General features: G+C 41.2%; 2 protein-coding genes across 3 annotated transcripts; both read right to left on the minus strand.

The window, feature by feature from the left end:
• Positions 1 to 9,500: 9,500 nt before the first annotated feature.
• Positions 9,501 to 16,337, minus strand: LOC307007826 (uncharacterized protein). Of its 2 annotated transcripts, XM_079630199.1 has the most exons (7): positions 16,191 to 16,337; positions 15,924 to 16,004; positions 15,722 to 15,754; positions 11,994 to 12,047; positions 11,744 to 11,794; positions 11,602 to 11,634; positions 9,501 to 10,060 (listed from the first exon to the last, which is right to left on the minus strand). In XM_079630199.1, the coding sequence occupies exons 1-7, from the start codon at positions 16,249 to 16,251 to the stop codon at positions 9,804 to 9,806; spliced, it is 570 nt and encodes a 189-aa protein (XP_079486325.1). In that variant the 5' UTR covers positions 16,252 to 16,337; the 3' UTR covers positions 9,501 to 9,803. The 2 variants fall into 2 exon arrangements, with proteins under 2 accessions (XP_079486325.1, XP_079486326.1); XM_079630200.1 differs by lacking the exon at positions 11,994 to 12,047.
• Positions 16,338 to 16,499: 162 nt separating this feature from the next.
• LOC307008037 (uncharacterized protein) lies at positions 16,500 to 29,241 on the minus strand (the record flags this gene model as incomplete). The annotated part of the gene is made up of 10 exons (XM_079630591.1): positions 29,236 to 29,241; positions 25,231 to 25,351; positions 24,997 to 25,159; positions 24,655 to 24,847; positions 24,372 to 24,440; positions 21,094 to 21,144; positions 18,734 to 18,839; positions 18,317 to 18,387; positions 16,665 to 18,210; positions 16,500 to 16,564 (listed from the first exon to the last, which is right to left on the minus strand). The coding sequence occupies exons 2-10, from the start codon at positions 25,346 to 25,348 to the stop codon at positions 16,500 to 16,502; spliced, it is 2,382 nt and encodes a 793-aa protein (XP_079486717.1). The 5' UTR covers positions 25,349 to 25,351; positions 29,236 to 29,241.
• Between the last annotated feature and the right edge of the window lie 42,848 nt (positions 29,242 to 72,089).

The raw sequence follows: 72,089 nt of genomic DNA on the forward strand, positions 1-72,089 counted from the left end.
TTCGACTCCCACTTACAACACCTTGAGCAGGTCTTCAGGGCCATGGAGAAATATGGGCTGAAGCTCCAGCCGGACAAATGCCATCTGTTACGGCGGGAAGTCAAATTCTTGGGACATTGTGTGGGTGCGGCGGGAGTTTCGGTCGACCCGGAGAAGGTGTCGGCGGTGCGAGAGTGGGCTGCCCCGCAGACGGTGAAGCAGGTCCGGTCATTCCTGGGCTTCGTGGGGTACTACCGTCGCTTTATCAAGGACTTTTCCAAGATCGCAAAGCCCCTATATCAGTTGCTGGCTGGGACAGGACGCCCCCGAGGTCGTGGATCACCGTCTATCCTGTGGAGCCCCGAGTGTGAGGCTGCGTTCCAGCGACTGAAACAAGAGTTGCTACAGGTGCCGATTCTGGCGTATGCCGACTTTTCCAAGCCCTTTGTCCTGTACACGGACGCTAGCAACCTGGGCTTAGGGGCCGTGTTGGCCCAGCAACAAGACGGCGTAGAGCGGGTCGTAGCCTACGCAAGCCGGAGCCTTCATCCAGCCGAGAGGAATGACGCCAACTACAGCTCCTTCAAGTTGGAACTGCTGGCGCTGAAATGGGCACTCAGCGAGAAGTTTAAAGATTATCTGTGGGGTGCCCAGGTGACGGTAGTAACCGACAACAACCCATTAGTACACCTACAGACGGCGAAGTTGGGGGCAGTGGAACAGCGTTGGGTGGCCCAGTTGGCCAACTACAACTACCAGCTCCAGTACCGGCCAGGTCGGGAGAACACCAACGCTGATGCCCTGTCCCGACTCTTGGAAGCTCAAGATCCGAGGGATCCACCGGAACCCATGCCAGACCCCGAGGGAGAGGAGTATATGGTGGGCATTGTGGAGGCGCCGGGGACTCAACGTGAGGCGATGCCTGTGAGTTGGGGATGGGACCCCTGCCGCTGGAAGGAGCGACAGCAGGCCGACAGGGAGATTAGTGGCTTGATGCGATGGCTGGAACGGGGGCGAAAACCGACGTTGGCCGAACAACGGGCCCAAGGGGGAGCAGGAAGGAAGCTGTTGGGACAATGGGCCAGACTACAGGTGAAGGAGGGAGTCCTATGTAGGTCTGTCCGGGATCCGGGGCTGGACGAGGAACTCCGACAGATCGTTGTCCCCGAAGGCCAGGTACAAGAGCTCTTGACAGCGTACCATGATCAGCTGGGCCACCAAGGGCACGAGAAAACGGTATCTCTCTTGAGGCGACACTTCTATTGGCCCAACCTAGAAGCAACGGCACGTATCTTCGTGCAGGCCTGTCCTCGTTGCACCCTGTTCAAAGCCAGGAAGGAAGCACGAGCACCGATGGTCCCCATCCAGGCAAAGGCCCCTCTCCACATAGTCGCAATGGACTTCTTGACATTGGGTCGGCCGGCGGACCGCTACCAGAACATCCTTGTCATTACCGACCTGTTCACTAAGTACTCCTGGGCCAGTACTTAGTCACTAAGTACTCCTACCTTGGACCAGACGGCGAACACCACCGCCACTGCTCTGTGGAGAGCTGTCTTCCAGCCGTTCGGTTGCCCCGAGTTTCTACACTCGGACCAAGGGCCAAACTTCGAGTCTCGGGTGATTAGAGAGCTGTGTGAATTGTATGGCTGTACCAAGACCCATACCACTACTTACCACCCCCAGGGAAATGGCGGATGAGAGCGGTTCAATCAGACCCTATTGAACTTGCAACTGGGTGAGTGCATTACCAAATCTGATTCAGGCATACAATAACAGCACGCACAGTACCACGGGCTACGCCCCCACTTATTTGATGTTTGGTAGGCATGTGCGGATGCCCACCGACCTATTGCTGGGGACGGCAGCAACCGAGGAGGAGGGGAACGTAACCGAGTGGGTAGGGCGCCACCACCAACGCCTCCATTTTGCATACGAGCAAGTCTCGAGACGGATCCGAGCGGCTGGGAAGAAAAACAAGAGGCTGTATGACCGGACGGCTCGAGGAGCCCCCCTCCTCCCAGGAGAAAGGGTCCTGGTAAGGGACAACCGGCGACAGGGAAAGGGGAAGCTCAGTGACCGATGGGAGACTACACCATATGTGGTCGAGGGCCAGCAGCGGCCTGGACAGCCAATTTATATGAATTGGCCCGAAGGAAAAGCCGGGCCCGCTAGAGTGGTCCATCGGAACATGATCCGCCGCTGTCCGAACTATCCCAGCCCCGTAGAGGAGGCGCCAACGGAGCCTGAAGCTGTAGCCCCGTGGATAGCAGGATGGGCCGTGATCCCAGGAGAACGGGTAAATGTCCCCGCAGAAATGGCCCCCAGAGACCCGATGGATATGCGATGGTTGTATATTTAAGCTGTGAATATTTCAATTCAAAACATTTAAAACACATTTTCATTAATACAAATTCAATAATCCATATTCACCTTTTATATTTCACTTCCAAAATATTAAAACTGTTTAAAAATACAACCTATAATATTCAACAGACAATTTTCGGTCCATGTTATTTCACTTCCACAAATTCAGTGGTTCAAATTCGACAGTAAATTCAACATTGATATCAAGGATCTGCAGGAAAAGCAGTAGATTACCGAGCATAATCCATCTGCTGTTAATTTTTTTTTTTTTATATATATATATATATATTTTTTTTTTTCAAGAATTTTCTTTACAATAGTGGAAACACGCATCTCTTAGAAATCAGAACATATCTAAAATTGTGTATGTTATACAAGTAAATTTGTATCTTGCACAATCATAGGACAATAATAGAAAGAACGAAACAAAGAAAGAAAAAAATAATATATATATATTTATAAATCATGGTACATGAAAGATTTCATCATATTTCTTCAAAAAATAAGTACATTTTCTGTTATCAATTATTCTTAGAGATTTGATTAAATATTTTACTTCACATAAGAAATCTATAAAAGTAGGCATTTTCTTAAGACATCTTTGTTTGTGAAAGTAAAGCTTTGCCACACGGATAAGGAAGTTAACAGTAGTTTCTTTCTAAATATTTGTTTGGGTTTTCAAAAAGACAAATGATATCCTTAATGCATTACCATTCATATTAACTTTAGAAAAACAATAAGAGCTCAAATCATTCCACAAAATTGATGAAACTACACTCTAAAAAATGCTGGGTTGTTTCAACCCAATTTTGGGTGAAATATGGACAAACCCAGCAGTTGGGTTAAATTTTTACATTAGATTTTTAACCCAACGTTTGGGTTTGTCCATATTTGACTCAAAATTGGGTTGAAACAACCCAGCATTTTTTAGAGTGTAAGTACATGTAACATATGTAACAAGGACACTGTAAAATAAAGTGTTACCCTTCTGTTAATCCAGTTTAGGTAACGCTTTAGATTAGGGAACTTGGAGTTAAAAATGTAATTAAAAAATTTAACCCAACGGCTGGGTTTGTCCATATTTGACCCAAAATTGGGTTGAAACAACCCAGCATTTTTATGAAACATTACAAGAGAAAAACAAATGACATATGTCTTCATTTTCAACCTTACAGAAGGTGCATATATCATCTACATCACAGTATCTGGACAAAAGTGCATTACAAGGGTATATATTATGCAAAATTTTAAAATGCACTTCTCTCATTTTATTGGGTATGCAATATTTAAATGGCAGTAACCATGTTTTCCTCCATTGAATGAATCTATTATAGAACGCCAAAAATGCTTTCCCTTTGGAGTAGAGCGTTTTTTGATTGAGAGAGTTGATGAATATATTTATTATTACACTCTTTACTTAAAAGCGAAACACCTCCCAACCATAACAAGGGTAGTTGTTCAGAACATGACTCATGGGTAAGGAAAGCCTTCCATCCATCTTCTTCCGCTTATCCGGGGCCGGGTCGCGGGGGCAGCAGTCTAAGCAGAGATGCCCAGACTTCCCTTTCCCTAGCCACTTCCTCTAGCTCTTCCGGGGGGACACCGAGGCGTTCCCAGGCCAGCCGAGAGACATAGTCTCTCCAGCGTGTCCTAGGTCTTCCCCGGGGTCTCCTCCCGGTGGGACGTGCCCGGAACACCTTCCCGGGAAGGCGTCCAGGAGGCATCCGAAACAGATGCCCAAGCCACCTCAGCTGACCCCTCTCGATGTGGAGGAGCAGCGGCTCTACTCTGAGCTCCTCCCGAGTGACCGAGCTCCTCACCCTATCTCTAAGGGATCGCCCAGCCACCCTGCGGAGAAAGCTCATTTCGGCCGCCTGTATCCGGGATCTTATCCTTTCGGTCATGACCCAAAGCTCATGACCATAGGTGAGAGTAGGAACGTAGATTGACCGGTAAATCGAGAGCTTCGCCTTGCGGCTCAGCTCTTTCTTCACCACGACAGACCGGTACATCGACCGCATTACTGCGGAAGCTGCACCGATCCGTCTGTCAATCTCCCGTTCCATCCTTCCCTCACTCGTGAACAAGACCCCAAGATACTTGAACTCCTCCACTTGAGGCAGGAACTCTCCACCAACCTGAAGTGAGCAAGCCACCCTTTTCCGACTGAGGACCATGGCCTCGAATTTGGAGGTGCTGATTCTCATCCCAGCCGCTTCACACTCGGCTGCAAACCGTCCCAGTGCATGCTGAAGGTCCTGGTCTGTAGGGGCCAACACGACAACATCATCCGCAAAGAGCAGAGACGAAATCGTGTGGTCCCCGAACCTGACACCCTCCGGCCCCTGGCTGCGCCTAGAAATTCTGTCCATAAATATTATGAACAGAACCGGCGACAAAGGGCAGCCCTGCCGAAGTCCAACATGCACCGGGAAGAAGTCTGACTTACTGCCGGCAATGCGAACCAAGCTCCTGCTCCGGTCGTATAGGGACCGGACAGCCCTTAGCAAAGGACCCCGGACCCCATACTCCCGGAGCACCCTCCACAGGCCGCCTCGAGGGACACAGTCGAATGCCTTCTCCAAATCCACAAAACACATGTGGATTGGTTGGGCAAACTCCCATGAACCCTCCAGCACCCTGTAGAGGGTATAGAGCTGGTCCAGTGTTCCACGGCCGGGACGAAAACCGCACTGTTCCTCCTGAATCCGAGGTTCTACTATCGGCCGTAGTCTCCTCTCCAGTACCCTAGCATAGACTTTCCCGGGGAGGCTGAGAAGTGTGATCCCCCTGTAGTTGGAACACACTCTCCGGTCCCCCTTCTTAAAAAGAGGGACCACCACCCCAGTCTGCCATCCCAGAGGTACTGTCCCCGACCGCCACGCGATGCTGCAGAGGCGTGTCAGCCAAGACAGCCCCGCAACATCCAGAGACTTGAGGTACTCAGGGCGGATCTCATCCACCCCCGGTGCCTTGCCACCGAGGAGTTTCTTGACTACCTCGGTGACTTCAGCTTGGGAGATGGACGAGTCAACCTCCGAGCCCTCAGCCTCTGCTTCCTCAATGGAAGACGTGACGGCGGGATTGAGGAGATCCTCGAAGTATTCCTTCCACCGTCCGACGACATCCCCAGTTGAGGTCAACAGCTGCCCACCTCCACTGTAAACAGCGTTGGTGGGGCACTGCTTCCCTCTCCTGAGTCGCCGGACGGTTTGCCAGAATCTCTTCGAGGCCAGCCGATAGTCATTTTCCATGGCCTCTCCGAACTCCTCCCATGCCCGAGTTTTTGCCTCCACAACCACCCGGGCTGCAGTTCGCTTGGCCTGCCGGTACCCGTCAGCTGCCTCAGGAGTCCCACAAGCCAACCAGGCCCGATAGGACTCCTTCTTCAGCTTGACGGCATCCCTTACTTCCGGTGTCCACCACCGGGTTCGGGGATTGCCGCCTCGACAGGCACCGTAGACCTTACGGCCACAGCTCCGAGTGGCCGCTTCGACAATGGAGGTGGAGAACATGGTCCACTCGGACTCAATATCTCCAGCCTCCCTCGGGATCCGGTCGCAGCTCCGCCGGAGGTGGGAGTTGAAGATCTCTCTGACAGGAGACTCGGCCAAACGTTCCCAGCAGACCCTTACAGTACGCTTGGGTCTGCCGAGTCTGTCCAGCTTCCTCTTCCGCCATCGGATCCAACTCACCACCAGGTGGTGATCAGTTGACAGCTCCGCCCCTCTCTTTACCCGAGTGTCCAAGACATACGGCCGCAGGTCAGATGAAACGACCACAAAGTCGATCATCGACCTACGGCCTAGGGTGTCCTGGTGCCACGTGTACTGATGGACACCCTTATGCTTGAACATGGTGTTCGTTATGGACAAACTGTAACTAGCACAGAAGTCCAATAACTGAACACCGCTCGGGTTCAGATCAGGGGGGCCGTTCATCCCAATCACGCCCCTCCAGGTAACACTGTCGTTGCCCACGTGGGTGTTGAAGTCCCCCAGTAGAACGACGGAGTCTCCAGTCGGAGCACTTTCCAGCACCCCTCCCAGAGACTCCAAGAAGGCCGGGTACTCTACACTGCCGTTTGGCCCGTAGGCACAGGGAAACGACCCTTTCGTTCACCGGGGTAAACTCCAACACATGGCGGCTGAGTTGGGGGGCTATGAGCAAACCCACACCAGCCCGCCGCCTCTCACCATGGGCAACTCCAGAGTGGTGAAGAGTCCATCCTCTCTCAAGGAGTGTGGTTCCAGAGCCTAAGCTGTGCGTAGAGGTGATTCCAACTATCTCTAGTTGGAACCTCTCAACCTCACGCACAATCTCAGGCTCCTTCCCCGCCAGCGAGGTGACGTTCCACGTCCCTAGAGCTAGTTTCCGTGTCCAGGGATCGGGTTGTCGAGGCCCCCGCCTTCGACTGCCGCCCGATCCTCTAAGCACCGGCCCCTTACGGCCCCTCCTGCAGGTGGTGAGCCCACGGGAAGGCGGCCCCACGTCGCTCCTTCGGGCTGAGCCCGGCCGGACCCCGTGGGGGGAGGCCCGACCACCAGGCGCTCGCATACGAGCCCCAACCCCGGGCCTGGCTCCAGGGTGGGGCCCCGGCTGCGCCATACCGGGCGACGTCACGGTCCTTGCTTTAATTTTCTTCATAAAGTTTTTTTTTTTAAACTACTCTTAGTCTGACCCGTCGCCTAGGACCTGTTTGCCTTGGGAGACCCTACCAGGGGCATATAGCCCCGGACAACATAGCTCCTAGGGTCATTCGGGTACTCAAACAAAAAGCCAGGAAAGCCTTCATCAGACATATTAAACCACTTGGAATAGCCTTTATAACAGAGTTAAATTTTTTAAACGGGATAGGATATTGGTATATATTTTCATAAAACTCTCATAAGATAACAGTTGAATAGATCAGCAATAAAAAAATTTTTTTATCAAACCACTTATCAAAAAAGAATGATCTATTTCTAATTTTAATATCGGAATTATTCCATAAAAAAATGTGGGGGGGAAAGTTGTGGTTGTAAATCAATTTCCAGGCTAACAAAGCCTGTTGATGAAATCTAGCCAATGTAATGGGTAATTTACCAGTGGAGTAATTACATTTCATCAAAAAAGAAAGGCCACCTACCCTTTTAAATATATTATTAGGGATAAAAAAACCCACACAGAATCTGACCCAAGCAAGCATCTCTTCAACCAATTAATTTTGAATGTGAATGCAAACAACTTTTTTTTCTTTAGTGTGAAGAACATTTTAAAACTACAGTAGCTATAAAGAAACGTGCAGTAGATGTTGAAGATTCCTCGTGGAAACATTGATGTCAACAAAGAAGCTTTACGAGTGTTTCATGATGAACTGTTTCTGAGGTAAGAGCGAGAAATTATAGAAATTAATGTTCGTGACATCATTTGCGTAATGTTGTCTCCCTCTGCTGGAAACACACACACACACACACACACATACTGGTTTTTGTGAATTACCAGGACACTGCAGCCCAAACAGGTGTGTTGGTGTATTAGGGGGACACCCCTTTCCACTTGCTGTACAGAGATGTGGTGAAGATCAAAAAATCTATTTTGACCCATACAACACAGATTTCACTTTAGAGTTTGTTTACACAAAACACAATCTATAATGTAACAACCTGAAAATATACACAATTATGAGGACAATTTATAATTTGATACACAAGCCCCACCTATGACACAAAACGTTATTATAAGGACTAAAGTGATTTCTGAGGACACTAGATATACAACACACAAAAGTGTCATTTGAGTGTATTAAAGGGACATACCTGATATATGAGGACTAATGGCTTAACACATACACAATAGTAAAGACTGTGTATTAAAGGGACATACCTGATATATGAGGACTAATGGCTTAACACATACACAATAGTAAAGACTGTGTATTAAAGGGACATATCTGATATATGAGGACTAATGGTTTAACACATACACAATAGTAAAGACTGTGTATTAAAGGGACATACCTGATATATAAGGACTAATGGTTTAACACATACACAATAGTAAAGACTGTGTATTAAAGGGACATACCTGATATATAAGGACTAATGGTTTAACACATACACAATAGTAAAGACTGTGTATTAAAGGGACATACCTGATATATGAGGACTAATGGCTTAACACATACACAATAGTAAAGACTGTGTATTAAAGGGACATACCTGATATATGAGGACTAATGGCTTAACACATACACAATAGTAAAGACTGTGTATTAAAGGGACATACCTGATATATAAGGACTAATGGTTTAACACATACACAATAGTAAAGACTGTGTATTAAAGGGACATACCTGATATATGAGGACTAATGGCTTAACACATACACAATAGTAAAGACTGTGTATTAAAGGGACATACCTGATATATAAGGACTAATGGTTTAACACATACACAATAGTAAAGACTGTGTATTAAAGGGACATACCTGATATATAAGGACTAATGGTTTAACACATACACAATAGTAAAGACTGTGTATTAAAGGGACATACCTGATATATGAGGACTAATGGCTTAACACATACACAATAGTAAAGACTGTGTATTAAAGGGACATATCTGATATATGAGGACTAATGGTTTAACACATACACAATAGTACTGTGTATTAAAGGGACATACCTGATATATAAGGACTAATGGTTTAACACATACACAATAGTACTGTGTATTAAAGGGACATACCTGATATATAAGGACTAATGGTTTAACACATACACAATAGTACTGTGTATTAAAGGGACATACCTGATATATAAGGACTAATGGTTTAACACATACACAATAGTACTGTGTATTAAAGGGACATACCTGATATTTGAGGACCAATGATCAGACTCAGAACATGGTGCACGCATTGTGCAAGTATGTAAAATATTTTTGTATAGTGCTGTAAATATGCTACCTTACCTTTTATAGTGTGTATTCAAGGATGTACTATTTGGGAGTGACATAAGGGATTGTCTGTCTGTCTGTCTGTCTGTCTGTCTATCTATCTATACACATAATGTAAATCTAGCCGGTTGTTTGCAGAAAAACCCAGAGTGGGTGATCATATTTAAGCGAAGAAACAACATTCAAACAAGTGGTGCAGACATAACAGTATGCACATTCTGTGAACAAAGAGCAAAGTTTATTTTGTTCTTGTTTACAGCAAAATTACTGTAGTTGCCCTTAATATTTTACATCACAAGATCATTTTGTGTATCAAGAAACATCCTGTGTGTACTGTGTGTAATGAAAAAACAAACGCTCTTACTGTAAGTGTAAAGAGAACAACTTAAATATTTTAACTGTTCCTAAGCATAACAGCTAAACTAAACATTGCTGAAAGCATACTGAATCCATGAACAAACTTTAACAGCAGAAGAATATTCTGCTTACATATAAACAAAAAGTAAAAAACAAAAACACCTAATGAGACTGTTTCTTTTTTAGGGTTAAGCCGCGATTCCTGACAAAATCCCTAATGTTTTGGAGCGTGCGAGTAGCCAAAGCTGGATGCTCAGCATTCTTGCACTGCTGGCATTCAATTTTAGTGGCGAGTTTACCCCTTGCTATGGGGTCGCGGAAATGCCTCTGTACTGCTGCAATTTCAGTTGGAGACCAGGCTTGTTTCTGCTTCCTTTTAGCATCATCCAGATTTTTTTCAGCAGAATTTTCATGATTCCCTACAAAAGAGGAAAACAGGTTCCTGAACCCTGGGTTGAACACTATGATGGCCAGAGCTCTTCTCCCTCTTCTCCCAACCAGCCACACTCTTACCAACCCTTGTCTTTAGTCAAGTCTTGTTGTATAGGTCACTAATCCGTAAGAGTAAAATTGGTTTTAACTGTTGGCCCAATGTTACATTCCTCATACATCAAATATCAAATTGCAAATAAAAGAATAAAATTAAAGACCTGACTACATGGTTGCTTATTTCCTAATATAGATTTAGGCCTGTCACTAGGGATGCAACGATAAACTGATTTCACTATTAACCGTGCTTTAATTCGTCACGGTTAATTAATCGTTAAGGCTTCTCAACACAGCGTTTCTTCTGCACGGAATAAAACTGCTGCAACTAAAAGTTTTTCCAACTGTGCGCTAGCTTAAAGTTCAGAGGTCAAGACTGAGCACTGAGAATGTGAACATGCTTACATTTCTGCACTATAATATGAACAGAAAGGACTGAAGATAAGTGTGCAATTTGAGGGCCATGTTGTATGTGGGTCCTGCAGCTTTTGACTCCTTGTTTTGTTCCAAAAGGATATGTATAGCTTGCTAATATTCAATACCAGAGATGTGTTTCTTTTTATTTATTTTCACTGTACTGCATTATTCATTTTCAAAAGGAGGCTATATTGTTAAGTCAAAAGCCAGTTAGAGCTTTTTTATTTTCAATGTTTCTACTCTGGTCCAAAAAAAATGAAAATACCAAAAATATTTGTAATATAGTTGATCACAACTTAAAGTGCATTTAACTACATTTGTCCTCTTTAATAGGGAAATACTTAGCTAATATTTAGCTAAGATTTTATATAGACAAATACTATTATTTTTTATTCTTATTTTTATTTATTTATTTATTCATTATTCTGTTATATATTTTCAGTGTAAAATTATTACAGGAAATGGACTATTATTTGTTTTAACTAATAGTGTTTTGAAATGAATTAATGAATAATAATTACTGTGATAACTGTGAAACCGTGATTATTCCTCAGACTATAATCGTACAGCCAAAATCTATAATCGCTGCATCCCACCCTGTCACGATAATCAATATATCGACTTATCGCACAATAAATGTACATGATCTCAATTTTTGCCAATGCAATACATCACCATTTATATTTACATAAAAAACACAATAACATAAAACATAACATAAAACATAAAAAAAGGAAAAATCTGTAGATGGAAAAATCTCCATAAAAGTTCTTCGTCCATTTGTCTTTTTTCTCTATGTAAGAAAATGATTTTTTTGATGCTCTAAATCATTTATGAATTAAATGTTTGTTTATTAATAGAAAGTGTGTGGCCTTCCTGCATTATTATGCTGTTATATTATTATTTTACATTCACTGGCATAAAATGGTCTTAAAATGACAATAATATCACTTATCACAATTATTTTAAGGGGCAATATATCGACCAACAAAAAGTTATCATGACAGGCCAATATAGATAAGTAGTTCTCATTATACTAGTAGTATTCTCATCATACCTTGAGATGAGCCTCCAAAGGAAGTCTCAATATCTGTGAATAGACAAATAAAACACTATAACAAACAGTAGTATTGCTTGGTCTGCATGAATTGAATCAAACCTTAATGGATATGCTGGCTGAGTGAGGTAGATGCTCATACCATCTGAGGTGCCTGTAGGGTTCACAACAGGCCGCCTAGCTTTCTTCATTCCTGTGGTATGAATAGAATGGCTCAGAATAAAGGTTCTGATGGAACATACTCAAACATTTCATAAATTATTCTACACATTTAAGTGGAAACTGTAAATCTCTAGCAAAAAATCCTCCTTTACTATAAAACCAGCTAAAATGATTGATCTAGAGAATTCCCTAGTACAGTGTTCTTTCTTTATATGATTGTGTGCTTTTACCAGGTTGTTCATGCTCCTCCCTCCTGCTGTGATATTTGTCCTTCATGCAATGATCTTAAAAAAAAAAAAAAAAACACATATTCAAAACATGGTAACACTTTATGGCAAGTGTGAATCTCATGAATTATCAGGAACTAACACAAGCTCAAAGTCTTTCATTCATGACTTCATGGATGAAAACACCTTAAGGCTATGTTCACACTTAGCGTCTTTTTTCGAACTACCAGCGTCTGTTCTACATTATAACCCTATGGAGTAAACCGTTTTTTCAAAAAAGTCCTGAGCGCTTTTTTAGACGCCACCGCTGGCGTCTTTTTCTGCAGCTCAGAGCGTCTTTTTAAGTTGAAAAAAAGTTCAACTTTTATGAAAAGAACGCCCTACGTCAAGCGCCTTTTTGACAGCTGACCAATGACAAGCGAGTAGTGAGACCTGTCGTTTCCATAACAACAAGAAAAAATGGAGACGGTGCCGGTAGATAAACGTATCGTCCTTGTTTCGGAGCACAAGGAGCTCCATACAGTTTCCTTTCCCGTATAATGTCGTGCACCCACAAACGTCTTTGTGAACCGACATTCTCCTCCCCGGTAACTTCAAAAAGCCAACGCAAGAGCCAACTTTCTCTTTCTCAACATTTTTTGCATCACACAGCACTAGGCTACTGTTGCAGCTGTTGTTATAGCAACAAAAGACGCGCTCGGCTGCTATTTGTAACCGAACGCTGCCAGCGTTTTCTTTTTTGCTAAAAAAACGGCATTGTCAACTTTTTCTTGTCAAAAAAGACACTAAGTGTGAACATAGCCTAAGACATTAAGACAAGTACATCATCATCATGATTTATGTTTATTATGCATGATCATGATGTTTTCATTGTTCACAAAAAACAAGGTATTTACTATACATTGTAGATAAACCTATAGTCATGGCACATGATTCAAAATACAAAAAAAACATTTTGTGCATGTAAGACTACTTGAATTATTAAAAGGAATATAGAAAAATAATAAATATTACCTCATGCATGCATACAGGCTAGAAGAGTATATCAATTAATGTCAGAACTCATGTTTTTCATTAAAGATGAGGTATCAAGCATGTTCATGTCTTCTTCATAGTAGCCTGTAGGAATATGGACAGAGCGCAACACTGGCCAATCACAGCACAGTGTGCAAAATTTGTTGACATCTCAAACCATTCATCACCACAGGCACTCACAAATCAGGCAACCAACTGGATCTGGTTTACACACGCAACTGCATCACAGACAACATCTTGGTGAGACCTCTCCATGTTTCAGATCATTTCCTCATCACTTTCAGTCTACAACTCTCTGCCCCTGCACCACCAACCCCACCACCAGTCACTTTCAGGCGAAACCTGCGCTCACTTTCTCTCGCCCATCTTTCATCTGCCGTGTAATTTTCTCTTCCCTCACCCCCACAATTCTCATCTCTGGATGTTAATACCGCAACGGATACCTTCTGCTCCACTCTAACCTCTTCTCTAGACAATATCTGCCCTCTTTCCTCCAGGCCAGCACGCGCTACTCCCTCTAACCCCTGGTTGTCTGAGGTTCTTCGTGAACACCGGACCGAACTCAGGGCAGCAGAGAGGAAATGGCGCAAATCAAAAGACACATCTGACCTGAGTATGAGTATGTATCAATCTCTCCTCTCTTCCTTTTCCGTTGATGTTCATGCTGCAAAATCTTCCTACTTCCACAACAAGATCAACAGCTCCTCCAACACACGATCACTCTTCAAGACATTCAACTCTCTCCTCTGTCCTCCTCCACCACCACCACCCACCTCCTCTTTAACTGCTGACGATTTTGCGAACTTCTTCACCAACAAGACAACAACTATCAGCAGTCAGTTCTCAGCTCCTCACACACAGGAGCACAGACCGACCCCTTCCACAGCCAATCACCCTCTCTCCTCCTTCTCTCCGCTAACCGAGGAAAAAGTATCTACACTTCTCCTCTCCAGTCATCCTACCACCTGCCCTCTTGACCCCATCCCCTCACACCTTCTACAAGCCATATCTCACACACTTCTACCAGCTCTCACACACATCATCAACTCATCCCTCCATACTGGCACTTTTCCTACTGCATTCAAGCAGGCTCTGGTAACTCAACTGCTGAAAAAATCAACACTTAACACATCACTTGTAGAGAACTACAGACCTACCTCTCTACTTTTCCTTTCAAATTACTAAATGTAAATGTAAATCCAAATACAGTAGTCTTACATCCAAATACAGACTGTATATGTCACTCATTGTTTACACAGTGCAGAGATTGTGAATACAACGGCTAAACAAAATTCGGTTGCAACAATCAGGATAAGCACAAGTAATTACCATTCTGATTAGCTGTAGTGACCACAATCACTCTGCACTGTATAAACAAATAAGTGACCTATACACAAGATAGAATACGACTATGCCAGAGCATGTATTTGGTTTAGTCTGTGCATGTTTGGGACCCATTGACTGCCATTATATCCCAGATGACACACGCAAGTCTGCAAGATGTCTGTTAAAGATCTCTTGATCTGGAAACATCCGCTGTCTAAAAACTTTCTTTCAGATGTCAGTTTTACATACATTCTAAATTATAAACATCTTAAAGACATCTAACAGACGTCTATGTGACATCTAAAAAGAGACATCCAATAGACGTATTGCAGATGAGCAAATAACCTAAATAATACATCTTGCAGATGTAAATGCAGACGTCAAATAGACATCTTCTAGATGTACGTGCGCTATCAGGGATATGACTGAAAGACTGCAGCGGTTTGAGTTAAAAATCTTTGAGTTCTACTGAAGAAACAAAGTCATCTACATCACTGACTCCTAGGGATTAGCAGTTGAACCTCACATTTTCATTTCTGGGTGAACTATCGCTTTAATAACACACTGTTTATCAGTATTTCCAGAAGACCAAGTTACCACTTTACTTGAGGGTTCACACACGATGAGGTCATAAGAAATTAATGCTTAGTTAATGATGACTACTGTATTTGGATGTCAACAGAATTCACATACTCTGTGCTGTGATTGGCCAGTGTTGGGGGTCTGTCCATTTACATGCAGGCTGCTATGAAGAAGACATACTGTATACGTGCTTGATAACTCATCATAATTAATGAAAAACATTAGTTCTCACATTAATTATTGTAACTGATATACTGTTCTAACCTGTATGCATGCATGAGGCAATGCAGATTTTTGTATATATTATTATAATAATTCAAGTAATCTTATTTGAGAAAAAAAATGTTTTAGTACATGTACCAAAAGCATAGCTTTATCCATAATGGATATTAAAAATCTTGTTTTCTGTGAAAAAGAAAACATCAAGATCATGCATAATAACCTATTAATCATGATGATGTATTCATCTTAGTGAATGTCTTAAGGTGTTTTTCATCTATGAGGTCATGAATAAAAGATTTTGAACTCATGCTAGTTCCTGATAATTGAGATATTAATGGATGAAGTAATTCATAATTCTTCATTAATTTATGCATTAATTCATGGTAATTCATGTACCCCTACTGTAAAGTGCTCCCCAAAAACTTGCATCATTTACACAATGTTATAATTTAAGCAATCAAAAGCAACCTAAACTGCATTTTAAACATTTCTAACAGTCATTTTGGTTTCAAAAGTATATATACACATGTGGGTTTGAAGTTAAAAAAGTTTTAGTATTGTCATACCTTTAGATGGGCCTCCTAAGGCAGGATCAGTATCTGTGAATAGAAAAATAAAATACTATAACAAACAGCAGCGGCGCTTGGTCTATATGAATTATGCTTCTGTGACATCTCTGAACTACTGTATAATGTTTTGGTGCATCATATGGTGCACTTCTTACACTGACTTTACTGATTTGATGTTTGTATGTTTATGTGCTTTTACCTGTTTCTGTTTGTGTCTGTGGATGCGCCTCCTCAGCATCACTGTCTTCACTATTTTCCGAATCAGAAAAGTCTAACTTGTCTAAAAAAAAAATTGAGTATCAAGTAAGCTTAACATTGCTAATGTTAGAGTAAAAATAGAAGACATAGTGATAACTCTAATATCTGGTGAACATTACATTAAGATCTACGTTAGGGATTATCTTTAGGATATGAATATACTTAGTTAACTTCAAAATGTCATTTGTAACAACTTTAGTAGCATTACCTTCAATTTCAATTTCTTCTAGGGTTTTGCCGTGGAGATTTGAAAGAGAATCTTTCTCCATAGCGAGGAGTAACTTTGAAATCTTGGCCAGCTGGGTTGTAGCCTCCGGAAGTCGATAAAATTCTCTGTGGACACGAATATCGTGGCCCAAGAGGTCCGCAACTTGGTCCAACTCGTGGTTTTTCAGGTTAAGCACCTGCGACAAAGTTGCCACATGTTTGCGCAGTTGGGTCGACCGGAGGAGTTCCGGGTTTTGTGCACCACACTCGTGTGCATAGATCCTCAGACAGTCTTGTCCTCTATAACAACTCAAACAGCTTGGTCGAGCAAACAGGAATTGGTTTTCCTCAGGGACTCCACATTCCCTTCTTTTGCTTATGAGGAGGGTTAAGGCATCAACCATCTCTGGTGACAGCAAAACTGCCACTTTTCGCCCTCTTTTACCCCTAAGTTCCACCCGACTGAAATGTGTACAAAGTTTTTGTTCAAACTTTGTTAGCCCAACAGCAACATCTTTGTGTAGGGGAGCTGTATCCCTCTCAAGAAAACCTTTGAGTTGCATTTTTGCAACCTCTCCTCCACGTCGCCGGTTGAACACAATTATTTTTGCAAGAGTTGCTTTGCATAGGTCGCCATAGACTTGTGCTGATGGCATCTGTTTCAAGTTCTCAGAACGTAAATCAACAACCTTTTCAAGATGCTGGTGAAGAAGTTGTACATCCTCTGTGAAAGGGAGGGTAGACGGCTTGTTAAAGCGCCCCTCATTCAAGGTGGTCAAAGCTGTGTGGGAAACGAGTTCAGACCATTTAGCATCATACAGCTTTTTGAATGCTTGGGTTGACTTTATCCCCTCACCATCTTCTGCCATTAGAGCTCGGCAATGTACAATGTCACATATCTTATTCAGTGAGTGGCCCAACTTAAGGGCAAGGCTTGGAGTCTGGAATGAGTGTTTTACATCATCAAACCCAGATACCTTTTTGACAGCCTGGATAACCACATTGAAATTTTCAGGTCTCACAGCATCTTCAAGAGTCTGTACAGAAAATTCCTTTCTCAGAATCAGCAGAAGTCTTCCAACTTCCCGGAGCTTCTGTCGAATATAGTCAAATTTAGTGGGATCTTGCCCATGTTTATTGTAAAATGACTGGGCCAGCTGAAGAATACAAAAGTCACTCCGCACAGCAGCAGAGATGTCATCGTCTTTCATCACAGTTAGCAGTTTCCAAACACCTTGTGATATTTGTTGGCAGAGGGCTGCATTAGACATTGTTGCCAAAGACAAGACCCTAGTTCTTCCTGGCTCTTTCTGATCTTCCACTGGTTTGGAAAGACAATTTCTAACGTGTCTCCAGAGATCCCTTCGGAGAAACATTGCATGGCAATACATACAGTGCACGTAATCTTTTGAATCATATCTTTTCTTTGGCTTACGTCGTAGTTTTAACAATCCAGTCCCATTCGCTAAAACATCTGCATTGTGTTCATAGTTTCCTTTGTTCCGCAGTTTGTTCAGAAGTTTTTGACGCTCTTTGGAATGTTTTGGTAGAGCCAAAGCCCGAGCAACATCGACGTTTGAATTCTCATGTACTTTTAAGTGGCGTGTAAATTTTGACTGCGGTTTTCCACAAATGTAGCAGTAATTCTTCTTGCTTACTGAAGAGGATATATTTGAAGATTGTAAAGATGGATCTTCCCCTGTGCCTGTAATATCCTCAACAGTGCTTTCAGTATTGCCATCGCTGTGAACTTTCGATATTTGTACTTGTATGGCTTTCCTACTAGGCATTTCAAGCTGTGCTGTGCAGACTGGAACTTTTGGGAGTGAACCTATGACACTTTCTTGGCATGGTCTGCCATTTTGAATTTCTGCAGTAGATTTGATGCAGAACACTTCAGTATTTTTAATGTTTAAGAGTTTTTCTGGAGACGCTATGCTTACGTCTGAACCTTCTGAGACAGAATTAGGTACATAGTCCTCATCCGACATGTTCTCACTGGAAAATTCTACTTCGGAATCCTGAAATAGTAAACATATCTTTTGTACATACTCAGAAAGTTTAGTTCCAAGGAAGAAAATTGCTGAAAAATAAAACATATCTGACTATTCAATAAATCATACTTACGGATGTTGAGGGGTCAGGTTTGGGCTTCACATTTTTCTCGTAGCAAGTTTTATGCCAGAAGCGGGAACAAACTAGATTGAGCATATAATAAACAAGGTTGGTTTCATTTGAATAAAAGGTGATTCAAGAAAAGATGCTTTAAAAAGTGATAGATAAAGCAGTGATAGATGATCAGTGTGTTTGAAAGTGTGGCTATAAGATGGAAGAGAACAGAGAAAGGAGAAGACTAATATAAATATGAATCGATTACACAATTACACAGGCAGACAGACTGAGCAAGACAGAAAGAAAGAATGAAAAGTTAACTTTTTCAAGCTAATTTAAAGATGCATTTAGAACGTCAAGATTACACAGTTTTAGGGTTTCAATGGTAAAGCATTTTTAAAAGTATTAAAATTGTCTGAACAAAATACTTACCCTTACATCTCACACCAGCCCACTTAAAAGCGGAATAAGGACCAGTACAGCAATCACATTTATTCAAGCTTGATACTACTGTAGATATTATGACATGTTTACAGTTCTGTTGAAAAAAAAAAGTTATAATTGATTAGAGGAAATTATACTGTATTACTATAGTTAGGTGTTAAAGGCACAATAAAATGCATTAATACAATATTTAAATTGGTCTCTGATATCTATACAGAAGGTATGTGGCTTAGGTAAGGGCAAAAATGATTTAGAAACAGTTTTATCTTTCCATATTATTCAACAATGCCAAGGTAAATTTCAAGGTTTTTCATTATATGGCACCTTTAAGACATAGGGCTAAGGTTTGAACAAGTTATTTTAATTTCACAAATAACAAAATGTATATCACAAATGTACTGCACTGTAGTATGACAAAAGCAGTAAGTATGGGGACATGGTGCAGTTTGACAAAACACACACTGAACTTCTACCCATCCCCCACAGCATGACAAAAGCAGTAAGTATGGGGACATACGACACACAAACCATGGTGCAGTTTGACAAAACACACACTGAACTTCTACCCATCCCCCACAACATGACAAAAGCAGTAAGTATGGGGACATACGACACACAAACCATGGTGCAGTTTGACAAAACACACACTGAACTTCTACCCATCCACAACATGACAAAAGCAGTAAGTATGGGGACATACGATACACAAACCATGGTGCAGTTTGACAAAACACACACTGAACTTCTACCCATCCCCCACAACATGACAAAAGCAGTAAGTATGGGGACATACGACACACAAACCATGGTGCAGTTTGACAAAACACACACTGAACTTCTACCCATCCCCCACAACATGACAAAAGCAGTAAGTATGGGGACATACGATACACAAACCATGGTGCAGTTTGACAAAACACACACTGAACTTCTACCCATCCCCCACAACATGACAAAAGCAGTAAGTATGGGGACATACGACGATACACAAACCATGGTGCAGTTTGACAAAACACACCCTGAACTTCTACCCATCCCCCACAACATGACAAAAGCAGTAAGTATGGGGACATACGATACACAAACCATGGTGCAGTTTGACAAAACACACCCTGAACTTCTACCCATCCCCCACAACATGACAAAAGCAGTAAGTATGGGGACATGGTGCAGTTTGACAAAACACACTGAACTTCTACCCATCCCCCACAACATGACAAAAGCAGTAAGTATGGGGACTTACGATACACAAACCATGGTGCAGTTTGACAAAACACACCCTGAACTTCTACCCATCCCCCACAACATGACAAAAGCAGTAAGTATGGGGACATACGACAAAAGCAGTAAGTATGGGGGACATACGATACACAAACCATGGTGCAGTTTGACAAAACACACACTGAACTTCTACCCATCCCCCACAACATGACAAAAGCAGTAAGTATGGGGACATACGACAAAAGCAGTAAGTATGGGGGACATACGATACACAAACCATGGTGCAGTTTGACAAAACACACACTGAAATTATACCCATCCCCCACAACATGACAAAAGCAGTAAGTATGGGGACATACGACAAAAGCAGTAAGTATGGGGACATACGATACACAAACCATGGTGCAGTTTGACAAAACACACACTGAACTTCTACCCATCCCCCACAACATGACAAAATGGGGACATACGACAAAAGCAGTAAGTATGGGGGACATACGATACACAAACCATGGTGCAGTTTGACAAAACACACACTGAACTTATACCCATCCCCCACAACATGACAAAAGCAGTAAGTATGGGGACTTACGACAAAAGCAGTAAGTATGGGGGACATACGACACACAAACCATTGGGCAGTTTGACAAAACACACCCTGAACTTCTACCCATCCCCCACAAAATGACAAAAGCAGTAAGTATGGGGACATACAACATATGATACACATGCTAGCTCAGAATGAACCATCATCCATATACCATTGTAAATTAAACAATTCCTATGACTGATGATACATGGGGCAACTTTATGAGCAACGTTGCGGGGCAACTTGGGTTAATGTTGGCATCAGTGGGCAACCAGAAGAGACACAGGGCCCATGACTGATTTAAAGTCTGAAAATTTTTTTTTTTACCCATTCTCAGTTGGGAAAGTGCCCAAGCAACATTGTTCAAAAAAAGTTGCCTGGCAAGATTGCTCAAAATGTTGTCCTGTGTATCATCAGCCTATCACTATCTTTTTTAATTCTTTAAGTTTGTAATTAAAAATCACTGTTGTTGCCAACTAAAGAACATTTAAGAAATAAATGCTTATTAAATGCTCATTTTTAATGGAAAGTACATTACCTGTTGAGTGTTGTCATGACATGTCAGCTGAGAATCAGACGTTGTTGAGATCTGAAAAGGTTTGAGTACTGAACATTCAATTTGGATAACACGGCAGTACATGGTGATGCTTTGAGTATCCAAAACAACTAATGTGAAAATGACATAATACAAGTGAATTCTTCGATCAAACAATCAGGGCATGTGAGAATTCATTGCAGCACACAGTCCTAATCGTCTGTAATGCTTAGGGCTGGGTACCGAGTCTCGATACTTTTTAGGTACCGACCGAATTGCCTCGATACTATCGAGTATCGAAAAATTACATGTTGTTCGGTTCCAGATTTCGATACCTAAGGAGTTAACTCGTCAATGTCAGTGCTCAAACAAATACATATGAAATGCACAACGACACACATATAGTCGCTCACGCACATAAACGCAAACTCTACACACACGAAACAAGCGGAACTCTCCGCGCACACTCATATGAGACGCGCGCGCGCACGCACAAACTCTCGACACGCATACTTATGAGAAGCGAGCACACACACACACACACACAAACTCTCCGTGCACATATTCATATGAGACGCGAGCACACACACATAATACCTTAAAGATGTGGAAAAGTCGATCAAAAGTGTGGGTACATTTCTCCAGGCTCGATGCCAACGGCGCGCGATGCAGTATTTGCGGTAAAATAATTGCTGCAAAGACCGGTACCACGACAAACATAATGAAGACCCTGACAGTGCACGGAGTAAACATAAGAGCAGAAAGTTGCTCCGTCTTCGACTGGTAAATGAAGAGATATCTTGTTGATCACTCGGACAGTGTTTATATTGCAATAAATAATAACCTACTGAATGCACACTGCCGTTCAAAAATGTGTTGGTTAGTCAGAATTTTTTTTCAGTAAGGTTGCATTAAAGTTATCAAAGGTGACATTAAAACATGTGTAATGTTACAAAATATTTCGTTTTTAAATAAATGCTTTTCTTTTGAATTTTTTATTCATCAAAGAATCATGAAAAAAATTATCATAGTTTCCAAAATATTAAGCAGCAAACTGTTTTCATATTTCTGAAGGGTCATGTGACACTGAAGTAATGATTTTGAACATTCAGCTTTGACATCACAGGAATAGCCTAAATTACATTTTGAAATATATTAGATACGATTTTAAATTGTAATACTATTTCACAATATTACTAAAGTTTTACTGTATTTTTTTATTTAAAAATTCAGCTTTGGTGAGCATGAGCGCTTTATAAAACATTTTTTATTCATTTGTACACTGGCTAAGGAGCATGAGTCAAACTGAAAAAATAAAACTAAATAAATAAAAAATAAAAGTTTTTCTGAGGTAATATATTATGTAATCTTGTTAAAAAGGATTTCATAAAATTGGTATCGAAAAAAGTATCGTTAGGAACCGGTATCGAAACTGAGGTATCGAAATTGGCACCGGATCGAAAGATTTTGAACGATGCCCAGCCCTAGTAATGCTAAGGTAATGATTCTACATCATCTTACCAAAGTTAATGGAGATTTAACTACCTGTTGAGCATTAGAAACACACACTTACCTCCTTTGACCCATCTCCTGCTGCACAGCTGACCAAAGCATGCACCTGTTGTTCAATCTCAGAACAAACCTGTGAAATATGAAAGATTTGTGTAATCAGATTGACAAAAGGTCAAATATACTATGCTATAAAACACTTTTTATGAAAATTTTAAAGAAATCAATAGTTTATAAGGATTTTGCATCATCTTACCAAAGTTAATGGAGATTTAACTACCTGTTGAGCATTATAAACACACACTTACCTCCTTTGACCCATCTCCTGCTGCACAGCTGACCAAAGCATGCACCTGTTGTTCAATCTCAGAACAAACCTGTGAAATATGAAAGATTTGTGTAATCAGATTGACAAAAGGTCAAATATACTATGTTATAAAACACTTTTTATGGAAATTTTAAAGAAATCAATAGTTTATAAGGATTTTGCATCATCTTACCAAAGTTAATGGAGATTTAACTACCTGTTGAGCATTATAAACACACACTTACCTCCTTTGACCCATCTCCTGCTGCACAGCTGACCAAAGCATGCACCTGTTGTTCAATCTCAGAACAAACCTGTGAAATATGAAAGATTTGTGTAATCAGATTGACAAAAGGTCAAATATACTATGTTATAAAACACTTTTTATGGAAATTTTAAAGAAATCAATAGTTTATAAGGATTTTGCATCATCTTACCAAAGTTAATGGAGATTTAACTACCTGTTGAGCATTAGAAACACACACTTACCTCCTTTGACCCATCTCCTGCTGCACAGCTGACCAAAGCATGCACCTGTTGTTCAATCTCAGAACAAACCTGTGAAATATGAAAGATCTGTGTAATCAGATTGACAAAAGGTCAAATATACTATGTTATAAAACACTTTTTATGGAAATTTTAAAGAAATCAATAGTTTATAAGGATTTTGCATCATCTTAACAAAGTTAATGGAGATTTAACTACCTGTTGAGCATTAGAAACACACACTTACCTCCTTTGACCCATCTCCTGCTGCACAGCTGACCAAAGCATGCACCTGTTGTTCAATCTCAGAACAAACCTGTGAAATATGAAAGATTTGTGTAATCAGATTGACAAAAGGTCAACTATACTATGTTATAAAACACTTTTTATGAAAATTTTAAAGAAATCAATAGTTTATAAGGATTTTGCATCATCTTACCAAAGTTAATGGAGATTTAACTACCTGTTGAGCATTATAAACACACACTTACCTCCTTTGACCCATCTCCTGCTGCACAGCTGACCAAAGCATGCACCTGTTGTTCAATCTCAGAACAAACCTGTGAAATATGAAAGATTTGTGTAATCAGATTGACAAAAGGTCAAATATACTATGTTATAAAACACTTTTTATGGAAATTTTAAAGAAATCAATAGTTTATAAGGATTTTGCATCATCTTACCAAAGTTAATGGAGATTTAACTACCTGTTGAGCATTATAAACACACACTTACCTCCTTTGACCCATCTCCTGCTGCACAGCTGACCAAAGCATGCACCTGTTGTTCAATCTCAGAACAAACCTGTGAAATATGAAAGATTTGTGTAATCAGATTGACAAAAGGTCAAATATACTATGTTATAAAACACTTTTTATGGAAATTTTAAAGAAATCAATAGTTTATAAGGATTTTGCATCATCTTACCAAAGTTAATGGAGATTTAACTACCTGTTGAGCATTAGAAACACACACTTACCTCCTTTGACCCGTCTCCTGCTGCACAGCTGACCAAAGCATGCACCTGTTGTTTGGTCTCAGAACAAACCTGTGAAATATGAAAGATCTGTGTAATCAGATTGACAAAAGGTCAACTATACTATGTTATAAAACACTTTTTATGGAAATTTTAAAGAAATCAATTCGTACAACCTCAGAACAAACCTGTGTGGGTTCAAAATCAAATACTAACACTTCTCCACATGTAACTGTAAACTGTGTCTTTAAATTAAAGTAAAAGGATTATTTCAATCTGTTAATACCTTTCTTCTCCATGGCCAGTCAGAATCTCCATAGTTATACGTTATCTCTTCCCCAGGACTTATGTCCTTTACTGCAAATAAGCACAGATGGGGCTTTCCGTCCACTCTGATTGTTTTCATTTTGCTGTTGGGGGTCACATGATCATCATTGACGATTCTCCCTAAAGAAGCATCTTCTCTGGCAGCATCAACCCTGAAACAGCAAGAACATAGTGCTATCTCCACGGTGTAATATTGACTGAATCATACAATAGGAAAGTTTCACAGAATAATAATAATAATAATAAAAAGTTAATTCTAGTTTACCACTGCTGCATCAGGAAATGCAAAGTTTATACACACCACAACTGTTTTCCATCACAACGAAATTCAAATAAAAAAACTTCAAGTGCAGCATGGTATACTCTGTGCCTTCTTTCATATTCTTTTTTAGATATGATTTCCCCTCGATATTCAATGAGGAAATCTCCCTTTTGAAAGTGGCGACAGCTGAACACTCCTCGACCTAACCAAGAGCAGATCAGTCAGGGTAGAAGTTAAAACAATACTTAAAACATAGACAATTGTGTTACTCACCTTTAAATGAATTTATGTATTTTATTTCAAATCCATCCTTATCTTTGAGCATGGAAGAAAAATATGCAGCTTCATCCTTTGGTTTTAGTTTGGCCCTCCGGGACCTTGTTCCTGCCATTTCCTGCAAAAGCCAGATGATGTATTTGGTCACTTGATGAAATTATAATAATTATATGTTTTTTTTAGACATCACTGACCTAATCAACAATGAGTTTATACTTTTATTTGCTGTAGAGGGCTTAAATATAAACAATAGGGATCATTATGTACTACTTGCAGGTCAGTAAACAGCACCAGTGAAACAGGAAAGCATCTTAGACCTTACAAATGTGTTTAGTATTTTTAACAATCTGAAACATGCTGCTTTTCTCCTTCTCAACTACACTGTGACTGTCACTAAAGAGAAACATTATGATTATGGCTATCAGACTTTTACAGGTCCTTCTCAAAAAATTAGCATATTGTGATAAAGTTCATTATTTTCCATAATGTAATGATAAAAATTAAACTTTCATATATTTTAGATTCATTGCACACCAACTGAAATATTTCAGGTCTTTTATTGTTTTAATACTGATGATTTTGGCATACAGCTCATGAAAACCAAAATTCCTATCTCAAAAAATTTGCATTTCATGAAAAGGTTCTCTAAACGAGCTATTAACCTAATCATCTGAATCAACTAATTAACTCTAAACACCTGCAAAATATTCCTGAGGCTTTTAAAAACTCCCAGCCTGGTTCATTACTCAAAACCGCAATCATGGGTAAGACTGCCGACCTGACTGCTCTCCAGAAGGCCATCATTGACACCCTCAAGCAAGAGGGTAAGACACAGAAAGAAATTTCTGAACGAATAGGCTGTTCCCAGAGTGCTGTATCAAGGCACCTCAGTGGGAAGTCTGTGGGAAGGAAAAAGTGTGGCAAAAAACGCTGCACAACGAGAAGAGGTGACCGGACCCTGAGGAAGATTGTGGAGAAGGACCGATTCCAGACCTTGGGGGACCTGCGGAAGCAGTGAACTGAGTCTGGAGTAGAAACATCCAGAGCCACCGTGCACAGGCGTGTGCAGGAACTGGGCTACAGGTGCCGCATTCCCCAGGTCAAGCCACTTTTGAACCAGAAACAGCGGCAGAAGCGCCTGACCTGGGCTACAGAGAAGCAGCACTGGACTGTTGCTCAAATTTTGCATGTCATTCGGAAATCAAGGTGCCAGAGTCTGGAGGAAGACTGGGGAGAAGCAAATGCCAAAATGCCTGAAGTCCAGTGTCAAGTACCCACAGTCAGTGATCATCAGCTAGCTATCAGGAGATTTTGGAGCACTTCATGCTTCCATCTGCTGAAAAGCTTTATGGAGATGAAGATTTCATTTTTCGGCACGACCTGGCACCTGCTCACAGTGCCAAAACCACTGGTAAATGGTTTACTGACCATGGTATTACTGTGCTCAATTGGCCTGCCAACTCTCCTGACCTGAACCCCATAGAGAATCTGTGGGATATTGTGAAGAGAAAGTTGAGAGACGCAAGACCCAACACTCTGGATGAGCTTAAGGCCGCTATCGAAGCATCCTGGGCCTCCATAACACCTCAGCAGTGCCACAGGCTGATTGCCTCTGTGCCATGCCGCATTGAAGCTGTCATTTCTGCAAAAGGATTCCCGACCAAGTATTGAGTGCATAACTGAACATAATTATTTGAAGGTTGACTTTTTTTTTATTAAAAACACTTTTCTTTTATTGGTCGGATGAAATATGCTAATTTTTTGAGATAGGAATTTTGGGTTTTCATGAGCTGTATGCCAAAATCATCAGTATTAAAACAATAAAAGACCTGAAATATTTCAGTTGGTGTGCAATAAATCTAAAATATATGAAAGTGTAATTTGTATCATTACATTATGGAAAATAATGAACTTTATCACAATATGCTAATTTTTTTGAGAATGACCTGTATACAGTATATGAAACCTCTACAGACACCTACAGCAAGGTTAAAACTAACAGCAGGTCTGATAAAACAACACCGATTACCCTTACTGTACTATTACAGGAATAACCTTCACAAAGAACTGTAAACAATAGAGCTCCGGACGCCACGTGACCTATTCTGTTTACCCCGCCATTTTGGCAGTAAAGAGGCCGTACGAGACGAGCGTGAACGAATGACGGCAGCATGAGTTTTAAGGCAACAGAGTTCACTGCGCACTTTAATTAAAAAGATATAGACCTGTACATTAGCCTGGGTTTCCCCATACTGCCTTTGCGTAGCGCGATTTTATTCTCGCTGAAAGGCAGTCTGGAAACCATGGACCTGATTTTCGCCTCGTTTAGGGAACCAATCACAGAACGGGGAGGGAGCAGCAAGACGATGACGACACAACTAAGCAGTTTGTTTATGGATTCAACATGGCAGCAGACGCGAAGCTACCTTTTGATGCAGCCTTAGATATTGTTCTAAGTAGTTTAGAACGCAAGTTTATTTCGAAAAAAGAGCAGCTTTTGGCGTCAGCTTTTGGCGTCTCTACATACGTCATCTGGTATAATGGAAACGATTGGCTATGAGCTACGTACAGGTGCATTTGATAGACATTCTAAGCACCCAATAAACGGCGCCGGGCATTCGTAAACCACGCCTCAAATACGAGAAAATGCGCATGTGGTTCCCAGACCCAAGTCTCAACGAGAATTGGGTCTGGCGTTAGCCAGGCTACCTGTACATAGCAAAACTTAATAGATTAAACATAACAGATCCCTATAATGCCCCCGGGGTGCTTTTCATGTGTATTAATAAAGGAACTTATAGCTTTCCTGAACTGCAGTATCCTGATATAACGTTATATAACTAACGTTACTTCATTAACTTTTCCTCGGCCTATTCCGTAGACTCTTTAAAGGCCTACAAAAGCCTGTTTTTTTTTTATGTTTATGGACAGTGTGTGAAAATGTGAGTTTATGTCCAATCATAAACCGGTGGGATAATGTATCTGATATATATATATATATATATATATATATATATATATATATATATATATATATATATATATATATATATAAACATAAACTGATATTAGTTTACACATTATCCCACCGGTCACAATTGTGACTGAACATAAAAAAAATTTTTTCACACACTTTCCATAAGCATTTTAAATGCTTTTAAATGCTTTCCTCCACCTGTTCTGGAATCCAGGCGCACAGCAGCTGTCCACCATGTTGAAATAGTAATTGTTTTGAATTAGTATTCGACCCGACCGCTATCGATAACGCAAAAGCCGCTCTGGTGCTCTCCTGGTTGACTGCCAAAATGGCGGAGTTTAGATTGCATGACGTCAGCCCCCGGAGCTCTATTAAAAGGATCTGATCAGACACACAAATAGTTTACAACTAAACAGCTGTGTGCCCTGAAAAACCTCAAGTTCACCATTCCCATATGAAAAATACTGTAGTAGACTTCTGTACTATAGTAAACTAGAGTAATAATCCTAGATACAATAGGTTTTTTTAAACTTACCATAGTAAAAATTAAAGAATACTATGGTTTATCAATTCACTAATATTACAGGATACTGAAGTGCATTAACAAAGTGTAGTAATCACTATTATACTAACATACTGCAGTAAACTCCAATTTACTACATCAAACACTACAATATTTGTCCATTAGGCCTTTCATAGATTAACCCCATTATCACAACACTGAACTGCCCAGATAGCAAAATAAATATGATCTCAATCTGGCATCATGAGTTATTTAACCATTAGCCATTAACTTTTAAACCCAAAACATACATAATACAAGCGGTTTAGTTATTGCTTGTTTATTTGTCAGACTAACGTTAGTAAGTCAATAGTTAATTCCTTATATATCCTTATATTCCTTATATTTTGTGAGGAAACGCTAGATAAAAGCTTACAAACGTGACCAAAGCTAGTCTGTTTTATAACGTTAACTAATATAATATACTGTTTTATTGTTTATTGAGTTTTATCATCAATCTTACCTTAAGTGTCTTCGGGTGACTTGCTGATTATCTCAGCCGGAAGAGACGCGGTCGGGGGTGGGGGAGGGGAGGAAAATGATTCCAATGATATTGCTTCTCTGTGTTTTTATTTTTATAGTTGTGGTGTGGACTTTGTTATTCCTTTATATTTAGATCTATTTTACAAACATATCTTTATCGTTATTGTCCTTTGTGTGAATGGCTAAAACACAGTGGTTAGACAAAACCCGAATTTACAAGGACTTCTCACCTTTCAGCCAATCAAAACCCGCGATTCCATTCACAAGTGTGAATATTAATGAGGAGGTGCAGTACCAAGACCCACCTGCAGGAGCGCAGTTCCGATACACACTCTTAAAGGAGAACTCCGGTGCAAAATGAACCTTTGGTCTAATTACACATTGTTACCTAGTCAACCGTTATCTGAGATTTGTTTTCATGATTATCGAATGTAAATAGTTTTATCTCTAAAAACAGTTTAGCCTATAACGCTAGTATAACGCTAGTATATGGGGCATGGAGTAATGACAAATAAAAATCGCTTGTTAATACCACTAACAAGGCTCAAAATAGCCCCACACTAACACGGTAGCATAATGAGGGTCCCTACATGCAAACCGAAGCATTGAGAACTTTGACAGTGTCCAAACAGTTTAATAAGAAGATATTTTATACATACAGTCAACTTCACGTATACAAGCAGAATCCATCTTGGAAAAACAGTCTCTATCAATCGATCTACGAACCACCGATCCAAATGCGCTGAACTGTGTAGAATCTCATATGGTCCAGCGCATTTGGATCGGTGGTTCGTAGATCGATTGATAGAGACTGTTTTTCCAAGATGGATTCTGCTTGTATACGTGAAGTTGACTGTATGTATAAAATATCTTCTTATTAAACTGTCTGGACACTGTAAAAGTTCTCAATGCTTCGGTTTGAAGGTAGGGACCTTCATTATGCTACCGTGTTAGTGTGGGGCTATTTTGAGCCTTGTTAGTGGTATTAACAAGCGATTTTTATTTGTCATTACTCTACGCCCCATATACTAGCGTTATACTAGCGTTATAGGCTAAACTGTTTTTAGAGATAAAACTATTTACATTCGATAATCATGAAAACAAATCTCAGATAACGGTTGACTAGGTAACAATGTGTAATTAGACCAAAGGTTCATTTTGCACCGGAGTTCTCCTTTAACACAAAGTCCGATGATTGTGAACTATAAGGACTTTTGGAGAAAATTTGAATTTGAGCTCCTCCCACATGTAGAAGCACTTCTACGTTGTCTGAATTATGAGGACACTGACACTGTCCTCATAATCCAAAATGTCCTCGTAGTGTGGCGTGTATTCATAAAATGTCCTCGTAAATCACAAAAACCCACACACACACACACACACACACACACACACACACACACACACACACACACACTTGTTCATCCACTGCCTCTTCATATTCTCTGAAATATCTGAGAAGTTCCAATCTAAATAAAAAAACTTAGGAGTAGCCTAATTTTTTATTCTAATTTAACATTTGACCTGCATGTACGTAATACAGTCTCATTTTTTCATCTTAGAAATATATCTAAATTACGGTCCATGCTGCCTCTCTGTAGCAGAAAAACTCTGTTTTTTTTAAGGATTGATTATTGTAATGCCTTGTCGGCGGGAGCATCGAAATGTATTCTGCACTGACTTCAGTGGGTACAAAATTCTGCTGCACGTATTCTGACCAGGACCAGACAAAGAGGTCATATAAAACCTGTCTTAGAGACATTGCATTGGCTGCCTGTTCAATTTCGTGTTGATTTTAAAATTCTTATGTTGACCTACAAAGCGTTAAATGGACTTGCTCCGCAATATCTTTCTGATCTTTTAGTACCCTACATTCCGACACGCAATCTTCGCTCAGCCGATGCCGGTCTTTGAGTTGTTCCGGTAACGCGCCTAAAAACAATGGGTGAGAGCGCGTTTTCTTCGGTTGCCCCAAAGGTATGGAATTCACTGCCCTCACAAATTAGAAGTGCTCCATCTTTTAAATGGTTTAAGTCATCCCTTAAAACGTATTTTTTAAAGAAGCTTTTGGGTGAAACGTGATTGTTGTGGTTCTCCTTGTAGGCCTAATATACTATTTTATGGTTTTGTTATAACTTATGTTTTGTTTATTGATTTTAAATTGTTTTTAGATTTATAATATTGTTGTATGCATGCACTGTAATAGTTTGTATTTCATGCTTATTTTATCTATTGTCTATGTAAAGCGCTCTGAGAATTGACTTTTAAAAGCGCTATACAAAATAAAGTTATTAGCCTATTATTATTATTAACATCTGTCGCCTTTTCCGAAACTTAAACTGGGGTTAATAAAGTATGTACAAACATTTTGATTAAAAAATAATTGTCCTAAACAACTTTATGCAACAGCCGAATGCATATTAACATTAATTATAGCTATAGCCAATAAATTCAAACTAAAACATAGTTTCTACTGCTAATAGATTAATAATAGCACATGATAAACAATTCTCTCGTTTTCACTTATGCGAACAGAGACGGCCTACTTATGTTTTCATCAGTCACATCACACAACTAAACTCATAAACAGTTTCACAAACTCACATTTAATCGTCGAAAGCTGAAAGTGTTAGCAGTCAGATCGATGAAGCCCAAAATATTTAGCTTTTTGTAAAAGTGCAAACTGAAGATTAATCTTTCATTCATCTTTTGATGTGCCATAAACTGCTGAATAACACCACTACACTACTCTTTTATACAATTTATTAATTAGGGATGGCCCGATACCACTTTTTCCAGGCCGAGTCCGATACCGATACTTTCATTTTTGGTACTCGCCGATACCGATACCGTAACCGATACCTGTATTTTTATTTTCAATTAATTTAATTCATGCATTTGTCATTTTTAAATGTATTGGTAGAGAAACCAAAAGAATGTCAAATCATATTTGTTTATTAAATGTAAACTTAATTTGTTCATCAAATATATTTAATGCACTGCATATTCATTACTGTATAAATTAAATATAGATGGATCTTTTTGTGAAGTTACAAAAAAAGGTAGCCTATTTAGTCAAGAGATAATCCTTTGTCTGGTTAACATTAAAACACAGCAGCAGATTAATTCAACTGCTGCCCCTTTAAGACCGAACGCACGGACCCCATTTGAATTATACTGTCTACGTTCACTTGACATATAATATACTTTGTTTACTAGGATACTCGCCAAGACGGGCGTTTTTACATAGTTTTGTGTGAGTTCATCCGTACAAGCGCAAGACGTGAAATAATTCCACTCAGTGTTCGCGCGCTGAGGCGATGGTTTTCGGGGCGCGCGCTTTGGATGTTTGAAGTTCATGTAACTTCTTGACCTGCAAATGTCCTGTAATAATGTCGTTAAACATAAATAAGGTAACAGTTCATGTTTTACTTACATATACGATTTAGTTTTAATCCAAATATACGTGCCGACTGCCGAGTGAACGATCAGCAATCCAGAGCATTCAACAGAAGTGCGCTCTCTCTCTCTCTCTCTCTGGTCAGTTAATGTTAATAATAAGCTACATGCCTCATTTTACTTTCTTTGCCATTGACATCCGACTGAACTACAAACTTTCCACTGACGTCTGATGCGCTCGACCAGCTCGCGCTTCGGTGCCGCGGCGCGCTCAATCCACTGCGCGTTTTTCTCTTATCAGCTCGCGCACCACAGCTATATAGGCGTTACTATATTTTGTTTAATATTTCACTAATATGATACATTTACTTCATAGACAGCCTTCTTTTTTATCCCCATTATACTTTCTGTTGTCAGTGCTTCTTTGTCTGGACACAAACACTGTACACACGCTGCCTGGTATCGGTTGTTGGTATCGGGGCGCTTTTACGAGTACGAGTACATGAGCTCAGTATCGGGCGGATACCCGATACTGGTATCGGTATCGGGCCATCCCTAATATTAATAATAAAAAATGCCTATATTTATATGTAACAGGTATAGAAAGCGTACTGTTAAATATGTATTGTTAATTAGAATTTTCACAAAATTGTTCGTTTACATACCTGATATGACTGCCTAAGTGAAATGAGTACCTTTCCCTTTAATTGATATGAGTCAATATAATTTCCTGTTCTGTCCCCTCCTCTTCCTCTTTGCATTGGTGATGCAGTGGAGAGGTGAGGTTATTTTGGGCTTCTGATAATCTTTCTTAATCTTTATTTTAATTGTTGCTTTTATGTCTATATTTTCACTCTAATTTATGTATATAATATTATTTTTAGTGATGGGCTGATCGAGGCTTCGTGAAGCAATGAAACAGTTGAACCAAATGGTCCATATTGTTTCGAGGCTTCGAATCAATCCGACACCCGTCTCCACGGTGACACCTAGTGGTCACTTGCAGGTGTTGATCTGAAACAACCTTGACGAGCCATTAAAATTGTTGTTGTTTTTTTATTATTGTACTTTTCTAATATGTGAATCTTGTAACCTATAGGCTCCTCACTGTGCATAATGTTATTTTGGTCCTACAAAATGAATATTAATAAAATAAATCAAGCCACAATGTCTCACTTTTTTAGATATTTTTATTCAAAAATATTAATTTCTCTGCTGTGGAAGGACTTAGCCTACTTCTTTTTTTACAGATAATTTCTCCAGCCTTTGAAAAAATCCTCTCACAAGGGACAAGTGTTGCTGGAATGCAAATATATTTTTTTGCCATGACATACAAATGAGGAAAGATTACTGCTCTCTCTTTCTAGTAAGTTAGTGGATCATGAGTTCTGGGCAAATACGCATCGTTGATGTATTTTTTCACTTCCACTGTGGCATCAGCTGTAGCATTGTGTATCATCTGGGTTTGATGGATACGAGTATCAAAAAGTTCCCATAAACTGTCCTGTGTTTCTACTGGTGTTGATGTTGATGATGTTGATGGGTCTGATGTTGACATTTCTATCCCTATCTTTAATCTATCTATATATGTATCTATCTTTCTATTAATCTAGCTGTCTATATTTATATCTATGTATCTATTAATGTGTCACATATATCTAGCCTATCAGTCAATGTGTTGTGTAAATTTAAATGTAAGCCTAAATATAACTAAACAAATCGCACTATAAATGTCACTAGCCTATATCACCAAAAATCCGCTATCTCAAAATCAAACTCCTCTCACAAAAACCCACGAGGTCAATATGCGTTGATTTCACTTTTATACAGATGTGCGATTGTGTGGTCTGTTTTCGACCTGTCAATCAAACGCTGATTCGGCGGATCACACCTGATGAAACACTTAGTGAAACACTTCGAGGCTTCGTTTGGTCATAGTCACGTGACATGGGTGTTTTGAATCACGATTCGGATCAGTGTTTCGAAACATCTGCGCTTCGGTATCTCGCAAAGCTTCGGAACGACTGTTTCGCGTCAGCCATCCCTAATTATTTTACCTATCTGTGTGGTTATTTTAGTAATTTCATCCCGTTTAAGTTATATTTTTGCATCTGGGCCTAAATGTGGAAAAGAGAGCACGTGATAAGTGTACATCACATGTGTTTTATAGGTAAAGCAAGGGCGACTCTCACTTAAGAGGCTGATTACATTTGTTTGTACATCAGGTATGTTTTTCTGTTACGTGTGTTTTTTTGTTCTATGTGATTTATTGCTCTCTTCCTCTTTGCATTGGTGATGCAGTGGAGAGGTAAAGCGAGGGCGACTCTCACTTAAGAGGCTGATTACATTTGTTTGTACATCAGGAATAAAATCTGTGAAACTGCCGCATGCTGTCCCTGATTCTTCATTCACGACCGAAAACACAACGCAGACAAGTGGATAACTGGTGTCGCGAGCCACCGGTTACACGTGGTGCCGTGAGCCTTTCGGATCTCGCATGATCGGCTGCTCACCGATCGCCGGAGTTGCTGCTTCAACAGACGACGGTGTGCTGTGATAGATCGCTGGAGGAGTGTTTCGCTGACCGCGGACGGAGGCCGCGGATCGTTTCATCTCGTCATCAGCGGTCAACTATCTGCTGCTCACATCACATATAGCCTATGGTATAGGTTGAACGTTTTTTTATTAATGACTATTGTCGCCATATAAGCGCTTTGATGTGTTGAACTCTTTTTTGTGTGTGTGTGTGTGTGTGTGCGCACTGCTGCACGCTCATAACTGACGGTATATATTATTTATTTATTTTTTTTGATCGGCACATTTTTTTTCTTTCTTCCTCCGTGCCACGGTGTACTGAACTGTTCTTTGCGCTGCTGCACACTCTGACAGAGTTTTTGTGATCGCCAGATATATATTTTTTTCTCCGTGCAACGCTGTACTGAACTGTTATTTGCGTTGATGCACACTCAATGACTGAGTTTTTGTGATCGCCACATTTTTTTTTTCTCCGTGCAACGCTGTACTGAACTGTTCTTTGCGTTGCTGCAAGCTCAATGACAGTTTTTTTTTATCGTCACAAACCTTTTTTTTTTCTCCTCCGTGAAACGTCACATTTAACTGTTTTGAGAGTATACATGAGTATTTCTGCAAAGTACAATTATATGAATACTTAAGTGATTTTAGTGTTTTTATTTTATTTTTATTTTATTTTTCCTGAAACTGTTATTACATTTCTCTGTGTTTTCTATTCAAACTGAGTCATGTTTGAGGACACTGTCAGTCAAGATAACTTTAGCCCTGCACAACGACCTAGTGCCATGTTCCCAGTAGGCAGGGGTAGTGGGGCTGTACTTAACCGTACTGACAATATGTCTGGAGTTTCGCCTCAATGTTTTGGAAGAGTGAATAGTGAAATTGACCATGTACATGCATCTGATTCAGCTATTGGTACGTCAGGGAGCCCAGCTGCTTGCTCTACCCCTTTTACACGCCCAAATGCTGATCACGTCATTACCCCTGAGTCTCTAGGAGGTTTAATTTCTGATCTGGCACAGAAAATTGGTGAGAGCATTTCAGCCAGTCTCAATTTAACGCAACATCCCAGCCCAATGCAGTCTAAGTCAAATGTCCAGCAATCCAGTGAATGTTTTGATCCTTCTAATTTGAAAGTCATTGTCCAACATGATGTTGCGCCTCCACCGTTCTTTAGAGGTGATCAAAGTGATTCATTTACTGTACATGAATGGGAAGATTTGATGTGCAGTTATTTGAACAGTAAGAAATGCACTGATGAAACTGCCTCTGATCTCATTTTGAGCAGGTTAGCTGGAAAAGCGAGGGATGTAGTCAAAGTGTCCTTGCGCAGCTTCCCAGGGCCGACTGCTGCAGTCCCCCCCACCACCGTGTTCGACATACTGAAGCGAAATTTTAGTGAGTTGATGTATTCAAACATACCTATGGCTGACTTTTATAACACCCTGCCTAGGGCAGATGAGAGCCCAATGGACTACTGGATAAGGCTGAATAAGGCGATTGATGTGGCTGATGAGTGTTTGCGTAGGCGCAACAAGAGCGTTGAGGACCCTGCTACTGAAGCCGTTATGATGTTTATCTCACACTGTCCAGATCCTGGCCTTGCTTTGTCTTTTCAGTTCAAGCCTGCTGAACAGTGGAGTGCTGCTGAAGTTCAAGAGCGACTGGATAGTCATCGCAGGAACCTGCAGAGAGCTTTTGCTAGAACTTCACGTTCATTGCCTGTGTCAGCTTGCCATCAGAACACTGTGACTGTCTGTGACGATCCTGTGCCCAGTTCTCCCAGACAGCCTGAACTCTCCTCAAGTCAGATACCATGTTTAACTGGTCAGCTCAACCCCAACGCTGCGCCTTTTACTCCTGTTGATAGTATGCAGCAGTTGGTTGGCATGATGGATAAAGTTTTATCTCTCTGCACTGCCTCACTGTCCTCACCCAACCCAAACTGTCCTGTCAGAACTTCAGACCCCAAGCCCAGTTTGAGCTCAGCATGTAGAGTATGTCGATCTAAAGAGCACACTACACATACTCATTGTATGCGGCAGAGGCTTTGTCGTAACTGCTTCAAACCTGGACACTTTAAGAGCAATTGTCCTGAGACGACGGGCCTTGAGCTGCCTTCTCCGGCCACTCAGTTAAACTAAATAGCCCATGTGCAGAGGGGGATAACATGGGCGGTGGCGTATTTCCCCTAAAAGATGAGTCAGATCCACAAGTCATTTTTGTAAATAGTTGCAAATTGTTGCCACCCGACAAAAAAGTGCTGTATGTGGGATCTCAGAAAATTGATGGAGCTAGTGAACTCTTTTATGCTCCTGTGACTGTCGGTGGCCAGTCCGTACTGAACGGTATGCTAGATTCTGGTAGTATGGCTTGCACCCTGAGCACGGAATGTGAATCCAAGTTGTGTGCTGACGGCGTTCTCCCTCGACCTTCAGTGATTCCTGGTGATGTGGTCCTGGTGGGCTGTGGTGGTCTTACTACTCAGCCTAAATGCGCGTATGACCTGGAAATTGAAGTCTACGGGTTCAAGTTCATCGTACCAACCTTAGTAGTACCTGGACAGAAGGATGAGTTCATTATCGGCAGTAACGTCATCAAATGCGTGCTTCAGAAGATGAAAGCCGAAAAGAAGTACTGGGAACTGATTTCCTGCAAAAACAGCAACCCTGAGTGTGAAGAGTTTCTTGAGCTTCTGAGCTGTGTTTCTCGTTGGTCTGGTCCTCAACAGCCCGCTAAGCTCGGCACAGTTAAGCTTTGTCAAGCGGTTACTTTGCTTCCCAGATGTGAGCACCTTGTTTGGGGAAAACTGCCAGCTAACACTAATGTCTCCCCAGGAAGCTCTGTCATCGTCGAACCCACTACTTCACGTTCAGCGCCACGTCATGTTCTTGTTGGACGTGTAGTGACTCCTATGTGGGGTGATCGATGGGTGCCGATGAAGATCTTGAATCCCACTCAGTCTCCAATAACTCTTCGACGTAACGCTAAGCTGGCTGATGTGTCTCCTTGTTTGGCGGTGGAGGATGTTACAGTTTCACAAGATGTGTGCAGACCTCAAGTTTCTGATGCAGCCTTCCCCGAGTCTCTTCCACCTGTTGACCCTGTGCGGTTACTGCATGAGTATGGTTTGGAGGGCATTGATATCGAAGGATGTGAAGTCTCCGAGTCATGGAAGGAGGAGTTGGCGAGTCTCATCGTGTCCTATCGTGATGTTTTCTCCAGAGACAGACTCGATTGTGGAGAGGTGAAAGACTTTGTACACCGAATTCATCTGAGCGATGAGCGTCCGTTCCGCCTGCCCTATCGCCGAACCCCTCCCGCCCACTACCAAAAGTTGAGAGAGGTACTTTCTGATATGGAAGAGAAGGGCATTATTAGCAAATCTGTCAGCGAGTATGCGTCTCCTTTGGTAATGGTATGGAAGAAGGATGGTTCTCTCAGAGTCTGTACGGACTTTCGCTGGCTTAATGCAAAGACGATCAAGGATGCTCACCCTTTGCCTCATCAGGCAGATTGCCTGGCTGCTCTAGGTGGAAATCTTCTCTTCAGCTCTGTGGATTTGACGTCAGGATTTTACAACGTCCCACTCCATGTATCTGACCGTCATTACACCGCATTTACAACACCAATGGGCTTGTACGAATACAACCGTCTTCCCCAAGGCCTGTGTAACAGTCCAGCATCCTTTATGCGCATGATGCTCAGCGTATTTGGAGATCTCAACTTTTCCAGCCTCCTTTGCTATCTTGATGATATGCTGGTTTTCGCCCGCTCTGAACAGGAGGCCTTGAAACGCTTGGAAGTGGTGTTTTCACGGTTGAGAGCTAGTAATTTGAAGTTGGCTCCGGAAAAGTGTCACTTTCTCAGACGCTCCATCAAATTTCTGGGTCATGTGATAAGCGGATCTGGAGTTTCTGTGGATGAAGACAAGGTAGCAGTCATATCAGCCTTTCAGAAGAATGACCTGATGAAGGAAGATAGCGTCACACCTTCGCCAAAGAAGAATTGTGTTTGGGGGCGCGGCAAGATGGCGGCCATGGTGGATGTTATTTCTTAGCTTCGAAAGCCTTGGGGTGTTTTATTCCAAATATCCGTGAAGGGAGAAATTCATTTACGCAATTTTATAGACTATGCTGCATGTATTTTAAGTTGGATTACTATAGAGGATAGATTTTGAAATCATTCCCCCTCAATTCTTGGATATTGATCTCCTCTCACAAAATGAAGCCGAGTGCTGTTAAGAGTTCTGATGGTGCCATTAAACGATCGGTGGAGACCAGGAAAAGTCAAGAAGAAGGGATAAGTAGTGAGATTGAGATGGCAGATCACTCGTCGTACTCCATCGTGAAAGATAGTCTGCATGTACCACTGCCAGATACGCCAGAAAAACCTTGTTCCAAAAAAAAGAAAGACGAACCGTCGCTTCTTGAGATGCAAGATAATATTGTAAATCTCTTATCCAGAAAAATTAATGAGAGTTCGGGGCACCTGGAGAATCTGATTCGGGAAAATACGCTCAGCATTGGAACCTTGAAAAAGTCAATTGACTTCGCGCTGAATGAAGTTAAAGACTTGAAAGATGAAATGAAAGTGGTGAAAGAACTCACTAAATCGCACGAGCAGAAAGTTGCTGAGCTTGAACGAAAAGTTAATGAAGCAGAAAGATATCGAAGAAGATGGAATCTGAGGCTCCACGGTGTTCCCGAGAAAACGGATGAAAATCTCAAGCATCAGGTGATTGGAATTTGCGGTTCAGTTGCTCTGGAGTTAAAGGAGAGATGCCAGGTTGATGTGGACATTGTTCATAGACTGGGTCGGAAAGAACAGGGAAGAGGCCCAAGAGCGACGATAATTCAGTTCACGAACAGGTCTACTCGGGATCTACTCTGGAAGAGAGCGAAGAACTGTGAATTCCTTCAAGCACAGCGTTTACGGTTTACAGAAGATTTGACGGCGCTGGATGTGGAGAGACGAAAGGTCCTGTGGCCCATGGTGAAAGATGCCAGAGAGAAAGGTCGTAAAGCTTATTTTGTGGGGAGCAGAGCCTTTGATGATGGCGTTGAAATTTTCCCCAAATAAAGGTTTGGTTTTGTTGGTCTCTGACCTAATATTTCAATTGAGGATTTGTGAATAAGAATGATCGAGGGGGAATGAGAAAAAAAAAAAAAAAAAAAAAGAATTTCCCAGGTAAAATTATAAACGAATAAGGAATGTGCACCCTTTTGAGTTACATATACCTAAGCTTCTAAGAGTTTTTCTTTTTTTCTTTCTTCTGTAGTTGTGTTCATTAAAAGTTCATGTCTTTATCTTTTTGTTCTTTCAATGTGAGGGGTATTCGAGATTTAACTAAACGAAAGGCTGTTTTTTTGTATTGCAAGAGATTTAATGTAGATTTTTATTTTTTACAAGAGACTCATGCTTGTTCTTCAGATGTGAATTTTTGGAAGTCTCAGTGGGGCAGCGAAATCTGGCATTCTTTTGGAAGTAATCACTCAGCAGGAGTTGCAATTTTAAAGGGTTCATTTAAAGGGAAAATAGTTAATAGCAAAGTCCACAATGGAGGTAGATGGATAATTCTAACGGTATCCATTGATGGTAAAATGTTTTTGTTAGGTACTGTATATGCCTCAAATATAAAAAAATATAATGTTGATTTGTTCTCTGAAATTGAAAATGAGATAAACAAAATAAGGAAAAGATTTCATGATATTGAAATTATTCTAGGTGGGGACTTCAATACTGTCCTAGATGTTAGGATGGATAGAATTCCTATTCCAATTAAACCACCTACAAATAATTCAGAGCTATCAATATTTTGTGAAAATGTAGGGTTAATTGATATATGGAGATATAAATACCCACATTTGAAAGAGTACACGTGGAGTAATGGGGATAAATCTAAACAGTCAAGAATCGATTTTTGGTTAATTTCTAATTCATTAGAACAAAATACAAACAGAGTATCAATTGAACCATCAATATTGTCTGATCACAAAATTATTTATCTTCTCATTAAAATGAATAACGAAACATCATATAAAAGTTCTAAGACTTATTGGAAGTTTAATAATAGATTATTAGAAAGTGAAAGTTTTCAACATGAAATTAAGAAAATAATTCAAACATATTGGAATGAAGCTAAACGAACAAATTTATACTGTAAAAATTGGGAGCTCATGAAGTTTCAGATTAGAATTAGTGCAATTAATAAAGGCAAAGAAGTTGCCAAATCTAATAGATTAAAGGAAGAGGAAATTATTGAAGCTATTTGTAACATTACTAATAATGACAGTGATGGGAACTCTAATTTGTTAACGAATTTGCAGGCTGAGTTAGATAAATTATATATAATCAAGGCAAAAGGTTCATTTGTTAGATCACGAAGACGTTGGTTGGAGGAAGGAGAAACTAATTCCAGATACTTTTATAATTTGGAGAAAAGGAATGGAGAATATACATCCATTAGAAAGCTTAATATTAATGGCCATGAAACACAGGACTCTATTATTATTTCAAAATATGTATCTGATTTTTATGGTAAATTATATTCCAGCAATGCATGTTCTGCAGACAAAATAGAGGATTTTTTAAAGCCCCTTAAACAAAACATAACTTGTATTGATGAAGATTTTAAAGCTCTTTGTGATAGCGAAGTATCCACTTTAGAGATAAAAACAGCTATAAAAAAACTTAAATTGAACAAGTCCCCGGGTAATGATGGCTTAACTGCGGAGTTTTTTAAAACATTTCAAGATGATCTAACCGAATTTCTGTTAATGGTCTTTAAAGAGTCTATTGATCAGGAAGCTTTGCCACCCTCCATGACACAAGGTCTAATATCATTAATTCCAAAGCCTGATAAAGACCTATCGTCACTAGATAATTGGCGACCTATTACATTAATAAATAATGATAGTAAAATTATTGCTTCCATATTTGCTGAAAGGTTAAAGTTAGGATTAGAACTTATTATTGATGAGGGGCAGTCAGGTTTTATAAAAGGTAGACATATTTGTAATAATATTAGACTTGTATTAGATCTTATAGATTATAACGAAATTATAAATGAAAATAGTTTTATTCTGTTTGTCGATTTTTACAAGGCCTTTGATACAATTGAGCATGACTTTATTTTTAAAACTCTTACATTTTTCGGTTTTGGGAACAAATTTCAAAAAGTAATTAGAACCCTATATAATAAGATTAATAGCTCTGTAAAATTGGCATATGGAACTTCTCATAGATTCGAAATTAAAAGGGGAATTCGACAGGGCTGTCCAATTAGTCCATTGCTTTTTTTGTTGGTTACACAAATCATGGCCATTCATATTAAGAAGGACAATTTTCGTGGTATCAAAATAGAAGATACAGAAATTAAATGCACACAATTAGCGGATGACACTACTCTTTTCTTAAGAGATTATACTGAAATTGAAAAAGCAATAAAGTGTTTGCAGTTATTTTCATCTGTATCTGGTCTTTCCCTGAATATTAATAAATGTGAACTTATGGCTCTAGGTGCATGTGACTTTACCACAATATGCAATATTCCTGTAAAAGAAGTTGTCAAATATTTAGGTATTAAGATATCAAAAAATCAGGAAGTTAGGAATGAGCAAAATTTTACTCCTATAATTCAAACATTTGAAAAGAAACTGAATTCTTGGCTGATGAGAGATATCTCTATAACTGGTCGTGTGTTATTGGTTAAAGCTGAAGGTTTATCCAGGTTGGTTTATAATGCTCAAGTGTTAGAGGTACCCCCCTCACTAATTAAAAGTATAGACACTAAACTCTTTAAATTTATTTGGAAGAACAAATCACATTATATTAAAAAAGAAAATATTTGTAGATCAAAAGTTAATGGAGGATTGAATGTTTTGGATTTTAAGACCTCTAATACGATATTTAAAATAAAATGGCTTCAAAATTATTTAAAGAATAAACAAAGTATATGGTATACGGTACCTAATTATATCTTTCAAAAAGTAGGTGGTATTGAATTTATACTAAAATGTGATTATGATGTTAACAAAATACCCGTTAAACTTGCAAGTTTCCACAAACAAGCTTTACTTTCATGGACTCTAATGTATAGTCATAATTTTTCCCCTCATAAATGTACCATTTGGAACAACAGATGTATAAGGATTAGAAACAAATCAATTTTTTTTGAAAATTGGTTCGTAAAGGGAATTATTTGGGTTAAACAGTTGATAAAAAGTGATGGTGTCTTATACAATTATAATGAGTTTGTTCATATATATAACTTTTCAGTTGATCCTGTCCAATATTTTTTGGTTTTACATGCAATTCCCAAGGAAATTTTGAGATTATTGGAAGGTCATAATAATTGTTCTCTACAAACAACAGTAGAAGAATTTACTTCTTGTATTAAATTGCAGGGTAAGGATTTCACAAGTTCTGGATGTAATAATATTTTTTTGCGGTCCCTTCTTCAATCTAAATGTATACTTGCTGTTACTATTCACTGGAATTCTTTATTTAAGAAACATATTGAGTGGAGTAAAGTTTGGATGACACCTCACAAGTATTGCATTACAAACAAAGTAAAAGAGGTTTCATATAAAATTCTCCATCGAGTTTACCCAGTTAAATCACTTGTGGTACAACGTTTTAAAGTGAACATTGAAGATATTTGTGCTTTTTGTAAAACCACCCCTGAGACTATTAAGCATTTATTTTGGGAATGTCCCAAGACCCAAATGTTTTGGAAAGAACTTAGTAAGTACTTGCAAAGTAAAGTTATGACTCCTGTTAACTTTGAAGAAATTGATGTAATGTTAAAATGTTTCTCATTTGAGGGTGAAAAAAACATTTTGTTTATTTTTGATTTAATTGTTATAATTTCCCGTTACTACATTCATAAGGTCAAATGGAATGGAAAAATACCAAATTTTGAACATTTTAAAATTGATGTTAAGATATATTTAGAAACTATTTCCAAAAGTAAAAACCTGAAAGCTATGAAAACTAAACAGCTGTTTGACAAGTACAAGCTTTTTTTGTAAAAAAACCTTTCAGTAGCCTATTTATTATTTATTTTTATTTATTTATTTTTCTTTTCATTTCTTCTCTACCCCTGACATGTATGGTTATATGTACTCTTGTTCTTGTGTGTAAACTGTTTTGTTATTATTAAAATTCAATAAAAAAAAAAAAAAAAAAAAAAAAAACCTTCGCCAAAGAAACTAAGATCATTTCTGGGCATGGTTCTCTACTACCAGAGCTTCATTCCTGGCTGTTCACGTATTGCAAAGCCATTGTTTAATTTGACAGCCGGTCAAAAACGTTTGGCGAAAGGCACAGGTAGTCGTAAAAGATCTGGCACTTTCCGGGAGTTGTCTCCCCAGGACTGGACTCCTGCTTGTGATGTCGCCTTCAAGGAGTTAAAGAGAGCCCTTGTCGAGAGCGTGGTCCTGGCACACCCTGACTTTGAGAGTCCCTTTATTCTCTGCACTGATGCATCGTTGGACGGCTTAGGTGCAGTGCTTTCTCAAGTTCCCAGTGGCGAGGACAAAGCACGTCCTATAGCCTTCGCCAGCAAGTCGTTGAGCCGCAGCCAAGCCAATTACCCTGCACACAGATTAGAGTTCTTGGCTCTGAAGTGGGCAGTGTGTGACAAGTTCAGTCACTGGCTCAAAGGTCATGAGTTCACCGTGTGGACGGATAATAATCCGCTCACGTACATCTTGACAAAACCTAAATTGGATGCATGTGAGCAACGCTGGGTTTCAAAACTTGCCCCGTACAACTTTAAAATCAAGTACGTTCCTGGAAGATTGAATGTTGTGGCGGATGCACTCAGTCGTGACCCGTTCGTCAACCCAGTGAGTCAGCGACTTCTGTCCGAGCCTTACTCTGAACTGCTGAAAAATGTACACAGTGTGGAAGATGATTCTGTACAGAAAACATTCCGCCTCACATGCCAGCCACAGACACTTGAAACTGAACTCAATCTGAGCTCTGAGATAAACTTTTCTATGACTACTGAGGATGTGTCGTCTATCTTGTCTGTTTATGATGATTGGGATTCAGGAGCTGTATCCAGAGCAACATCCCTGGCTAATCATTTGACTTCATTGATTCCCGACTGTCAAGACATAACCCATGCCTTTTCATTGTCCGAATTGCAGTATCAGCAGCACAAAGACACAGTTATTTCAAGGGTGGTTTTCTATGTCAGCAGGAAACGCAGGCCTTCCAGGCGTGAGCGTGCGAATGAAGATTTGCTAGTCTTGAGGATTTTGAGGCAGTGGGAAAAACTCTTTTTGCTTCATGGCATCCTGTATAGAGCTGTCAAAGATCCCCTCACTAAACACAAAAAGTCTCAGTTCGTCCTGCCTGGCTCCCTGAAACAGCAAGCACTCTCTGGTGTTCATGATTTAGCCGGTCACCAAGGTCAGCCACGTACCCTGTCTTTAGCCCGCCAGAGGTTCTATTGGCCTGGAATGGAACGTGATGTGCGTGATTACGTTAAGACTTGTACCCGTTGTGTCCTGAGTAAAACTCCAGAGCCAGCAGCAAGAGCACCCTTGGAGAGCATCAAGACCACTGCCCCATTGGAGCTTGTCTGTATTGATTTCTGGTCTGCTGAAGATAGGCACAATAAATCTGTGGATGTCTTGGTAATTACAGATCATTTCACCAAGTTAGCTCATGCGTTCCCTTGCCGAAATCAATGTGCTAAAAGTGTTGCTAAGAAACTGTGGGATGGCTTCTTCTGCATCTATGGATTTCCCCAGCGTATCCATTCGGACCAGGGAGCAAATTTTGAGAGTGAGCTAATAGCAGAGCTTCTTGATATTGCCAGTGTTGACAAGTCACGGACTTCCCCGTACCACCCAATGGGGAATGGTGGAACTGAAAGGTTTAACAGAACGTTGGGTAACATGTTGAGATCGCTTCCACCCAGATCTAAGCAAAAGTGGCCACAGTTGGTACAAACGATGACATTCATGTATAACTGCACTGCCCATGAGACAACTGGGTTTGCCCCTTTTTACCTGATGTTCGGAAGGGTGCCGAGATTACCTGTTGACCTTATGTTTCAAAGTGTGCTTCGTGATGAGTCAATCTGTGATTACAATGACTATGTTCAATCTCTTGTCAGTGATCTACAGTCTGCTATGGCGCTGGCTCAAAAGAACTCTACTGCAGAACAAAAACATCAGACTGATCAGTACAATAAGAGGGTCAAAGGATTGCCTCTGTCAGTTGGTGATCATGTTCTCATTGCCAACAAAGGCTGTAGAGGTAAACGGAAGCTTGCCGATAAATGGGAACCCACCATGTATTCTGTTGTTGCCTCCAAACCTTCCCTGCACATTTATAAGATCTGTGACAAATCTGGTCATGAGAAAGTGGTACATCGGAATCTATTGTTGCCAGTTAACTTTCTCCCTTTGCCTGCAACTGATTTTTCTGTTGGTGAAAGTGCTAGTGGTGGTCCTTGTTCCACACCTTCTCAATCTGTATGTGATGTGGCTGAGTCAACAGTACCTGTCAATGATGATTTGTCACATGCTGAGTCTCTGTCTGTCATTTCTCACATAGCTGTTTGTGATGATGATCGTACTGCTTCTTGGGTCTCAACCCATTCTTCTCAAACTGTTTCTGAAGCACAAGATGATTTATCTGTTGACCATAACACTGTAACTAGTGCTTTTTCTCCTACTGTTCCTGTTCCTAACAGTTTGCATGATTCTTTGATTGACCATAACCCTGATGATCGTTACACTACCAGGCTTGGTAGGGTAATTAAGCCTGTTCGTAGGCTGATTGAGTCAATGGTTCAACTTGAAACCTTACTTGGTTTGGAGTCTGTTTCTCCTGTTATTCATGTATAGGTTTGTGTATTGTGTTACACGGTCTCTGGTAATACTAAGTGATATTTTCTGACTTTTATTGTGTATATTAATCCTGTTTATGTACCTGGTCTGAGATTTTTCAAAGTGTAATGGGCACTTTGTGTATGCCTACAAAATGTGTAGAAGTTTGGCCAACTTTCTCCATATTTGTATCCCTTTTGTTTGGGTAGCTTTCTAGGTGTAGTCTTCACTGTTTTTAAAGTGTGGACCATGTAACTCTAGTGACCAGTGTATATTTTTTTTCTTTTGTTATACTCTGGGAATTTTGTGTAAATTCTGAGGGGTGAGTGTAACAGGTATAGAAAGCGTACTGTTAAATATGTATTGTTAATTAGAATTTTCACAAAATTGTTCGTTTACATACCTGATATGACTGCCTAAGTGAAATGAGTACCTTTCCCTTTAATTGATATGAGTCAATATAATTTCCTGTTCTGTCCCCTCCTCTTCCTCTTTGCATTGGTGATGCAGTGGAGAGGTGAGGTTATTTTGGGCTTCTGATAATCTTTCTTAATCTTTATTTTAATTGTTGCTTTTATGTCTATATTTTCACTCTAATTTATGTATATAATATTATTTTACCTATCTGTGTGGTTATTTTAGTAATTTCATCCCGTTTAAGTTATATTTTTGCATCTGGGCCTAAATGTGGAAAAGAGAGCACGTGATAAGTGTACATCACATGTGTTTTATAGGTAAAGCAAGGGCGACTCTCACTTAAGAGGCTGATTACATTTGTTTGTACATCAGGTATGTTTTTCTGTTACGTGTGTTTTTTTGTTCTATGTGATTTATTGCTCTCTTCCTCTTTGCATTGGTGATGCAGTGGAGAGGTAAAGCGAGGGCGACTCTCACTTAAGAGGCTGATTACATTTGTTTGTACATCAGGAATAAAATCTGTGACATATATGCCTATATATGGTTTGTCAGTAAATTATCCTATTGGTCAGTTTAGCAGTTCGACTTTTGCTTCGATGCTCTTCTTGCCTGTTTTTATTTTTATCATCAACATGAGATACAATAATCGGAACAAATACCAGAGGAGAAAAGAAAAGAAGGGAAAAAAGAAACAGAAAAAATAAATCTATATATATATACATACACCTGCAATAAAATTAATACAAGAAAATAAGCAAATAAGTAAAGGAGATACGATCAAATAGAGCATGTTAGGATAAGAAAACGCGACACAATGTAAAGGGGGATTTTGAAGAGAGCACAGCAGGACAATGTTTTCCTTGCTTTGGTCTTCTCTGAAACAGAAAGCGTTTGAAGGTATGAAACTCGTTGAGAAACATTTTGAATAATGGCTTTTGATTGGAAAATTTACATTTATGAATATGAAATTTTGCTAGGAGAAGTAGGCCAAATAGATTTATAAAGTAAAATTCTTTCTCAAAGTTTTTCTCCGTATTAATAAAACCAAATAAAACATATTTCCAAAATAAAGAAAAATGAGGGTACACAAAATCAGTAACATACCTGCAAAAGCTCTTCCAAATTTTTTTTCGAATAGTTAGGCTACAGTCAGTGGTTAAATTGGCTTGGGAGGGGGAGCCCTTATTTACGGTGAATGGTCATCATTCAAATTCCAAAGGGGCTCTTTGTATCAATGTGTGTAACGGCCACCTAGTGTTAAATAGTGTTCATGACATGAATGTTAATATGTCTTTATGATGACTTCTATGGTGTACGTTATTGTAGGCGCGCTGTTCGTATGTGAGCGCGCACGCACGGACAGTGAGAGTGAGAGTGAGAAGGCTCACGCAAAGAGGAAGATGACCGCTCTACTGCTGACTGTTATGTTATTTTACTGAGTTTACTTTCACTTTGATTTGTAACGTGTTTTAGAGTGTTTTCATTTTCCCTGTTAACATTCGCTCTCTGGCATGTATGTGAAGAGTGTGTTTGACTGAGAGGAAATATATAAAAGACTCGTGGAACTACCAGTCCGGTGGCACTGTCTTTTTCTATTCTTCATCTGGGCAGACTTCGAACTCTGACAGACGTATACATGTGTAAGGTAGAGTTGATTAGTTATTCAAACCAAAATCAATACTTTACAATTCACTTACTTCATTATTATTTTTTGCGCAGGTTTTTATAGATACAAACGGGAAAAAGTGATCCTACTTGGGGGGGTTCGGTGGCTATGCCACCCAGAGAAAATTTAGATTTTCCTGATCTCAACATGTGAATTCTAAGGTGTTTTGAAGGCCAAAAAAATGGACAACAGTAGCTTTAAAAGCATGTAGCGTGTAGTATTTTATCAGATAACAGATTCTTAAACATGAGACTCAGTTTAAATGTCGCAATGAATTATCCACACTATAAACTGGAAATGCAGAATGTTTATGCTTATTGTTGACTATACACAATCACATATTCGAAACGGGAATGGCCTTAAATAAGAAATGATTAAAGGATTATTTTGCATAGATGTTACATTTCAAACGCCAATGCAATAATTCTGTGTCCAGAGGCATGAGCAGTTAGCATCAAAGTTCAGTTTCAGCTACTTTTTCTTTCCTAAATGAATCAATATTTGTGGACTAATCTGTTCATTTAATCAATGGTTCAATTGCTCACTCATAAAGACAGTCACTTGTCGCCGCCTTCTGGCTTAATGATGCAAGTTGTGCAAACACGAACAAGCGGAGTGATACAAACAGGGAAAAGTCGAACACATTCGAGGTACTGTATAGAATAATAATGGCAATATATTTAATAGGGTGCTTGTGTTGTTAAATTAAGCTTATAATATCCACTGTCTGTCTTTGATCAAACTGATTATTTCTGACGGTCATTTAAAACTTCTATCTAAAAACAGCTGTTTATACTTGCATTTTATCTCGCACTATATGACCATAAACTGAAGTGAAGCCTCGCGTTGGGATTCGCGCACGGCTCGCGCTCCTGTAAATCCCGCTTGCTTTGATTGGACTCAAATATTTTGACATTGACGAGCGGTGTTTGAGTGCAGCTCAGATGAAGGTCAGTTCATCGCGATGGGCGAATCATTGCAGCACCAAATCAGAGTTAATATTAGCCAATTATTTCACAACTTTCATTATATACACTCAACAAAATGTATATATTTGGTGCTGAAGGAGACGGAGCTGAGCTCCGGCAGGGTGTGCTGTGGACCCGAGGAGGCGGAGCTGCGCTCCGGCCCAATTTAACCTCTGGTTACAGTCCCAAAACAAGTACAGTAGTTTCTTCTTGCCTGTTGTTCCATTTTAGAACGCGTCAGTGACGTCACGCCACTCGTCTTAATGAGCGCCTTTATAAACAACACTTGCAAAATCATCTTCACAGTCTTCATCAATCTTCACAGAAACAACGAGATTGTGTCTTCACACACATTCTACAGGGCATAGAGAGTACACACACAGTGTCTAGATCTGCCAAATCTACATCATGTCCATAACAGTGTGTTCCTCCTCTGGAGAAGGTGTAGAGCAGACGCACCTGAGCCTGGAGAGTGAGAGTATCATGGAGGATCCTGTAGAGAACAGATCATCAGGTGAGACTGACATTACATTCAACACAGAGACATTGTAACCAGAGGCGGACAGAGTACACAGCTTCATTACTTGAGTAAAAGTACATATATCCCTTGCTAAATTTTACTCATGTAGCCTACAAGTAAAAGTACTACAGTCAGATGTCTACTCAAGTAAAAGTACTGAAGAACTTGTTTTTAAAAGTACTCGAGTATCAAGAGTACATTTTCTAAATATTGCATTACTACTGCCACAGTGCTTATGTACAGAAACGTCCTACATGGAGTTATGAAAAATGTTAATGTTAATACCTTGGAGAATGTAAAAGGAATTGAAAGTAAAATCAAGTCATTTTCATCTTTTTACCCCGTTGCTTTATTTAACATTACATAAAGGCAATACAAGGCAATAGCACAATGGCAACGCTCTGACAAACCTCTGCTAGAGTTTTAATGGATTTTTTTGCACCCACATTTAAACCTGACTGTGTTTAACACACCGCATACTCAAGAACATCAAAGCAAATGCTCAGCTTACATTAATGTGTAATATCAGAAAAGAATATTCAGCTAACAATTGTGTGTACATGTGAGTTTCTCTGTTTTTTCATCAATCAAATCAATAAACCTAAACCAGCAAAGAAGGCAATATAGCAGTGTTCTGACACACCTCTGAACCTGAAAGCTGATTGCTGATAGGCTGTCCCAATCAGTGGCGCCTGCACAATCCAGTCACGTTTGAGAGGGAAACAACACATTGAGGGTTTCCGAGATTTGTCTTTTTTCCTTTTTTAGAAGTAACGGGTACTCAGTACTCACGGTTATTATGGATAGAAATGTAGCGGAGTAAAGAGTACAATATTTGCCTCTCAAATGTACTTGAGTAAAGTCATGAGTACTCCCCAAAAATGATACTCGAGTAAAGTACAGATCCCTCAAAATTGTACTCAAGTAAATGTACTCCGTTACTGTCCGGCTCTGATTATAACATTGTTCTGAGCTCTAGCATTCTGCATTTCCGTGGTCTTTGCTGGTGGTCACTCATATGTGTTTTTTTAATTATTATTTATAAATGTAGAATTGAAAATATGTTTTGCATTGTGCTGCATTTAAAATGTTGATTACATCATAAAATCTGCAGCCAATAGTTCAGACTGTGCTGTTCAGATCCTCCAGGCCCGTTTATAAATTAATTATAAATATAAAGTTTTAAAGTCAGTATGAATGGGAAGTTCCGCTCGTTTTTTCTCCTCTATTGTGCCGTATATCCAGTGAAACGCTTCAGGTACACATGTGGGCGGGGCTTGATTGTGTCTGTGAGGAATTGATTGAATGGTTGTGGTTTGCTATTGGTGGATATCATGTGAGTGACAGGTTGCCCCGCCCTCTTCATCAGAGAAGAGAAGAGATTCTGCAAGAGGAACTTATTCTGATTCAAAATTACCAGGAACATGAGTTTAATAAAAAAAATATTAACACAGTGGTGACAGAAACAACATTGTTGCAAAAACTTTCAAAAACATGTTGTGATGAAAGTTAAAAACAGCTGATGAGCTATAAAAACCCTGACAGCCAATCAGAATCCACTTAACTTTTAATAGTTCGAGCATTTAAAGCGACAGTCTACATAACCGCAATCCGCACTTATAAAAAAAAACCCAGAGCATTATTGTGCATTGGTGTGAACGCTAAAGCTATCATTACAGTTCCCTTTCAAATGGTCTACACTCAATGCTGCGCTTGATTAAGCGCCTTGGGAACGTTTTTGTGCATATACAGTGCAACACGTCAGTGGAATCGACTGAACTTGTATAGCCTCGTGCAGTGATGTCATCGGATTGCGCGTGTGTCGGCGGCTATAATTAGATGTGCCATAGGTTTAGTCTTCAGACCATACTGTGCTGTGTGTGTGTGCTACTCAAACTCTGAAAAACTCTCTATTTCTTCTAGTAGGAGTTTGTTTTTGTAGGCAGTGGCCAGAAAATCCTTTCTCTTTTCATCTTCACAAGTGAGAGAAAATTAAAAAAAGATGAGCGATCTACAAAACAAACGGTGTGTGTTTGTTCACGCACGATGGCTGAATTGGACACACACCAATACTGTTTTTTGATGTTTGGAGGAAGAGCACGCTGCCCTTGCGTTAGAGCGAGGATCTGTCTCTGCTGTGGCTGAACCTCACTGGCATCAAGGACAGGGACAGTGTGTTCCTGCATGATGCCCCAATCTCACCTTCCGGCCTGTTTGGCGACTCGGTGAACACAGTCATCAGCAGGTTTCGGGAGGTGAAGAAACCGGAGCAGACATATTCACTGTCACAAGAGCTGCAGTCTCTTCTGGTCAAAGGGAACATAGAACATATTCCCCTTCCAGAGTAAGAGAGAGTCAGGTTACTACAGCAGATACTTCCTGATTCCCAAGAAGTCCGATTTTAGATTTACTAGGCTTGAACCACTCAGTCAAAGCGCTCAAGTTCAAGATGCTAACTATCAAGTTGATTGTGTCGCAAATTCAACTTCACGATTGGTTCGTCACGATCGATCTCAGGGACTTTCATGTAGAAATACTGCCACAACACAGGGAGTTCCTGAGGTTCGCTTTCGGGGGCGAAGCTTACCAATATTGGGTTCTTCCATTCGGCCAAGCCTTATCACCCAGCACATACACAAAGTGCATAGATGTAGCGCTGGCTCCGTTGCGACTCCAGGGTATCCGCATTTTGAATTATATCGAGTGTGCTAGTATCGATTAGCTGATACTAGCACAATCCCGGGAGATCTAGCCAGAGATTGCCAACAAGGGTCTTGCCTCTTACTACACATTCTCAGTGCTATGGCTCCTTCAACTAGGAGAAATTATGCCAATAAATGGGGTGTCTTTGAAAGGTGGTGCACTGCACGTAATGCAGATCCAGTTAACTACCAGATTGATTTAGTTCTGAACATCCTGCAGGAAAAGTTATCAGCAGGCGGATGCCCCGCCATTCTCAGGGTTTATGTGGCCGCTTTATCGGCTTGCTAAGGTGGGTGACATCCTCTGCTCGCCCGCTTCGTTCGTGGAGCCAGCGAGTTGAGGCCTCCCGTTAGAACCAAAATCCCTTCATGGGACTTAGCTATAGTCCTGGAGAGTCTGGCTTTGAAACTCTAGAGTCAGTGTCTGATAAACTTCTGACTTTTAAGATGGTTTTTCACTTCCTTAAAAAGGATTGGGTATTTGCAGGCTCTGTTGGTCTCGCTATCCTGCCTAGACTTTGCCCCAGGAATGGAATTGAATGGAAATGGAAACCAATTTTGCATCCTCATCCTGACTACCTGCCTAAGGTTGCTTTCTCGATTGTACATCCGGTCACTCTTGATGCCTTCTGCCCTCCGCCGTTAACAACGCCAGATCAGGAGAAACTTCACAGGCTGTGTCCAGTCTGTGCTCTTCAGACCTACGTCCACCGCACTAGCCAGTGGCGTAAGTCAGAGCAACTACCGGTATCTGTTTGTCACAGTGGACGTAACAGGGGGGCGGCCGCCATAAAACAGAAAATTTCACATTGGGTGAGGGATGCTATTTCCCTTGATTGTGAAACGCGTGGTCAAGCTTCACCATTAGGCATAAGGTCTCATTCTACTAGGGGGGTCGCTTCTACCCGAACCTTGGCAGCGGGTGTCCCCCTGCAGCATGTTTGAGATGCGGCAGGCTGGTCCACTCCACACACATTCATAAGATTTTATAGTTTGGATGTTCATGCCACTCTGGGCTCTCATGTCCTTGAGTCGACATCACAAGGTCATGTCTGAGACCTTCACGTTCTTGTGAGCACACACTACACAAATGTAAGCGGTTCAGACACCCACAGTGTGGCGGCGTGGGTTTTCTCATTCCCAAAGCGCTTAAATCAAGCAGAGCATTGAGTGTAGCTTTTGAAAGGGAATGTCTCTGGTTACTTGACTGCAGGGTTCGAATTACAAAGTGGCTTTCGGGGGAGCCCTATTTTCCGATCCTCCCTGACCCTGACTGACTTTAACGCTTTTGGTGCATGTTTGGGCATTTAAAACAATAGGTTTACAGTAAACCTATTGTTTACTTAGTAAACCTATTGTTTACTTCAAAACGCAAGCGTCAGTCAGTGTTGTCAGTGTTAGGGCAAACAGCTCTGTCCACGGTTCTGAATCAACCGCGCTTAGGCCTGCATCATGCAAATCATGATAAAAACAGAATAACTCACATAACAATCATAAAAAAAATACATCAATATTAAATAGGATTAGGGCCAATCCTCACAAACGCACAGATCAAGTAAGTATTTCCATGATTCTTATCTTAAATCAGAAGTGACCACAGAGGTGGTTTCTGGCGCCCAAGTCTCGCTATCCTCGGTGCTGGTGCTGCTGTCACTAGCAGCAACTTTTAGCGACGGCGGCGGTAACACCGGCAAGCTAGTTGTAGCTGGTGCGCTGTCATCATTCCTCTTCGTTTGTTTTGTAAATCCAAATTGACTGAGGTTTGGCTGCTTTCTTTTTGACATTCTTATTAGTATCCACAGAGTGTTCCAAAAAACGAATAAAGTATGTTTTGAACTTGAAGCTAAGCTAACATTCAAATACCAACTCAGTGAGAAGTTCAAGTGGTGACGTAAACGTAGTAATTTCAGTGCAGCGCCGCCACGCATGGATGGTCACAGCAGGAGACACAGCATTGCATTTATTAGTGGAGACAGATGTTCGGAAATAGTAATGTAATGAGCGAATAAACACTGACACATTTTTAATATCATCATTTATTTCAGGAACCTTAATGTACAGAAAATCAAAATCTATATGCGACACAAAAAATGGACAGTGTTTTAGAGCTCCCCCTAAATGTCTCAAAGTAGGCTTTCAGGGGAGCCCAGGTCCTTTTCAGGGGAGCCGAGCTCCCCTTAGCTCCCCCGTAATTCGAACACTGCTTGACTGTAACCCTGTCCCTTAAAAAAGCAGGAAAGTACGTTATCTTTATAGTATCACAACACTTGAACTTTAGTATGCAAATGCAAAATCTCCTCCTGCACTTGCATGTATGAATGGAAGTCAGTGGCGCTCAAAGACAAGAACAACCATATGAACATTAAAGTAAATGTTATTTTCATTTCATCTGAGGTCAGAGCAGTTTCCAATAGTTGTTTTCTTTCATTTTAGAAAAACTTATAAGTCCCCACAAGGATGTGATCCATGTATTCTTGCGTCGAGCCCAGAAGGCTGTGGAGAACGTCTTCCTCCGCTTCTGCTGCCGGGAGTCTCAGGACTCAGTGGAGGCTTTTCTGCCTCCCTCTAAGACACATTACGTGGGTTTAGAGTCTCCACAAACACAGAGAGAAGACACTACACCTGGCTCAGACGTCACGTGCATCTCTGAGCAGCAGATAGAGAGCCTTGGCGTTCAGAGCCGTTCAAACAGCATGTGTTCAGACTTTGTGTTGCCTGGTGAAGTGCCTGTCGAGACCATTGGGGCTTCAGATAGCCAGAGTCTACACAAGACCAGAGCCAATATCACTACGCTGGACATCACGTCCGTCGCTGTGGACAATGTGGAGCAAAAGAGTGAGATTGACAAAGGCTTGAGTTGGAGGAAGACGCGATCATTCTTCCGGAGAGCCTGTAAGGCGATGAAGCTGCCCTTGCTCTGCAGCGTTGTGGACACAGTGGAGACTTCTGTGTCTCTAACAGACTCTACAGAAGCTCAGCGTGGCGACTCGACACACACACTCAACCTTGAGGAGTCCAGTGATGACTCGACACACACAGTCAACCTTGAGGAGTCCAGCGACGACTCCACACACACACTCAACCTTGAGGAGTCCAGCGATGGGATCTTACCCGGTTCGGAAAGCATCCCACTGCCAACAGAGGCTTCGGTCATGGAGGAGATCAGCTCAGCAGGTGAGACCAAAATTACTTTTGAAACTGGGCGGTTTATGACCGCAGATATTATTAGTCACCTTCATTTATATAGGGCTTTTAACAATAGATTTTGTTTCAAAGCAGCTTTACAGTGTCAGTGATAATAGGAAATTAAGGTAACAGAGATTGTTTTGGCTTTACATCAGCTCTAGAATAAAGTTATTGTCCAGCTAAAGTTAGTTCTGATTGATTCACTTCCGTTGTAAAAATCATTAGTTATTACCTTTGGGGCCGCTAACACGACACCGTTCTAACAGAAAACTTTTAATGTGTTCTGGACGTTCATCTGCATGACAACAGTGTTTGGTGGCTCGAGAATGCAAACTTTTAAATAGTTTCCAAGGTGCAAGTTTTGCAACATTTTGAAAACGTTATCATCTCCGCGCAAACTTCAAAAGTGTGAATCTGTGTAAACGCTGACGGCGTGCACATGCACATTACGTGTTTAGTCTATGGATATGCACGTTTTAATATGTGCGCATGAACGTAGTCTTTCTTTACAGTGACATCGCCAAATTACTTGTCTGGCCTGCATAATACAGATTTTCTAGCCGTTTCCTCGGATCCATGCGAACTGGAATAATTTTGACAACTTTATGCAGAAGCAGGGCTGTCGTAAGCATTTGTAGCATTATAGATAGGAATGTACTGTAAGAGTAAAATGTAAGTTACTTTATATTAGGTGTCTTTAAATACTGCAATGCACTTGTTGTGCTGATGTTTTATTGCTAAACACTTGTGTTGCTGTTGAGGTGGATACGGGTACAGGTTTGGTGGGATGGGTCGGTTTAAGGGTGGGTATGCTGGTCTTTTTTAAATATATGTATGTACTGCTTACAATAATTAATGTAAATGTTAGTGCATAGTAGTTAAAGTGGTTCTGTTTTGTTTTTTTCATTTAATGTGAGGTCAGAAATATTTCTAATAATTGTGTTATCTGTTCATCTTTGTTTTAGAAAATCCTACAGAATGGACGAAGAAGGAAAGGATCTGTTATTACCTTAAACAAGCTTGGAAGGCTTGGGAATAAAGCAGATCTTTCTCTTCTGCCCAGAAATAATAATTTTACAATTCTATAATAAATTACTTTACATAGGCTAACTTATTATAGAGCACCCTGATCCCTGAAATAGTTTATCATATTTTGTATATAATAATCCTAATCTGAATAAAACAAAGGATATTTTAATCTGAAGTATAACTTTTAAAACATTTGCTGGCATTCTTGTCAGAGAGCAAAAAGTGCTCGTCATATGACTTTAATTTTGCATTATGTGTAATGCGATTCTAAAATACCTATAATGAACTGAGTTCTTGTGATAATATAAATATGATGACTATAAAAAACAGATGTAGGGTAAATTTACCTATTAAGCTCACCAAAATCTACATTGAGACATTTTTACATTGAGACATCTCTCACACAATAATATTTCATTTTATTTACCCCATGTTCCCAATAAGCTTTTTGTTAAAAATGTCTTGTTTATTTTAACAACCTTTTTAAAGAATAATTGATTTTTTTATTTATTTGAAGGTGCAGAGTCAATCACAAAAAACAAACAAACAGAACACTAAAATCAAGAACCAGATCTAAAATATCAGATCTGGTGTATACGCTGTGTACTTGCGTCTAAAGCGCAACTTGTGACGTCAGAAGTAACGTATTGCATCATCATGGCGTAGCGTAAATATCAGCAGTACGTCGCATTAATCACATAAGTTGCGCTTTAGACTTAAGTTGAATCCGTATGTTAGTTTGGCCGGAAGCTAGTTACTTTACTTTATACAGTTTTTCTTTTTTTCTTACACAAACTCATGGCTTTGCTTAAGAAGGCATTTATTAATAACCTCACCTAACAATAATCAGGCATGTGATTGGCTAAGGACAAAAAAGCAGGAAAATATACTGATACTTGAATTCATATCTTGCTACTCAGTCAGAATCTCATTAACCTGGAATCCCAGTCTCTGTCACAATAATCATATAACATTAGGCTATGTGATGTTTTAGGCCTATTTTGCAGACATCCATTTAAAATGTAGGCAATGGCTTATAAAGAACCTTTCTTCCATATCCACTTAGGTTTCTCAGCTTGGACTCAAGCATTTGTGTGGTCCAGGTAACGTTAGCTTTGCATAAAAAAAATGGTTAAATCATTCGCATGGCTACTTTTACTTTTATACTTTAAGTAAATTTCCAAGCCTGTACTTTGGTACTTTAACTTGAGTAAAGAAGTTAAATCATTAGGCTACTTCTACTTTTACCAGAGTATTTTTTAACACAAGTATCTACTTCTACTTGAGTACGAGAAGTGAGACGGACTATTTTCTTTAGCGGAAGCAATATAAATCGTTTTTAAATAAATAAACTCCTTTTAAAATCAATATTTTGAGTCAAATTATTGATTTATTTAGTATGTAGCCATGTAATAAGCGGGATAATGTAGAGTTTGTCTTACATGTCCTTCACGAGGCACACGCGCGCAGTCTCTTGCTCTCTCTTTCCCTCTGTCATGCACGCGCTACGCGGTTTGAAGCACAGTCTCTGTCTCGCGGACGCGCTCACTCGCTCGCTCTAGATTCCGGGAGAAACTATTTGCGGCCATCAGTGAGCTATATATTTATTATAATTATTAAAATATAATTATTGATTTTTCATTAGACTATTTGTTGGTGCCCCCTCAGCACTCGGCACCCTACGCACAGTGCGTTATGCGCGTGGGAGCGGCAGCGCTGAATGAACCTTATTGAAAAGTGTTACCATTTTATCAGTTAACGGTTAATAATCGGATAATGTGAGGTAGCCATATAAGCGGGATAATGTAGAAACAGTTTGTCTTATGGTGCGTTCACACCGGACGCGAATAGCGCGTCAGGCGCGAGTGATTTCAATGTTAAGTCAATGCAAAGACGCGTTACGCGCGTAAAACGCGTCTTTGCATTGGCTTAACATTGAAATCACTCGCGCCTGACGCGCTATTCGCGTCCGGTGTGTAGGGACCGTAACATGAGGCACACGCGTGCGGTCTCTCTTGCTCTCTCTCCCTCTGTCATGCACGCGCTACGCCGTATGGAGCACAGTCTGGTTTTTTTTTTTTTTTTTTTTTTTTTTAACAGATCTGCATGATTCACGTAGGTCACATTTTCTGGTCGGAAAATCCGGAATTCCGGATTAATCCGGAAAAATCACATCCCTGAATAATATGAAGTCTTTAAAAATGAAAGCAGTGTAAAACTACAGACCATCAATAATCTGTACATTTATAATATAATGGATTTAAAAGTACAAACCATCAATGCATGTGAAGTAATATATTAGTGTAGTGTAATAACTTGCAGGAGACAAATCCGTTCAAGAAAGTTAATTTACTCAGGGAACATCAAAAGTCAGCAGTGCACTTGATAACAGCCCAGGTGGAATCCATGACCCTGTCCCACTGTCCCTGTCCCTGCCCTGCGGGACTGAGGTGAAGCTCGGGCTCGAAAGTGAACAGTCTCCGGCTCGGCGGGCATGACGTGAAGAATCTCCGGTTTGGCAGGCATGAAGAGAACAGGGTCAGGCTAGGCAGGCATGATGTGAAGATACTCAGACTGGGCAGGTACGATGTGTAGATCTTCAGGCGGTGTGGCGAGTAAGATGGCTGGTGATGGTGGTTGAGTGGCTGTGGTGTCTTCATCCGCTCTGCCAACGATGAACGAGGACCCATCTATCCAGAGCGCAAAGTTGATATAACTTACTAGCGTCCATACGTGGGTCTCCTCGCGGTATCACCAAGCGGATCTCATCATCCAGCGGGCAACAAAATCCCTCCATAAGGGTGAGGTTACTGCAAGTGGCTCGATGACTGAAGGTGATGAATTCTGTGACATATTCCTCCAGGCTTCTGCCACTTTGAAAAATAAAAACTGTGGTAGTCTCAGTGGGGCTCTGCATGTAGTCTGGTCTTCTGTCCCGGTATTGAGAGAAGTAGACAGGCAAGTAGTGCAATAACAGGTTTTATTTGAACAGAGGCACGGAGTGGAACAGCAGAGATGACTGGTGAGTTGATATTGAAGAACTTGAACTGGAAAATGAACTTAGCTGGATGGTAATCTTGATCTCTTGTATGTAGTAGATGACTGTGGATACAGCGGGCTGAAGACAGAAGACGGAGGACGTATGACAGGAAGCAGATGATCAGAGGTGAAACACTGAAGAGGAATCTTTGAGGTAAGTAGCAAACTGGTAAGTGTTAGGTTAAAGTTTGTGAGACCACGTAGGGACGAGACCAGACAACAAAGTGAAGGAGTGTGCAGGTGCTGATGTAATTAGGTGATCCGGTGATTGAGGTGTGTGACATTTACAGTAGCATTACCGTATTTCAGTTTTAAAGTAACTACATGGTACTGTAATTGTGTAATACAGTATAGTACTGTGCTCTCTACGTTTTGCTACTGTAGAGAGATTGGTTTGTCAATCTCTCTATTGTCAATATCAATCCCCAAGCCAGATTCCCAGTGAAATGCTCTCAGACAGCAAGTGCAGTGAGTTTGCTTCTTTCTTCTCTGAGAAAATCACTAATATCAGAAAGGTGATCAGCACATCCTTGAGTTGCACTGGGGTCAGACAGATCAGACCACAACCTGAGAAAGTATTTACTATGTCTGATTTCAAAGAAATTGATGCCAAAACTTTGGAAGAAACCGTAAAACATCGACCTGCGCCCTTGACGCTCTTCCCACATCTTTCTTCAAAAGTGTGTTAAACTGTTTAGAAGCAGATCTCCTAGAAGTGGTAAATGCCTCACTTCTCTCTGGGAGTTTTCCAAACTCCCTGAAAACTGCAGTTGTCAATCCCCTCCTGAAAAAGAGCAATCTGGATAAGACTATATTAAGCAACTATAGACAGATCTCAAATCTTGAGTCATATGCAAGATCATTGGAAAAGTTGTTTTCAATCAGCTGAACAAATTCTTAAGCTCAAATGGATACTTTTACAATTTTCAATCTGGTTTCCGATCGCATCACAGTACAGAGACAGCGCTCATAAAGATAATAAACGATATTCGCTTAAATACTGATACAGGCAAATTAATTTGACACTGTTGATCACAACATACTTCTTGACAGGCTGGAAAACTGGGTGGGGCTTTCTGGGATAGTCCTACAATGGTTCAGGTCATACTTAGAAGCGAGAGGTTATTATGTGAGTACAGGAGACCGACCATAAGTCTGAGTGGACATCCATGACATGTGGAGTCCCTCAAGGCTCAATTCTTGCGCCACTCCTATTCAACCTGTACATGCTTCCAATGAGCCAAATAATGAGAAAGAACCAAATCCCTTACCACAGCTATGCAGACGACACACAGATCTACTTAGCCCTATCGCCAAACGATTACAGCCCCATTGACTCCCTGTTCCAATGCATTGATGAAGTAAACAGATGGATGTGCCAAAACTTTCTTGAGTTAAACAAAGACAAAACTGAAGTCATTGCATTTGGAAACAAAGATGAAATTCTCAAGGTGAACACACACCTTCACTCTAGGGGTCAAACAACTGCCGCCAAGCAAAGCAACGGTGCGAGAGGACAGCTGCCATCCTGATAATTCCATTTGATATAATTAAGGAAACAGCTATGGAGCCAGAATTGGCTATTGTCATTTTTATGTTTTATATTTTACTGGAGGACATAGTGAGGATGTTTCAGCCCCGGCGCCGCCGGATCATGTATTTTCGGCTTAGACAAGACCATGGCCAGTTGTAAATTGAGCTGGTTTGCTGGATCCCGTCCTGAATTGCCGGATTACACTTTAAACTGTTCAAGTATTGGGTGTTAACGTACGTAAATAATGTAATGAAATATGAAAAGGAAAGAAAACATACATAGGCATATATATATTGTATAGGTTCAAATGTTCATTTATATCTTACCTTGATGTGATTTTGTAGGCTAGTGTATTCTTTTTATTATGTACATAAATGGACCATGGTAAATAAATGTACACAGGTTTTCAACCCTATTTGAATATAAAACCCAGTTGAATAAAAAAAAGTCCAGTGCAAATGTAACTCCTGCTCGGCAGCTGTCACTGTTGCTAGGCGACACGAACAATCGTCCGTAGGCTAGACCGGCCCGAGAGCTTCAGATGCGCCCTTTGAAATGGGATGCAGCAGTTAGCAACAATTTGTTCATATTGTGACAATAGGCCTACATTTTGTTGCTTTCATTTTCAAAATAACCAGTGGTGGAATGTAAGGAATTACATACTTTGTCAATATTCACATAAAAGTACTTTTTTTCCACACAGGACAGCAACACTACAAAATTATGTTATTTTACAATATGATGCATTGTTTTACATTAAACTACACAAAAGTATATAGTTTAAATGTATCAACCTTAAAAAATATTCAGAAGTAAAATGCAACATACGCAGTAATATAAATGCAAAACCATCATAGAGGAGTTTTTTTCCCTGCAGAATACATACCTTTACTTTTACTCCTGATACCTTAAAGGAGAACTCCGGGGCAAAATGAACCTTTGGTCTAATTACACATTGTTACCTAGTCAACCGTTATCTGATTATCGAATGTAAATAGTTTTATCTCTAAAAACAGTTTAGCCTATAACGCTAGTATAACGCTAGTACAGGGCATTGAGTAATGACAAATAAAAATCGCTTGTTAATACCACTAACAAGGCTCAAAATAGCCCCACACTAACACGGTAGCATAATGAGGGTCCCTACCTTCAAACCGAAGCATTGAGAACTTTGTCAGTGTCCAGACAGTTTAATAAGAAGATATTTTATACATATAGTCAACTTTGCGTATACAGGCAGAAGCCATCTGTGAAAAACAGTCTCTATCAGTCGATCTACGAACGCCGATCCAAGTGCGCTGGACCATATGAGATTCTACACAGATCAGCGCCCTTGGTCTTGACCGAGTCCAGGACAGGAAAAAAAGTATTGTGCATGACATTATCAAGACAATCATTTTGGGTTATTATTTGTTGATCTAAAAGCAAAAGTATGTGTAGTACATGAACCTGCGGCACTTATTTGCAGAGACTCGCTGAACAATCAGACTTTGATAGTAGTCTTTAATATTCACAGTCACTAGTCCATTTAGCAATTTGATATTATGATCGGCAGTGGATAGACGGATCTGTTATTTCAGTTATGCGCTGGTATTGCAGTAGCAAATAGTATAAAATATATCACACATGCGCAGGTCGTACTTGTCAATGACGGGCACCACAATCTGTGGAAATCTGTGTAGGTTTCTGCGGAAGTTTTGGGGTGCATACTACAATAATACGTTACTGGGAACATAATAAAGACACCTGGACTCGGTCGAGACCAAAAGCTATATTTGGCTAGACCAGTGGCCGAGACCGAGACAAGTCCGAGTCCGGATACCAGCGAGTCCGAGTTAACCTTGCTAACGGTCTCAATCAGAAGAAACTGCTGTCGGTTAGTCTTATCGAAGAGGCGATCAAATATTTTGCATTTCCTCATTCCCAAAAGCAGCATCCAGCACTTCATAAACTACTCTGTCTTCACAATCTGCAGGTACGTTGCTCAGAATGGCAACGCTGAGGTCGAGCAGCAGGAGTGTAGACCGAGAACCAGAGTCACCAGAAAGAAGCAGATCATTCAGTACCTTGATTAAAACTGAGGGATCAAGGTTGGGTTTCTTGAGAACAGGGGTAACAGCAGTAGTTTTGAGTGGCAGAGGGAATGAAGCAGAGGTAAGAGATGCATTGATGACGTGAGAGATAGGTGCGGAGATAACTGAATGGCAGACTTTCAGAAGAGGAGTAGGAGCAGGGTCAAGACGACAAGATAAAGGGTTGGATTTCAAAATTAACTCAGAGACAGAAGATGGAGTAGTCAGAGAAAAGAAAGTCAGGAACTGACTAGATTGATTCGGCAAATATCTAATATTCGTTGCATCATTAGAGAGGCATCTGTCTTTTCTAGCAAGTGATTCATGAATGAACAGCAAAGTTCATCTGAAGCTAGAGCAACCTGAGATGGAGGTTTGGTAAGTTAATTTATTGTGTTAAATAATGCTTTCGGCCTGTTGCTTGATTTATTAATTGTGGCAGATACAAAACTAGAACGAGCCGAGTTCAGGGCTGATTTGTAATTTTTGACATGTTCAATAAAAGCCAAATAGTGAACAGTCAGGCCAGTTTTCCTGTAGAGATGCTGTAGACGGCTTGTCTACCTGTGGCCTTTAGTATACGAAGCTCAGGAGTGTATCAAGGAAGAGAATGGGCGGAAGGGACGCTTCTGGTTTTAACAGGAGCATGCTTTTGTAAGATTTCAGAAATTATGGAGTGATAGTTAAATAATATCAGGGAGGGAGAGGAGATATCAAAGACATCAGAGAGATTAGAAGAAGCAATGGAGGTACAAAATTATGCAGTATCAACAGCTTTGAGATTGCGGTAGGTTATAACAGTTGTTGAACATTTCTTGCGCATAGGCAAGCTTAAGCTAAAATCAAGAAGTTTATGACCAGAGATACCGGTGTCAGAAGAAGAGATGGAAGAGATATTGGCCCTCGATGTACAGATCAAATCAAGGGTATGACCATGCGTATGAGTAGGAACATTAACATGCGGAGTCAGATTAAAACATTAAAAAATAGAAAGTAACTGATTAGTAAATCATATTAAAAGTTTTTAGAGTGTATAACCACCAGAGTTCATGTCAACTCAACTCAACTCAACTTTTATTTGTAAAGCACTTTCAAAACCATTAAAATGGACCAAAGTGCTGTCCATGAGTATTAATAACTCCAAAAGTTACACAAAAATTACAATAGCTCTAAAAAACACACTAAAAGACACACTAAAAGACACACTAAAAAACACACTAAAATACACACTAAAAGACACACTAAAATACACACTAAAAGACATCCACACATGACACCATTAAATCAAACATATAATCACTTGCAGTTCTCAGACCCATTCAAACGTCATAAGCTTGATGGAATAAGTAAGTCTTCAAGTCCTTTTTAAAAGTATCTATGCTTGGCAAGGATTTCAAAGATAGCGGCAACTCATTCCAAAGTGCAGGGGCCGCCACAGAAAAGACGCAATCTCCACTGCGCCTCAAGCGAGATCGTGGGACGGTTAAAAGCATGTTCTGAGAGGAACGTAGATGATGTTGAGACTGATATGGGATTAACATATCCTTTATATATTCAGGAGCTCGATCATGTAATGCTTTAAAGACAAACGTTAACACCTTGTATTGTATTCTAAATTTGACAGGTAGCCAGTGAAGGGTTATCAATACAGGTGTTATGTGATCTCGTTTTCTGGTATTTGTTAAAAACCTCGCTGCAGCATTTTGAACATACTGAAGACGAGTAACCAGTGATTCACTTACGATGTTTTATAAACAAAGTTCGGGAGGAGCACGATCAGATAACCAATCCAATTACTTGTCATCAAACAATTACGCCCACCCTAATCAGCATGACAAGAAGCATATATATATCCATTCTGTCAACTCACCTAACATTCCTTGACAGTTTCCAGCACTTGGTCCCGCCCATTTGTTGCAATGTCAGAAATCGAAGTCGAACTCTTTCCGTCCGACGACGACGACGCCTTCGCTGCCCAGGACCCATCGCAGCTTCCCAGCACTGCAACGAGCTCCCATGCTCAACAGGACAGCACAACCGAACCTCCAGCAAAATCACGAGGCCGCCGGCCCAGCCGAGCCGCTTCCCGTACCCCGAGGCGCCGTGGATTGCCCTCACCCCCACCATCAAGGTTTCCACCGCCATCTCCAGCATCCTCCTACACTTCAGCACAACCCACCATTCCTGCGATTGAAAAATGGACAGTTCTGGGGTTGAGACAAGCGCTAATCAGCGCCGACGTTTATTTTTCCAGGAGAATGAATAAAGCACAGCTATACAACCTGTACGTTTCTCTCCAGTCAGCTCTTCCGTCTCCCAAATCCACTCCGCCTGCAAAATCCGCAAAAAAGGCAAGTAACGTCAGAGCCCCGAACTCACGTTCCCAGAAAACTCCGACTTCCTCTTTCGCAGGGCCCAGTTTTTCCCAAGCGTCAGGCCGCAGCAGGCCTTCAGCTAGCCCGCGCCGCGCCCCAGTTTCCGCCGCTGCCGGCAGGCCCCAGCCTTCTCTCCGCTCCGCCGAGCTACAGACCGCAGCTTTCGCCAGCACCACGCCTCTCGTTCCATTGCCATTTCTAAACGAAATAGGCCCCCCTTTTAGCGCGAGTATGCCCCCACCAATGGCGCAGGCTCAGCTACCATATAACTTCCCCGTCACTTTTTCCAACCCGTTCCCCTGTCCGTGGCCAGCTCCACCTCCAGACTCTAGCGCGAGGCTGCCTCAGCTAGAAGAGCAGGCCCGGACTCCCTTTCTGCCTACCCAGCTCCCTTCCTTTCCCACTTTTCCTGTTCCTCCACAAGCTCCAGGGGCCGGCCTAAGTGCGAGGTTGCCTCCACAAACGGGCCTCGGCCCCGGGATTTTTTCCTCCTATTTTCCCCAGAATCGTCCTCCTTTTACACTGTTTTCCGCAACGCCGATGCCCATCCCGCCGAACGCTACAGCCATGGAACCGCCCCCCGTCGCCAGCAACATCAGAGCCCAGATCCTCACAGGTGCAGACATCGATTTATCTTCCCTTCTCTCTTTACTCCCTCCCTCCGTCTCAAATCGTCAAATCGACTGTGGCGATTTTGAAGTTACCCTGAAAAACCCAGTTAATAATTCATCTCGCATTCTTTCGTTCTCCGAATTTGCTATTGCTTTCAGCCGGTATAGCGAAATCATTTGCGCCGCGCTACCCCACAGGAGAAGAGAGCTAAACGATTATCTCGCGATAATCGCAGAGCTCGCGCTATCATATGGAGGAACCCATTTCTATACTTACCATAAATTGTTCTCAGCAAAATGCGCCGTCCGCATAGCCCAGTGGAACCAGTGCCCATACTGGGGTGCCCTGGACACAGAATTGCACAATAGAGTGTTCTTAGGCTGCCGTAACATATCCTGCGCTGTTTGCAGATCCGTTTCCCACTCCACCACAGCCTGTCCCTTGATTAACCCTCCAAATCCTCCCCGCCCAGATTCAGCACCAGCTGGGAAATCAACCAGTTACGTTCCACGGCCAGTAAACACCAATTTCAACGACTCGGACTCCAAAAGGAGAAAGTTCCCATCCAACAGTCAAGTTTGCCACAACTTCAACACAGGTCATTGCTCACGGCAACGCTGCCGTTATTTACATATTTGCAGCTATTGTGGCGGCGCTCACGCCCACACCATATGCCCTGTCAAAAGGTCCGTAAATAAAGATTCAAAAAATTACTTGTCGACTCCTGTGAATATTTCTCGTCTGTCCACTGAATTGTCCCACCACCCTAACACCGACTTTACCGACTATTTACTGTCCGGTCTCGAGCGCGGCTTCGAACCCGGCGTTGAAAGCCTCCCCACCCAAATTATCATATGCGATAATCTCCAGTCCGCGCTCGCTGAACCTGACACAGTCGACATCCTGATTAAAAAAGAAATCGATTCAGGCTTCATGATTGGTCCTTTCAAAAATCCTCCTTTCGAGTGTTTCCGCATCAGTCCCATCGGCGTGGCTACCAGGAAATTTTCAGGCAAAAAACGCTTGATAATCGATCTCTCAGCCCCACACAATTCCCCGTTTCCAAGCATAAATAGGCCTTATTTCGCTCGAACAATTTTCTCTGAATTACCACACCATTGACCAGGCTATAACTTTGATTAAAGATGCAGGTTACGGCGCTTGGCTCGCTAAAGTAGACATCACCTCTGCTTTTAAAGTGATGCCCATTCACCCAGACTCATGGCATTTGTTCGGCGTACGCTGGCAAGGTTTATTTTATTTTTCCGTCCGTTTGACTTTCGGCTGCAAAAGCAGCCCCAAGATTTTTGACATGTTATCAGAAGCCATTTGTTGGATCCTTTCCAATAATTACTCAATACCATACCTTATCCACCTGCTAGACGATTTTCTAATCATCTCACCGCCCGACGCCATCCCAGCCGCGCATCTCCTCACAGTCCAAAAAGTCTTCGCTGAGCTCGGGATTCCAATCGCTCAGGACAAAACCCTGGGCCCAGCCACATCCATCGAATTTCTAGGCATCAACTTGGACTCAGTTAACTTCCAAGCCTCTCTACCCAAGGAAAAAATCGACAGGATCATTCTGGTAGCTTCCAACCTCCTAGAAAATTCAAATTGTTCTAAACGAGAGCTACTATCTCTGCTCGGCCATTTAAACTTTGCGATGCGCATCATCCCGCAAGGCCGCCCTTTCATCTCGCATCTCCTCTTCCTCGCATCATCAGTTCACGCGCTGGAGGATCAAATCTCCCTGACTACTTCATGTCGCAACGAGCTCAGTTTATGGATAACTTTCCTTAAACAATGGAACGGCCTGTCTTTTTTCTATAATGACCTGATTTCTCTCCCCGAGGATATCCAACTGTTTACCGACGCAGCTCCCTCTATCGGTTTCGGGGGGTATTACCAAGGCCGTTGGTTCGCGTCTACGTGGCCCGCCCAGCTGTTAGACTCACCGCAGTCACTAACATCCTCAGCGCTGTTCGAATTGTATCCTTTAGTGGTAGCAGCTTTCCTGTGGGGTAAAGAATGGTCAACTAACAGCATCATGGTACACTGCGACAACGAAGCAACTGTGCAGTGCATCAATAAAGGCCGCTCAAATTCCCCTGCGCTAATGCCTCTCCTAAGACGCCTCATCTGGATTGCAGCTTGCGATCAGTTCATTTTAACTGCAAAACACATTCCCGGTTCCAGAAATCAAATAGCTGACTCCCTCTCCCGCTTTGCTTTTCAGAAATTCAGGCTGCTGGCACCGGATGCGGACCCATTTCCAATTCCAGTACCTCACTATTCAGAGCTGATATTCCCATAAACCACCCATTGAAACCACTTCTCGATGCCTCCCTTAATTCCATTCTCCAAGCTGTTTCACCCAGCACCCTCCAATCCTACCTAACCGCATGGAAGTGCTTCAAGTCTTTTCACTTCACATACATCCTGCCTTTTCCCAATTTTTCTCTGCTCACCATCACTTCATTCATTTCCTATCTCAACAGCACCAAGAACCTCAAAGCCTGCTCCATCAAAGGTTATCTAAGCGGAATCCAATTCTTCCACAAACTCCTTTTTGGTTCACCTTCCTCAAATATAGCAAATTCTCAGACTTCGATGCTCATCAAAGGTATCCAAAAAACCCAACCAACCCGCCCAGATGCCAGACAACCAATAACATTAGACATACTCACGAAATGCATCTCCACCCTCCGCAGAGGTTACCACTCCACCAATACTGCCCGCACACTGGACGCAATGTTCATATTGGCTTTTTTCGGTTTTCTAAGATGCTCAGAACTCACCATCACTTCCAGCTTCAACCCAAAAATCCACCCCACAACCACAGATCTATCAGTGCTAGACAACGAAACCATCTCCTACTTCATCAAGAAAAGTAAAACAGACCAAATTAGGAAAGGCCATTTCATATATATTTTCAATCTTTTATCACCAATCCAACCATACCAAACTCTCTCAGCCTATTTGCTTTTCAGAAACTCACGGACTAAATCCCCTTCCGACCCACTCTTCGCAGACGACTCCAACCGCCCCGTCACACGTTTTTGGTTCCAAAAACACCTCAAATCCGTTTTGCACCTTTCAGGCATCCCAGCAGAACACTTTTCCAGCCATTCATTCCGCATAGGCGCAGCAACCACAGCTGCTCAAAAAGGCCTTTCCCAGCAGCAGATCCAATCTCTTGGCCGCTGGTCTTCGGAAGCTTTCAAGACTTACATCCGCTCAAACCGCTTCCATATCAAAGAAGCCCAACAAACCCTCATCAGTTAATTACTTTGCAACTCCTTTTCCACCCAACTTTACAGACCACCACTCCCGCAGGAGCTCCACTCCACATTCTACCTCGCTTCTCCGCCACAGCAACGCTTTTCAGTTCCAATCGGACTCAGATCTCCGTTACTCCATCCAAACTCATCCACTGCAGCAGCAGTGTTCATCTACTCCGCTCCCGCAGGAGCTCCGTTACGCCATTCAAACTCATCCACTGCCGCAGCAGTGTCATCTACTCCGCTCCCGCAGGAGCGCCGTTACTCCGTTCAAACCCATCCTCTGCCGCAGCAGTGCCATTTACTCCACTCCCGCAGGAGCTCCGTTACTCTGTCCAAACTCATCCACTGCCGCAGCAGTGTCATCCACTCCGCTCCCGCAGGAGCTACGTTACTCCGTTTCAAACTCATCCACTGCCGCAGCAGTGTCATTTACTCCGCTCCCGCAGGAGCTCCGTTACTCCGTCCAAACTCATCCACTGCCGCAGCAGTGTCATCTACTCCGCTCCCGCAGGAGCTCCGTTACTCCGGCCAAACTCATCCACTGCCGCAGCAGTGTCATTTACTCCGCTCCCGCAGGAGCTCCGTTACTCCGTCCAAACTCATCCACTGCCGCAGCAGTGTCATCTACTCCGCTCCCGCAGGAGCTCCGTTACTCCATTCAAACTCATCCACTGCCGCAGCAGTGCCATTTACTCCGCTCCCGCAGGAGCTCCGTTACTCCGTCCAAACTCATCCACTGCCGCAGCAGTGTCATCTACTCCGCTCCCGCAGGAGCTCAGTTCTATGTCCAAACTTGCTCCACTGCCGCAGCAGTGTCATCTACTCCGCTCCCGCAGGAGCTTCGATACTCCGTCCAAACTTGCTCCACTGCCGCAGCAGTGTCTTCAACTCCGCTCCCGCAGGAGCTTAATTCTATGTCCAAAATCATTGGGATATCTAAAAGCAAGTTGGAAAGCAAGTCTGGTCCACTGCCGCAGCAGTATCATCCACTCCGCTCCCGCAGGAGCTACGTTACTCCGTTTCAAACTCATCCACTGCCGCAGCAGTGTCATTTACTCCGCTCCCGCAGGAGCTCCGTTACTCCGTCCAAACTCATCCACTGCCGCAGCAGTGTCATCTACTCCGCTCCCGCAGGAGCTCCGTTACTCCGGCCAAACTCATCCACTGCCGCAGCAGTGTCATTTACTCCGCTCCCGCAGGAGCTCCGTTACTCCGTCCAAACTCATCCACTGCCGCAGCAGTGTCATCTACTCCGCTCCCGCAGGAGCTCAGTTCTATGTCCAAACTTGCTCCACTGCCGCAGCAGTGTCATCTACTCCGCTCCCGCAGGAGCTTCGATACTCCGTCCAAACTTGCTCCACTGCCGCAGCAGTGTCTTCAACTCCGCTCCCGCAGGAGCTTAATTCTATGTCCAAAATCATTGGGATATCTAAAAGCAAGTTGGAAAGCAAGTCTGGTCCACTGCCGCAGCAGTGTCATCTACTCCGCTCCCGCAGGAGCTTCGATACTCCGTCCAAACTTGCTCCACTGCCGCAGCAGTGTCTTCAACTCCGCTCCCGCAGGAGCTTAATTCTATGTCCAAAATCATTGGGATATCTAAAAGCAAGTTGGAAAGCAAGTCTGGTCCACTGCCGCAGCAGT

Source organism: Phoxinus phoxinus (genome assembly GCF_949152265.1).
Source record: "Phoxinus phoxinus genome assembly, chromosome: 12".
Taxonomy (NCBI): domain Eukaryota; kingdom Metazoa; phylum Chordata; class Actinopteri; order Cypriniformes; family Leuciscidae; genus Phoxinus; species Phoxinus phoxinus.

Bases quoted from the DNA above. Each gene is read 5' to 3' on its own strand.
- LOC307007826 (XM_079630199.1), bottom strand. From the start codon at position 16,251: ATGGAGAAAGATTCTCTTTCAAATCTCCACGGCAAAACCCTAGAAGAA. The intron at 16,005-16,190 runs GTAATGCTACTA...TTTTTTTTTTAG, and splicing joins AGAAGAAATTGAAATTGAAG to ACAAGTTAGACTTTTCTGAT. The intron at 15,755-15,923 runs GTAAAAGCACAT...TTCTATTCACAG, and splicing joins ACAGACACAAACAGAAACAG to ATACTGATCCTGCCTTAGGA.